The 72,089-nt window shown below is 43.0% G+C and overlaps 5 annotated features.

Moving 5' to 3' along the window:
* Window positions 4,819-5,558: an enhancer, noted in NCBI's record as "H3K27ac hESC enhancer chr8:20364504-20365243 (GRCh37/hg19 assembly coordinates)". NCBI's record gives its function as "activates a minimal SCP1, AML or CMV promoter by ChIP-STARR-seq in primed H9 embryonic stem cells {active_cell/tissue: H9 hESC(primed)}" and the evidence as "EXISTENCE:reporter gene assay evidence [ECO:0000049][PMID:30033119]".
* Window positions 5,559-6,297: an enhancer, noted in NCBI's record as "OCT4-NANOG-H3K27ac hESC enhancer chr8:20365244-20365982 (GRCh37/hg19 assembly coordinates)". NCBI's record gives its function as "activates a minimal SCP1, AML or CMV promoter by ChIP-STARR-seq in naive and primed H9 embryonic stem cells {active_cell/tissue: H9 hESC(naive and primed)}" and the evidence as "EXISTENCE:reporter gene assay evidence [ECO:0000049][PMID:30033119]".
* Window positions 6,298-7,037: an enhancer, noted in NCBI's record as "OCT4-NANOG-H3K27ac hESC enhancer chr8:20365983-20366722 (GRCh37/hg19 assembly coordinates)". NCBI's record gives its function as "activates a minimal SCP1, AML or CMV promoter by ChIP-STARR-seq in naive and primed H9 embryonic stem cells {active_cell/tissue: H9 hESC(naive and primed)}" and the evidence as "EXISTENCE:reporter gene assay evidence [ECO:0000049][PMID:30033119]".
* Window positions 7,430-7,641: a silencer, noted in NCBI's record as "fragment chr8:20367115-20367326 (GRCh37/hg19 assembly coordinates)". NCBI's record gives its function as "represses an EF-1alpha promoter that drives an FKBP-Casp9 reporter gene in an ReSE screen in HepG2 liver carcinoma cells {active_cell/tissue: HepG2}" and the evidence as "EXISTENCE:reporter gene assay evidence [ECO:0000049][PMID:32094911]".
* Window positions 22,310-22,479: an enhancer, noted in NCBI's record as "experimental_102632 CRE fragment used in MPRA reporter constructs". NCBI's record gives its function as "activates a minimal promoter by MPRAs in K562 erythroleukemia cells, with activity observed for both the introgressed and non-introgressed 8:20382080 variant alleles {active_cell/tissue: K562}" and the evidence as "EXISTENCE:reporter gene assay evidence [ECO:0000049][PMID:34662402]".

Raw genomic sequence — 72,089 nt, forward strand, 5'->3', positions numbered from 1 at the left:
TGCTGGAAGGGAGTATCTTCATTATTGCTGTCATGGTGCCTGTTAACTATCCCCATCCATCATGTGTTCAATACCTCAGTGAAATTAGCCAACTGCATATTACAACAGAGCTCTGATGTGCCAATCTCCCTTGAAAGCATTAAGCTGTCTCTGTTATGCGTTCTCCACACCCTCCGCCCCCTTTTACTGCCCATTAATGATCTTTCATTTGCATCACAGAACAATGAAGTCCTTTGGCCAATTATGTGAAATTATAGGTGCTCTGTAGATGTCCTCTGTCACCTGTTTACCGTCTTTGCTGAAGCGGTGGGCTGGAGTGGATTCATATTTTAAACATTACTTGACTTCTGCCCATTTCTGGATGGAAGTGGTACAATTTTAGCTGGCACAATGAGCCCCTGCCTTTGGCTTAATAAACTGGCTCATGCCCAGACTGGATGAAACTATAAAGTCAGTCTTGACAGATCCCTTTAAGGGTTCCTTTCAGCTCATAAACCAGGAAGGGAATAGGACATCTCAGAACATAACAACAAACTTGCCCCTTCTATCCCAGGAGACTTTTGGCATGCCTCCTCTGGGATGCTTCTCTTACCATAAAACCATTATTCCAACTTCATTGATTTGGAAAAAAAAGTTTGTACTTTTGAACACGAGTAAATGTATCATAATTTTCTAGGAACTGGAATACAAACGTAGGGGAAATGAACACTATGGAACATCTATTACCAGCCAGATGTGGTGATATGTACATGTATGTTAATTTTCAACCCAGCCTTGCAAAACAGATATTAAGCCTAACTTTATTAATGTGAGAATGGAAAAAATGATAGTTTAAGAAAATCATCTGGCCGGGTGTGGTGGCTCAAGCCTGTAATCCCAGCACTTTGGGACGCTGAGGTGGGTGGATCACCTGAGGTTGGGAGTTCAAGACAGACTGACCAACATGGAGAAACCCCGTCTCTAGTAACAATACAAACTTAGCCAGGTGTGGTGGCACACACCTGGAATCCCAGCTACTTGGGAGGCTGAGGCAGGAGAATTGCTTGAACCTGGGAGGTGAAGGTTGCAGTGAGCCGAGATCGTGCCATTGTACCCCAGCCTGGGCAACAAGAGCGAAACTCCGTCTCAAAAGAAAAAAAAAAGAAAGAAAATCATCCAAGATTGATGAAAACCACAAAGACCATTACCTTTCTTTTGCACAAGGAGGCAATCTTGAGCAGACCCAGAGAAAAGCACTGGGATCTGAGCTGCACCATTTGCTAGCTGAGTTATCATTGGCAAGTCATTCATCCTCTATGTGCCCCAAATTTATCATCTGTATAATAAGGAGAGAAACACTGTTCAGGTCTAGGATTGTCATGAGATTATGTTAGACATCATAACAGCCTTGAGCACAAGGAAAGTACTCAAGGACTGTTATAACATTTCTTTCCTTTCTACATATCCTACTCAGGAAAAAAGCTGAAAAAACTAAGGGAAGAGAAGATGTACTCACGTAAAAAAAAAAAAAAAAAAAAAAAAAAAAAAAAAAAAACCCCGGAGCATAAAAGCACTAAATTTCACAGCACTATTTATTGATATTACATAAGTTTAAGTAGGATGGTATAGCACTTAGTAGAAAAGCTTATCATTAAAGCAATGCCTGGGTAGTGTAAAAGTTAAAAGCAAGGAGTTAGGTGAGGGAGGGATCAATACTGAAGTCATACAGAATGACAATCACCTTTCTCCCTAAGAGGACTTTGATTGAAAAACAATTTTTTTTATTTATTTATTTATTTTTGTTTTTTTTTTTTTTTTTTTTTTTTGGGACAGAGTCTTTCTCTGTCGCCCAGGCTGGAGTGCAGTGGTGCGATCTTGGCTCACTGCAACCTCTGTCTCCTGGGTTCAAGTGATTCTCTTGCCTCAGCCTCCTGAGTAGGTAGGATTACAGGCACCCGCCACCATGCCCAGCTAATTTTTGTATTTTTAGTAGGGACAGGGTTTCACCAGGTTGGCCACGCTGGTCTCGAACTCCTGACCTCGAGTGATCCACCTGCTTCAGCCTCCCAAAGTGCTGAGATTACACGTGTGAGCCACCGTGCCCGGCCAAAACAAAAAACAATTTTAAGTAGCCAATACAGTCACATGACTCAAATATAAAAAATCTTAAAGGTTTGCAGGGGAAGTTTTTTTTTCAATACATTCCCAAATTCTATTCCCCCATTTCTCCTCCCCAGAGACAATTAGTGTTATCAGTTCATTATTCTTGCAGACTTTCTTTTCTTTTTCTTTCTTTTTTTTTTCTTTTTTTAAAGAGACAGGGTCTTGCTTTGTTGACCAGGCTGGAATACAGTGGTGTGACCATAGATCACCTCAGCCTTTAACTCCTGGGTTTAAGTGATCCTTCTCCCTCAGCCTCCTGAGGACTACAGGTGCCTGCCACCATGCCCAGGTAATTTATTTTTACTTTTTTGTAGAGATGGGGTCTTGCTGTGTTGCCCAGGCTGGTCTTGAACTCCTGGACTCAAGCAATCATCCTGCCTCAGCCTCTCAAAGTATTGGGATTAGAGGCATGAGCCAGTGTACCTGGCCAAATTTCTTATAATGTGTGTTTGTTAGCATACATATATAATATATAATATATGTAATATATAATATATGTAATATATTATATATAATATATGTAATATATAATATATAATATATGTAAGATATTATATATAATATATGTAAGATATAATATATATTATATATTACACAATATATAATATATAATATAATATATTATATAGTATATATAATATATTATATAATATATATATAGTATATAATATATATATACTATATATATATAATATATAGTATATAATATATATAATATATATATAATATACTATATAATATATTATATAACATATAATATATAATATATAATATATACTATATACTATATACTATATAATATACAATATATACTATATAATATATAATATATATAATATATACTATATAATATATACTATACTATATATAATATATAATAAATATATAATATATAATATATATAATATATACTATATAATATACTATATATACTATATAATATATAATATACAATATATATATAATATACAATATATATATAATATATACTATATAATATATACTATATAATATATAATATACAATATATAATATATAATATATATAACATATATAATATAATGTATAATATATACTATATATAATATAATGTATAATATATACTATATATAATATATAATATATATAATATAATATATAATATATAATATATATAACATATAATATATATAATATAATATATATAATATATATATAATTTTTTTGCCCCTCATATATTCTTTCTGGACTATCATTTACACTGTAATTTCACCTAAAATATACTTTTGAGATTATTGGCTTCTCATTATACCAAGAGCTTCCTTTTATTTTTATGCCAGCATGACATTCTAGTTTATGTATTATAATTTATTAAATCCCCATTGATGGATATTTATTTTATTCCCAATCTTTTTCCACCAGTAAAAAATGCTGCAGTGAATAATCATACACATATATCATTTTGCATGTGTGTGAGACTAGAACTGGTTTTCTGGGTCAAAGATTTTGTGCATTTGTAAAGTTGATAGATATCGCCAAATCGCCTTCTGTAGAGGTTGTGATTTTCTCTCTTCCTAGCATTGTCTGAGAGTAGTTGTTTCCCTATAGCTTTTCTATCCCAATTTTTAATGAAACTTCTGGATTTTTACCAATCTTATAGGTGAAAATTGTTTCCCAGTGTAACTTAAATAAATAGTTCTCATATGATGAAGGAGGTTGAGCCATTATTCTCATGTTTAAGAGCGATTACATTTTCTTTGCTGGGAGATGTCTCCTGTGAACAGTATCCTCTTTTCTGTTGTAATGTTTATATATCTCTTAAAATTATGTAAAGTACTTCGATTTTCCAGCTTGTCATTTGTCTTTTAACTTTGTATATTGTGCTTTTTCCCATGCAGATGTTTTTGATTTTTATGTAGTTAAATTTTAAATCTGCCTAACGTGATTTTTTAATTCCCTAAATTTATGTAGAATTTTTATTCCAGTGCAGTTTGGGCCCTTGGCTCCTTTCCACATCCCTCTTAACTGTGAATGGAATAAAAGCAAGCAGTGAAATGATTTTTCTGCTCTTCCATGACTCTTGTTACAGAGGCAGAGGTCAGCCCCATCCACTTCTTTCCATACATTTTGCTTAATACTAGGTGGTTAATAAATATTAAATGCATGAATGGGAGAGTGGATAAAAGCATGAAGGAAATGCTGAGTTGCTGAATACAGGCCCTGACAATGATGATATGTGAGTCCACAAAGCACAGAGACTAGGTGTTTTTGGATTCAACATGTTTATTCATTGGTCAGTGAGTTAACAATGCAGTATACAACATCATTCACTTTGTGAGTGGCCATTAAATGTTAATAGTTACTGTGCAACAGGTAGAATAAAGGAAGGGAAAAAAAGGGGTAAATATTCAAGACAAAACCAACAAAAATTCAGAACCTTGGACAGAACCAGGCCAGAGCTATTCTAAGGCATACATAAGAAGTCCTAGTGCCACCTAAACAAACCCTTTAGTTTGGGGGGCACGAGGACTTTCCCTTTCAGCATTTCTCATCTGTCCCCATGTCTAGGGGCATAGTGCCATTTTTCTCTCTAGAACTGGGCACTAGATTTTCAGCCACTACCCTATCATCAGCACCACTCCCACCTACTCGGCAATTGTTATTGCTGGCCTGTTTTTTGCAGATAGCTGTCCTCTTGCTCCAGACCAATTTTTAGGACTGACCGTTTTATAATAGAACATACTTTGTCCTATCCTGGAAAGATGGATGCTACTCTTGGCCACTTAACACTGTGGGGCATGGCCAGATAACGAAATCATGGTAAAATGGGAATGACTGGTACTAACTTACATATGTTACTCTTTAAACCCAAAGATTAATTCTCATATAGGAAGGTTTTATATAATGAGAAAGCTGAATATGGATACATTTTAAGCCTTAGGAATTTGGTTCGCAAGTTCCCGCAGTATTTGGTTCTAGTAATTAGCATTCTTTTAAAAACATTTTTTAGAGACAGAGTCTGGCTGTGTTGCCATAGCTTGAATTCCTGGGCTCAACCCATCCTCCTGCCTCAGCTTCCAAAGTAGCTGGGACTGCAGGTGCAGGCTGTAAACTGCATTCTTAAGTTTGTTAGTTGTTGTAGATAAACAAATTGTGCATGTGTCACAGGCTTTTGAACCAGAGCAACTCCATCTTGAATAGGGGCTGGGAAAATAAGGCCGATACCTACTGAGTTGCATTCCCAGGAGGTTAGGCATTCTAAGTCACAGGATGAGATACATCCTTGCTGATAAAACAGGTTGCGGTAAAGAAGCCGGCCAAAAGCCACCAAAACCAAGATGTTGACAAAAGTTAACTCTAGTCGTCCTCACTGCTCATTATACACTAATTATAATACATTAGGATGCTAAAAGACACTCCCACCAGTGCCATGACAGTTTACAAATGCGATGCCAACAACAGGAAGTTACCCTATATGGTCTAAAAAGGGGAGGAACCCTCAGTTCCGGGAATTGCCCACCCCTTTTCCAGAAAACTCATGAATAATCCACCCCTTGTTTAGCATGTAAACAAGAAATAACCTTAAAAATAAGTTACCAGCAGCCCTCGGACTGCTTTGCCTGTGGAGTAGCCATTCTTCTGTTCATTTACTTAATAAACTTGCTTTCACTTTATGGATTTGCCTTGAATTCTTTCTTGCGTGAGACCCAAGAACCCTTTCTTGGGGTCTGGATCGAGACCCCTTTCCAGCAGCACATGATGCTTTAAACTGAAGATAAAGTGAAAAAAGAAGTCCTGTTATAATAATGTTCCTTTATAATGTTAGTGTCAGGAGGAGTTTGGGGGTGGGGAGCATGCCAGGAGTCAGGGCTATCAAACTTCTGAAAAGATCTCTCTGATGCTCTGATAGCATCCGGGAGCCTGTGATACCTTAATTCTTCTGCAGGGCACATAGTAAATAGCTCACAAGGCTTCCTCGTGCTGTTTTATCTAATCTAATTCCTTTTCGGCCCCCTTGGCCACATAAGCACTTATTTTTCTCCATTCCTGCCCCTCTGGCTGGGAAGTAAGGTTTGACTCTGGCTTGCTGACATTCTTCAAAGCAAATCATCCTCAATAGCCAGGTTAGACTTGTGTATTTAAGCTGCTAAATGTGCATTGTCATGGAAGCTGTTGCCTTGATTTTGCATGACAGTATGCTGTTTCCTCCTGTCTGAAGCCTGACACCGGTGGGGGGATGTCTGAGGTCTTCACTACAAAGTAAAGAGACTTCCCGGAAGGAGCTTCTGATCTGGATGCTGACAAATAAGTAGATATGCTTTTATATCATTTTTTAAAGGTGATTCCGAGAGGGTGTGGAAGTGGGAGAATGTCAGGGTGCCACACACAGGCTGTCAGAAATGCTAAGGCAAAGTTTTTCATAATGCCTGAATACTTCAAATGATTTAACCATTGGAAGAGAGACAGATGATTATAGAATCTTAAAATAAAGCCAGAGAAGTAGGGAGCTGGAGAGGGCCCTGAGGGTGGGCAGGAGAAATGATCATCTATTGAATGCCTGTCATAGGCCACACCCCATGCGAGTTGCCTGACATAGATGCCTCTTGGTATCCATGGGGGATTCGTTCTAGGAGCCTCTAATATACCAAAATCTGAGCATACTCAAGCCCTGCAGTTGCCCTGAGGAATCTGGAGATACTAAAAGTCATCCCTCCCTATATATGGGTTTCACATCCCAGGAATACTGTATTTTTGATTTCTGTTTGGTTGAAATAAATCTGCTTGTAAGTGGATCCATGCAGTTCAAACCCATGTTGTTCAGAAGCCAACTATATATATATATATACGTGTGTGTGTGTGTGTGTATACGTATGTGTGTGTATATATATGTATGTGCATATATATACACACACACACACACACACAACTAATTCCCACAGGCTTATGGCTTAAGCATTTTTAACATAATCACGGTTTAGGAAACTGAGGTTCGAAAAGATGGAATAATCTTCTCAAAGTCTTGATACAAATAAAAGTACAATAAGTCAGTCTGTCTCCAAGACTCATCTCACTAAGCTGTCTCCACCTTTCCCACCCATTACATTCTCCTGCTTTGAAGGTGAGCAGACTTAGACGCAGGAAGATGAAATGCCTTAACTCATTTCTCAATCCAGAGCAGCAGGAAGCGTAAGAGGAGGAGAGGAGAACCCTTTCATCTTCATCCTCTCATCCTTCATGTTTTTAATGATGTGTTTTGATCACCACAGAGATTTTGTTGTTAACATAGTTTGAATCCCCTTCATGGCAGGTTCATTTAAGTGATGCGCATTTAATGAGTTGATAGAGTTGTTGCAGGTTGGAGCTCAGATGCTCACATAAAGGAGGGAGGGCAGACTCCCTCTAGTAACTCATTACTCAACATGCCAGCCAATACGCAGGAGCCTTGACAGGGACCCACGTGTGCCTGCCTCTGTGTGTATGTTTGTGTGTGTGTGTGTGTGTGTGTGTGTGTGTGTGGATGCACATGCATGTGTGTATGTTCAGAGATCAAGCAGGAGTGATTTTTTTTTGTCTCTCAGTTGATTCCTGGCAGCTAGACCACTCTGTACGTCCTAGGGAGCTTAAGGAAGTTAGTGGTCTATAAATCATCCACTAAGCCCCCGAATGAGACTCTCTGTTGGAAATGGTAACAGTAACTCCGTCAAGAGTAGACTGGGGTTCTGGCCTCATCATTATTGTCATAACATCTTCTGAGTCAAGTCACGCTCTTTGCACTTGCTGTCTGAAGCTGGCATTTGGAGATAAGCTTTTGTGATGTGTCATCAAGCCAGGGACTTCTTATGGAGGAAGGGAGTTGTGTTTTCCGGCATGTCTAGCATGATAGAAGCAAGGAAAACAGAACCAAACTGCTTTGGTGGAGTCCAGATCCCTTTTATGTGGTCCAGAGGATAAGGTCTGTGTGGTCCAGCTTGGACTGAAATTGCCCAGAGGCAATGAAAGGCTCCACAGATAGGGGTAAGTTTTAGTAAAATCAGTAGTGATGATTGTGTGTGAGAAATGGCTCATAAGTGGGAAACCACTTTATAATCCTGGCTGTGGCTGGGCCAGTAATTTATCAAGTGACCTTATGTTAATCATTTCACTTGTCTGGACCTCCACTTTCTCATCTGTGAAGTGGAAATAATGGTATCTGATCTATCTATTTCATAAGATTGCATCAAGGGTCAAAAGAGCTCACATATGTAAAACTGCTTTAAGGTTTTATGGCCCTATATGACTACAAGGTATTGTGAGGGGCAGTGTTGCATATCCCCCATTCAACCAGCAAAGTCCTGTTGATTCTACATTCCTTACAATTCTCCCATTGTAGGAGGTAGATTTATGAGGTGGCCGCTAAGATTCTTTCCCCTTGGTGCACAAGCTCTGTGTGATCTTCTCCCCTTGAGAGTGGGTGGGAAATGTGCCTATGATGAGTGATGTCGTTTGGCTGTGTCCCCACCCAAATCTCACCTTGAATTGTAGCTCCCATAATTCCCACATATTGTGGGAGACACCCAGTGGGAAGTAATTGAATCATGCGGGCGGGTCTTTCCCATGCTGTTCTCATGACAGTGAATAAGTCTCATGATATCTGATGGTTTTATAAAGGGGAGTTCCCCTACACAAATTTGTCTTGCCTGCTGCCACCTAAGATGTCCCTTTGCTCTCTCTTCGTCTTCTGCCATGATTGTGAGGCCTCCCCAGCTATGTGGAGCTGTGAGTACATTAAACCTCTTTCCTTTATAAATTACCCAGTCTCAGGTATGTCTTTATTAGCAGTGTGAGGATAGACTAATGAAATGAGATAGTCATTACTGTTATTATGTTAGCTTATTTACCACTCCGCCATAACAGCCTGGAAGGGGATCTCTCCTATTGGCCACCATGAGTCCTACTGCAAGGAAATGAATTCTGCCAACAACCAAGTGAGCACAGAAGAAGAATTTGTGCCTCAGATGAGACCCCAAGCCTAACTGACACCTTGATTTCAGCCTTGTGATATGCTGAGCAGAGAACCCAGCTAAGTTCTGTCCAGACTTCTGACTTACAGACCTGTGGGACATTAAATAGATGTTGCATGAAGCTGCTAATATTGTGGTCATTTATTATGCAGCAATAGAAAAGTAATACACCCATTTCTTCCTTTTATTTCACTTTTGCTACTATCAAACACATTCCAAAAAGTAACTTATTTTACCTAGACTATTGCCATAGTCTTCCTGGAACCAGTATTTTCTTCTCTCCCCTCCTCTCTGGTAATCTATTTCATACTGAGACATGTGACTTCTCTATATTATATATATCCTTGATTCTATTGGTGAATTTTTTTTTTTTAATTTTCACATTTCTAAAATAGGGCTGTGTCTCATGATGGATGTGCACATTTAGTATAGTGCTTGTTTTCTTCCCCCAAAAACTCTTATTAAATTGATGATGCATTTTACTAATTGATGGTGTCTAAAAAATAGAGGAAATCTGGTAGCTTAGTCTTAAACACATCTATTCTAGCACTAAATAAAATCTAGTGAGAGCCTTCCTTCAGATGCCTTACCAGAGGAGAAAAGAGGGTCCCCTTCTCAAGACCTTCTTGAACGGCATCAACAGTAAAAGACACTGATGACCAGGAGTTTCCCTCGGAAGAAGCTGGTGTAGGCGACATCAGCCAACAATATACTGGAACTCAACATCTTTGCAGTTATTTTCTTCTTTCTTATTGCTCCAGGTTGTTGGCACTCCAGATTCTTCTGTCACCCCTCTTTCTCTTTGGCACCAATGACCAGCATTCCTGGTACAGACTATTTCCCGATTCCCAAACAATGCCACAGATGGTGACACATTTCTTGTGATTTTCCTATTTATCATGTCTCTGCTTTAGCAGAGAGACCATCTGGGATCTCCTCCCAGGGATCCCAGGAGATTCCATTCATTGCTTGACTTAAGCCTCAATTGGATTTATTTTAGACAGAGGAGAGAGCTCTGGCACAGGAGCAGAAGGCTCAGATATCACCCATCAGCTGTATGACCTTGGTGGTATCACTCCTTCCTCCCCCAGCCTCAGTTTTCTCATCTGTACAATGAGGTGTTCTCTAAGATTATTGTTATATTCTCTGACTAGCCCCAGAGCATCTTTTGCCTCATTTCAAATCTCCCCCAAAGTCATAGCAGAGAGTGGGTACTACAGTGAAGTCAGTCCATGCCACCAAGGGCTCCTGGGCTCCCTTGGGCATGCCAACAAGAGAGTCGGGGGAGGCCCAGGTCCTCTGCTCATCCCATTGTCCTTAGCAGGTAATAGAGCCATCACCCAGACTTCCTACAGCATGTTTTCCTGCGCAACCAGACTAACTGACATCCTTCTGTCTCCAAGTTCGTTCCTGCAGATGTTTCCAATCCTCATCACTTTATCATAATTGTTATGATAAGCATTTCTGCCAAAATGGTAGTAAAAACTCAATTTGCCTGAGCAAAATTAGCAAGAGAAAGTGTTCACGGCTAGTGCAACCTGGTTATTAAGCCATAGCAGGAATTGGCTGCAGCTGTGAAGTAAGATATAATTAAAATCTGAGGCCCTTCACCACGTATCTGGTTTGTGCATTTGCAATGTTGTAGATACATGAATTACTGGGGCTGACCAGCTCAAGCTGTCCACTGGGAACCTGTCCAGAGAATTATATCTATTTGAATGTTAGAGAGAGAGAGAGAGAGAGAGAGAGAGAGAGAGAGAGAGAGAGAGATGCAAGTATACACATTCAGGACAGTGCAACAATAACTTGGGTAGACACATAAGGCGTGGAGGTGGAGGAGACAGACCCCACCCTGACAATCATGGGCTCTAGTTTAGATGTGCCATCAACTGTGTGACCTTGGACCAGTCACTTACCTTTCAGATTCTTAGCATCCTCTTTGGTGATATATAAGAAAGTAAAGATTACTCATAAGACGCTTGGTTCTAAAATTCCTGGCTGCTATTCTATTTGTAAAAGATAGAAAGAACGGCCAGGCACAGTGGCTCATGCCTGTAATCCCAGCACTTTGGAAAGCCAAGGCAGGTGTATTGCTTGAGGCCAGGAGTTCGAGACCAGCCTGGCCAACATGGTGAAACCCTGTCTCTACTAAAAGTACAAAAGCAGGCCATGGTGGTGCATGTCTGTAATCTCAGCTACTCGGGAGGCTGAGGCAGGAGAATTGCTTGAACCCGGGAGGTGGAGGCTGCAGTGAGCTGAGATTGCGCCATTGCATTCCAGCATGGGAGACAAGAGCAAAACTCCATCTAAAAAAAATAAAAAATAAAAAATAAATAAAAAGAACAGGCCCAACATGAATAACTCAGAGCCGTAAGAGTAGAGGACATCACAGATTCAAGAGGGAAAGACAAGACTGATGGAAATGAAGCCAGGAAACGCTGAGCAGTAGGCTTAGTTATTCTGATCAGTCTTTTATTTTTCAATTTATATGGACACTAGTATCTCATTAACACTTTTTTCCCCTACGCAGTCATGATTTTATTAAACTCATATGCAGTACTTTTACCTGCTGAAGCCCTTGGCTGGGCTATTAATGATAGCGCTTTTCTTGTTATAAAAGTCAAAGGATGTTTTGGGACTGGCCTCTGGCCCCCCTACTGTACTGCCACCCCTAGACACAGTTGTATCTTCCAGTCTTTCGCGTTCATTTCAAGTGAAGGGTGTGTGGGTACAGTGAGTATTATGGGTCTCAGCGCCTCCATAGACATCTGATACTTTGATTTCACTTACATACCTTAGGGCTACTGGAGAAAGCTGATGTTCCTGGAATGTTTCTTATGCCTTACTCATTTATTTGGGCTTCAAAAGATGCTGGTGGTCCTGACTTGGATCCCCCAGAGGCCCTGGTTGGTAGCTTGCAGATGAGGTTCTGCTTTGGAGCTGTGGCAGAGGACAGGAATACTGTGGTTGGCAGGGCATCTAGAATCCAAACATCTATCTGCTATCTTGGTTAACCTGCTGGGGGAAGCTGTCCTTCAAAACGGAGGATTGGGCTGAGGAAATGTAGGCTCATTTCATCTTAAAAAGGCTACTGTCTCCCACTACTCTCGGGCACTTTCAGCAGTTTGGCCACATGTTCGGTAATGTGTCTCCTAAAATCTCAGAGATGGTCCATCCTCTAACTGCCCCTTGTCTCCTGTGTCCTCCCCACAGGAACCATGTTAAGAGTACTCCCGGCAGGGTGCGGTAATCCAGGCAATACAGCCTCATGCCTCTAATCCCAGCACTTTGGGAGGCTGAGGCGGGAGGATCACATGAGGCCAGGAGATCGAGACCAGCCTGGCCAATACGGTGAAATCCCGTATCTACTAGAAATACAAAAATTAGCCAGGCGTGGTGGTACGCATTTGTAATCCCAGTTACTTGGGAGGCTGAGGCACCAGAATCGTTTGAATCCAGGAGGCGGAGGTGCCAGTTAGCTGAGATCGCACGAGTACACTCCAGCCTGGGTGACAGAATGAGATGCTGTCACAAAAGAATAAAATAAAATAAAAGAACACCCCTGTGTTGCTGTGGTTTTCTCTTCACTGCTACACAAACTGTGTGGAGGTGGGTGAGCTTCTTGTTCTCTAGGGGTCTTGGTTTTTCTCATGACTGTGAGAACAGGGCTAGAGAGAATCTCTAGTTTTCTTGTAGGAAAAGTTATGGCCTGTCATGCTTCCTAGACCGAAGTAGACAGCTGGGATTGGACTCTAGCAGAGTTGGCATAAGGATTTTTAGACCATGTTTTCTCTTGCAGTCATTGGACCCAGGTTTTCAGGGATTGAAGTTAACTCCTGACTCAGGCCCTCAAGATAAAAGCAGGTGAATCTGAAATGGGACAACAAAGAAAAAGAGTGAAGGGTCCCTAAAATATGTCAAATATCAAGGGTCTGCCCCTGTGCTAGGCATTGTCACCAATATTGCCTCATTTGGTAGCACACAGTGCTTAGGAGCAAAAGCTCTGTGTTCTGATTGCCTGGGTTCAAATCCTGCCTGTAATACTAAGTATCCATATGGTTTTGGGAAAATTATGTGAGAATTTCATACCTCAGTCTCCCGATCGATCTGTAAAATGGGGTAAGAACACCCCGCCACGGAGTTATTGTCAGAAATTAAATATGTACATGCAAAAAACACAGAAAAGAAATGAACATGTAACAAGTGCTAAATACATGTTAGCTATTATTACTACTATTCAGTCTTAATCACACACACACCTTTTTACGAATATGGAAACAGGTTCAGAGAGGTCACGTAGCCTACCTGACTCACCTAGCCAGTTAGTGACAGAGTTGAGTTTCAAACCCAAGTTTATCTGGCATCAAGCTCATATTGATTTTCTTCCCGCTATACCTTTAGAGTCGATGAGATTCTGGAAGAATTATTTTCCTATTCCGTTTTGACTTTCATAGCATCACCATGAAAACATATTAGAGAAATCTGGGACTCACGGTTCATTCCCCAGACATAGACTCTCATTCAGGAAGGGGGCTGTCATGCTGAAATTTCAATGCCTCCAATGCGGAATTAGGCTGAGCCCCGACAGAAGTCCCAGCTGGGCAGAAACTGAGCCACTCACTTCAATCGGCCCTTTCCGCTGCCAGCGTGGGAGAGGAAGAGAGTGTGCTTCTGTTACAGTCAGATGTTCATCATGGAAATAGATAATTTACCTTCCTTGAGGCTTGGTTTCTGCATATAGGAACTAGATCCCGGTCCACTTGCAGGGTTGCGGTCATCGTGGCCTGATAGTTCCCCATTCGAACTTCCTGGCACGTAGTCGGGGAGACCTCAGCCAGTGTTCATTTCCTTTGCACCCCTTTCTGTCTCTTATGCTAGTTGATCTGATAAATTTTCCTAACAATCTGAAACTGTGTATCTACAATCCTCCAATCATTTCTGTGTTTTTACATATAAAAGTAAAAGCTTATTGAGGGTTGTAATTGCTTGGGGATTTCCCTTCTTGCAGTCTCTTTGGGTAACCAAAGCCTCTCTGGCTTCTCGCAATGTTTCTGATGTTAACATTTTAATAACACACTCAGAGTGTTTTTGTTTTATGAATTCTAATATAGATGGGAGTTCTCCCCCAGAGAGGTTTTTAAAGCAGGTGTTTTTAAGTGAATAACTCAATATCTACATGCATATTTCTGTGACTAAAAGCCATTTTTTCTTCCAGACGTCAAATTGCTCTAGTTTTCAGGCAGCTCTGGGGTGGTCACCTGCCTTGTTTAAAGATTCTTTTACCTTTCTCTGAGGAGCTTACTGCACTCTGAAAGCCTTGTAGTGTGTGTGTGTGTGTGTGTGTGTGTGTGTGTGTGTGTGTGTATGTGTGCTGTACAATCAGAAAAGTTTGTCCACAGCTTAAGGTGGACTTCCTCTCCCACATTAAGTGGAAAAAAAAATAGCTGTAACATCTATGAACATATCTCCAAAAAGAAGGCCTGACTAGGTAACAATTCATCTACCTCTTCTGTTGGACTTATTTGCTCCCTTCTTATAGAGAATTGCAGGATCTGCCTGATCCGGAGGAACCTTCTGATCTCATTCCACACACCCTGGACATGAGCTTTTGATCTCAAAGCTTACAGGACAGTGCACAATTGCTGTGCCTAGAGAGTCTACTGCAGAGGGGGAGGAAAGAGCGATGATCACTGGTGTGGAAGTGTGGTCCTAAGAGAGCTTCTGAAACTCTTGTATCTAGGGGACTCTCCTGGGAGAACTTAATAGGGATTTCTCCAAAGTTACGCTCACAAAAGCTTGGGCCATACCACTGCTCCAGCATTCTCAGGGTGTCAGGATACCTACTTATAGATTAGGGAGCTCGAAGTCTTGCGATTAGAAGTCCAAGACACAGAGAGGGGAACAACACATACTGGGGCCTGTCATGGGAGCAGGGGGAGGGAGGGCATAATAATAAATAGCTAATGCATGCGGGGCTTAATACCTAGGTGATGGGTTGATAAGTGCAGCAAACCTCCATGGCACAGGTTTACCTATGTAACAAACCTACATTTCCTGTACATGTATCCTGGAACTTAAAATAAAATAAAGTAAAATAAAAAGTCCAGTTATTGCCTTTTTATAACCAGCATTTCCTAAAGTTATTTCAACAAGGAGCTCGTTTCTTGTTGCACATGTGGTAGCGTGCCGGGGAAAGCTGTTCTGCAGGACATTAGTTGTGAAGTGCTGATAAGGAATAGACAGATCCCCTGAAAGGAGCATGGATACTCGATTTATCCATTTTGGAGCTGAAGGGAGGGGCCCTGCCATCTCTGGTCTTCGAGATCATAGAGCCTGAGAGAATAGAACATCAAGCTGGAAAGGACTCGAGGCTCAGTCAGCTCAACCTTCCCACCTTGACCTTGCTCAGGGAGGGCAAGAAGCTCTGCTCAAGCTCACGGATTAAGCCGTAGCAGCGTGACAGTGACTGGAACCTGGGTATTGCTACCCATGCGCGTGGGGCTGCAAGCTACCACCTTAACCGCAAAGGCCAAGAAACGTGGAGCGGAGAAAAGGAGGGAGATGAAACATGCAGAAGGAAAGATAGGGAAGAGACAAAGGAAGAATTTTGGATGCGGATTCTTAGACTAGATTACCGGGGGTGGCGGAGGGCTGGCAAAGCCTAGAAGTGCACAAAGGATGTTGAACAAGCTTCAGACGAGAGTTAAAAAAAAGTATCAGCGTAGAAGGAATTGTGTCTGCCTAGGAAAAGGGTGTGGCAAGAGGAGGAGCGGCACTTGCGGAGAGCTCGGAACACTCCGCCGAGAATGACTTTTGGAGCCATTTGGCAGAGATTAGGGAAAAGAATAAGTGGACACGCTCCAGTTATGAAGAAAAGACATATGGGGATTTAGATTATGAACAGACGGAAGAGGAAGAATGAGGAATCATTCTTTGGAGATAAAGACTCTCCGGAACAGAAGCGATGCTGAAATGCGTAAGTCGACAGTAATGACGGATCCCTTTCCTTTTATGGCACTTTACAGTTTATAAAGCACTTCCACCTGTGTGGTCTCACATTCTTCTGGCAGCACATCCAGGTTCTTACATAATGACAGCTGGGAGAAGAACTGGTGAGAAAGCTCCCTGTGAAAAGAAGGAGGCAGGATAGGAGGGAGGGAAAGAATGATCACTTGGATTCATCCATTTATGAAAATAAATGGAGGGGCAGTGTGCACAGCACAGCAGTTAGGCGTGAAGAGTCTACAGGCAACTCTCTGGGTTCAAATCCCTGCTCTATCACTTAATAGCCGTGTGACCTTGGGCACATTACTTAACCTCTCTGTACCTTGGTTTCCTTAGGTGCAAAGTGGGGGTAATCACAGTACCAATTTCTAGGGGTTTTATGATGACTTATCTTTCTTCTGCTTATAGGTGTCTGACAGAGCTAGGAAACCACTTGGGGAAAAAGTGGGAACACCCTTATTAGAAAGTAAATTTCTCTATGGTATTATAGATACTATGTATTTTTAAAATAACATTTGTCGAGGCAAAAGATTTGGTGTTTAATCCATTCAGGGGAGGTGCTTTGGAGTTGGTAATGGAAATGAATACGTGTGCAAAATCCAACACAGGAGGCAATTTAACCATAGACATGTCAACTGGAGGACTGAAAGTGCCTTCGTGGTATTTCGAGACCTGGAAAACGTTCTGATTTTTTGGTCTCTGTGTAAAATGTGGACGTGTGTGGGCCCCGCTGCCAGGACCTACCGAGGGGCTTCATCTGCCTGCCCACACTGCACAATGCCAACTGTCTCTAGAATATTACTAATGTCTGCATGGGCCCAGTGAGACCTCTCTCACCTGCACCCCTGCAGACACAGCCTCCAGGTCAAACCTTAGTATGGTGGCTGGAGTTCACAACCAGACAACAGCTTCCTCTGCTATTCCCTGCCTTCCTCCATTCCACACACTGTGGCTCAGGCCTCCCAAAGCCCAAAGATGGAGTCAGAGCACCCCCCGAGCAGGTGTCAACCACTCTTCTTCACTGCAAAATTCCCGTATGAGCTTCCGCATGGTGTGTGGTCTGAGCATAACTCAGTGAGCTTCTGCATGGTGTGTGGTCTGAGCATAACTCAGTGCTTGGCACACGGATAGGCCTGTTCATGGCAGCTTTTTGATAATTTTGGGTTGTGGAGTCTTCTGTCCCAAAGGGCTGGCTTAGAAACTGAGAACCAAGGAGGGTGGTGAGTGTGCCCAGGGGTACCCCCTAGAGTTCACCCTGAGACCTGGAGTGCCCGGCAACATCTAGAAAGGGATCACTCTCCTCCACTTCCAGCAGGCGCAGTTTCGGGAGAGGCAGGCGAACAGGACGTCTGGTGACAATACGTCCTCAGAGCTCCTTGAGAAGGTCTAAGTACAGTAATTTGTTGTAATGACTCAAATTTAAAACAATAACCCAGAGGCATAATAGCCTGGGCCAAGAATACCTCCTGCATGTGATGGGCCGTTAATGGGAAATGAACGGTTTGATTTGGTGGCAGAGAATTTTCAGATGGCTTTCACTCTGGATGTGTAGCGTGCGGTGTAGAGAGTGAAGTTTCCTATCGGGGTTAATTTGGACCACTTCCTCTCTGCCTACTGAGAGCCATTCTTCTGATGGAGGCCCCTTTACTGCGCCACTCTCCCAGCAACTTGAAGCAAATCTCTGAGGCCTCACTCCTGTGTTCCTTCTCTCTCATTTTTTCCCTCCCTCTTCCCTCTCCACCGCCATCTCAGCGAAGCTGCTACTTCAGAGCCACTCTTCTTAGTGACAGCCAGGGGAGTAAATCTATTTTAGCTGTAGGGCATGTGTCAGCCAGGTGGAGAGGTGACGAGACAGTGTGGAAATCTGCCCAGACCACGGGAGACCTGGCGGCCATCCCCAAAGCTCCCATGGGACACAGAATAGGCAGATCCAGCAGGCAGTGACTGTGGTAAGGTCTCCCCGCTGAACAGCAGAAGGGCTGCTACTGGAACCCAGCTCCACTCTCCTTCCCCTCTCTCTGGAGGACTTCCTACCTCTGACAGCATTGACTTAAGAGCCTGGCAACCATCTCTCAGGAAGGCCTGGGTTTAGAGGGCCTCATGTTTCAAAAACAGCATAGAATCTTAAAAGTCACTGAGCCCAACTGCTCACCCAGGGAAATGGTTCTCTTTCTTTCCTTTTTAGGCCTCACTCCTCCTTCCTGGTATTGCCTTCCAGGTACCCACTGTGGACCCACTCAGGCAGCATCACCAGGCCTCCATGTGCCAGCATCAGCCTGTGCTTCCCCATCAACACGGCCATCCTCACAGATCCCTTCACTCTGCAAATGCTCTTAGGGGACTTCCCAAGAAATTAATCTCTAAGGGTAGAATCCTACATTATCATTACGACAGGCCAAAAGGAACACACACACACAGACACACAGAGTGACACACACATATGCACACACATATACAAAGACATACATAGATATATACACTGGAGAAAGATACAGATGCACACACATACATATGCAGAAACATACACAGACACACACATACCACCTGCACACAGATATAGAGATACACAGACACACACACCAACACCTGCACACAGATACAGACATACAGAGACACACATAGGGACACACACAGACACACACCAATAATTGCACACAGATATAGACATACCTAGACACACATAGAGACACACACAGGCACACACACATACACACCTACACACAGACACAGACATACATAGACACACATAGAGACATACACAGACACACACCAACAATTGCACACAGATATAGACATACATAGACACACATAGAGACACACACAGGCACACACACATACACACCTACACACAGACACAGACGTACATAGACACACATAGAGACATACACAGACACACACCAACAATTGCACACAGATATAGACATACATAGACACACATAGAGACACACACAGGCACACACACATACACACCTACACACAGACACAGACATACATAGACACACATAGAGACATACACCGACACACACACCTGCACACAGATACAGACATACACAGGCACACATAGGGACATACACAGACACACACACCAACACATACACACAGATCCAGGCATATACAGAACACACACAGAGACATACACAGACACGTACCCCAACACCTGCACACAGATACAGACATACAGAGACACACATAGAGACACACACAGACACACACATACACCAACACCTGCACACAGATACAGACATACACAAACATAGAGGCATACACATACACACCACTTATACAGACATACACAGACACACATAGAGACATACACAGACACACACAGACACACCCAAATACCCACACACTGACACACACAGGGAGACAGACACAGTTTTTTGTGGGAGACTTTTACAACTCAGCACTAAGAACGCTGGTTTCATGATTCCTTGAAAGAAAATAATTTCTTTGTGGAGAGTCAACATATTCAGTCCAATACAGCAAATGGCCCCTGTAATGGGTTGAACCATGTATTCCAAAAAGCCATATTCAAGTCCTAACCTTGGTACCAGTGAATGTTGTTACCTTATTTGAAAATAGGTTCTTTGCAGATATAATAAGGCAAAGATGAGGTCATACTGGATTAGGGGGTGATATGGTTTGACTGTGTCCCCACCCATATCTCATCTCAAATTGTAATCTGCTTAATCCACAAGTGTTGAGGGAGGGACCTGGTGGGAGGTGATTGGATCATGGGAGTGGTTTCCCCCATGCTGTTCTCGTGACAGTGAGGGAGTTCTCACAAGAGCTGATGGTTTTATAAATGGCAGTTTCCCATGGGCTTTTCTCTCTCACCTGCTGCCTTGTGAAGAAGGTGCCTGATTCTCCTTCTGCCATGATTGTAAGTTTCCTGAGGCTTCCCCAGTCATGTGGAACTGTGAGTTAATGAAACCTCTTTCCTTTATAAATTACCTATTCTCAGGCGTGTCTTTATAGCATGTGGACCCTAACCCAGTGACTGGTGTCCTTATAAGAAGGGGAGAGGAGGGACACATGCACACACACACACAGTGAAGTATGCTGCATGATGAAGGCTGAGATGGCAGTGCTGTCAAGGGATGCCAAGGCAGCCACCAGAGGCAGGAAGAGGCAAGCAGAATTCTCCCCCAGAGCCTTTAGCGCAAGATGGCCCTGATGACATCTTGATTCCAGACTGTGTCTTCCAGAACAGTGAGAAAATAGATTTGTGTTGTTTTAAGTCACTAGGTTTGTGGCCATTTGTTAAAGCAGGTGCGGGAAACGAATGTGATCCCTAAATGCTCACTGAGTGCCAGGCTGGTGCTCTTCCAGAGGCAAGACCTAGCAGGGGATGAAGCTTGCACAGCCCTGGCCTCAGGGAGCTCCCCACGCTCTCTTCAGAGGGCTCTGGAGCGCTCAGCCCTGATGGAGGTTTGCCCTCATTCCCTCCCAGCAGCATCCACATCAGCTCCACTTCCCTTTCATGCAGCTCTACTGTGGACTGGGCATCCTCCACCCATCCAGCATGGGGCTGAGAGCCAGTGGAAGGTGGTCCCGTCCCCTCCAGACAATGACTTCTCTAGGAGTGTGGGAAAGTATTTGGCTTTGGTGTTGAATAGGCCCCAGTTTTAAATCCTCACTCCATCACTTAGCAGTTAAAACTTCCATTTCCTCATGTGTACAAAGGGAATACTTGGATGTTGACAGGAAATTGAGAGGCAGATTCCAGAGACAGACAGATGGACCTAGGTCCTCTCATCTCCCTTTCTACTGACCACTTGCAAACAGTGTGACCTTGAGCAAATTGCTTACCTTCCTAGGTCTCAATTTCCTCATCAATAAAATAGGAATTTGGATGGCATTGGTCCCATATCAGGGCTGTGAGTATGGACTGTCATACCTGTAAGATGCTTACATGAATTCCTGGAAAATAGAAGGTGCTTGATAAAGAGTCGCTGTTATTATCATTTTACTAGTAAGGAAACCGAGTCCCAGAGAGGTGTTAGAGGCTGCGCTGGTCGTGATATCATTCTCAGGCTGATGGAGTCTCTGAATAGCACTGGATTGCTCATTTGAGAAGTATTCATCAAGAGGCTGTACTTCATGCCATTAAAAGTCCCAACCTGAAATCAGACAGCCCTAAATGCCATCTCAAAACTTATTAATTACAAGCTATGTGACCTTGAGCTTGTTAGTTAAACTTTGTGGGCCTCAGTTTTTTCACCTATGCAGTAGAGATATCAACCTCATTGGGTTGTGAAAGGGGTGACATTAGGATAAATGTTAATACTTAACCACACATTGTAAGCGTTCATGAATGTTTGTGGCTATTTGTATTTGTTAGGATTAACTTCAGCTGTATGTAACTAAATAATAGTGGCTTTAAAAGCCCCCAGATTCATTTTTCTCTGTCAAAAGAGTACGGAGACAGGCAGTCCAAGAATAATAAGACTGAGTCACAAAGTCACCAGGGACCCAGGCTCTACCTGTGTTTCTGCTCTGACATCCTCAGTATGTGGCTTCTATGCTCAAGGCTATAGCGTGACCCAGTGCTGCTGCTGGAGATGCAGCTGTCCTGTCCATTATCTGAACAGCCCAAGGGAGGAGGAGGTGTGTGTGGGGATGCGGGAAACACTCTCAGTTGAGCTGGCTCTCTTTCTTTTTCTGCATCTTTATTGAGGTACAGGTGACACCCGTCAGCTCCATTTAAGGGTCCATCCCTCAAGTCAGCTCTTTGCTTCAATCTCATTGGCTGGGACCTCATCATGTGGTCACATCTGTCTGCAAAGGAGGCTGGGAAATAGAGTCTTATGGCTGCCGGTAGTCAAATTCAGGCTCCATGACTAAATATAAAGGGTAAATGGACATCAGGAAGGCAAATACCAGCCTCTGCTAGATTGTTGTTATTGTTTTTATAGTTGTTATTCTCATATGCCAGGAACCTATCCTTTAGGAATTTTCTATTTTTAATGCAATGTTATAAATATTGTGAGAGAGGTGCATAGTAAGGGATGTGGAGCGCTTGGTGGGGAAGGATGAACTTGATCTGAGGCATCAGGGAAAGCTTCACAGAAGTGATGTTCAAGGTGAGCATGATGTTTAAGTGATTTGCTAGGATTACACAAAGGGCATGGAATTCCTAGCAAAAGGCACGCCATACATAGAGTCTTGTTGTTTCATGAGCCTGGTGCTTGGCTGCTTGGAATTTGGCTTGTTGGAAATTGTGCTACTGACGGACAGGACAAACTTCCAGGGGTTATCCTGGCACATCTCTGATGCACATAGTCTCCAGGGCAGGTGGTGAGGGGTGATGAACCCTGCTATCCATGAAGGTTCCCTGATTCTCAATTCCGATTTCACCAGACAGCCATCTATTTGTTAAATTAAAACCAGCCGGTTATTGAAAGAAACATATTTATTGAGAATTAACTGCCATGTGCAAAACGGGTATTTACTACCTACTTGTCAAACATCAGTGAATTTGTGTTTAATAGTCATTTTTTTCAATTAACTGACAAAAATGCATCCCGTTAATTCTAAATTAAATGCATATTTGCAGAACTCTAATTCACAACATCATCAAATCATGTCTTCCCAGCCAGTTTCTGATAGTTTTGTGTTGATGAAAGAATCTCAGTTGTTGTCCTTAGAGACAAATATTTTTTGTATGGATAAGCAGTTGTAACCTGGATTAGCAGACAAGAGTCTCTTTTTTCTATTCACCTCTTCCCTGTTTTCTTCCCTTCACTCCTAAATCCTTCATGTACTACAGGCACCTGGAGGGTGCCTCTAGCTGGAATGATTTTGGATGATCTAAGTTGATGGTTTAAACTTTACCTCTGTCTTTAACCTCCCAGTGATAGAAGTTCTTGGAAAACTTACCAAGCAGTAGATCTCCTTTCCCTAAGGTGCAGGACAAGATCACAAGGCTAGGAGTCAAACAATCTGGGAGGTTTTGACTTTTCTTCTTCTTTTTTTTTTTTTTTTTTTTGAGGCTGAATCTCGCTACAGGCATGCACCACCATGCCCAGCTAATTTTTTTTTAGGGACTGGATCTTGGCTATGTTGCCCAGGCTAGTCTCGAACTCCTGGCCTCAAGCAGTCTTCCTACCTTGGCTTTCCCAAGTGGCTGGGATAATAGGTGTGGACCACTATGCCAGGCTAATTCTGAATTTTGTTATGTGACCTTGGATAAGCCCTTTTCTTCCTTAAAGCATTTGTATCAGAATGAAGCTAAGCAGGTTTCTTCACTGCAGCATTTTTTTTTTTTTTGAGACGGAGTCTTGCTCTGTTGCCCAGGCTGGAGTGCAGTGGCACGATCTCAGCTCACTCACTGTGTCATTTTTAAAGAGAAATTTCTACGTTAATGTGCAAGAGAACCTCCAGTTGGGAAATGGGTATAGTTTTTCTAAAGCTTCTTTGACCACAGAACATTTTTTGTTACTGGATCATCTGGTGGATTGGTGATATGAGAAATACGTTTTGATAAAGGGTAGGAAGGATGATTTCTAGGGTCATCTGGCTCTAGCATTTTAGGATTTTGTTTCCTAGTCCAGAAACTGGAGCCAGCTTCCAAAGGATGACTTGGCAATACAGGCCTCTCTGCCCACCAGACTCTCCTACTTCTGCCCCCAACTTCTGGCCAGATTCGAGGAGATGCGAAACATTGCCTGGCATCCTCAGAAGCCCTGCCCTTTGGAAATCTGCCAGACAAGAATAGGAATGGAGTGATCTCTGGAGCCTGCTCCCTCCCTGCTGCATCCAGCTGCACTTAGCATTCAGCTCCTGGCCTTCCCCAGCGCAGCAATTACATGCTCAGCATCCACCTCAGAAATATGTAAGTGGTAACAAATGCCCTGAGGGTTCATTATCATCCAGCAGTGCAGACAGTACTTGCGTGGGGACATGGGGCACCTTACAGAAGGCAGTGATTTCTCTCCTCGCTGGCTGAGCCATGTGACTGCACATATGCTGAAATTGCAATGAGAGGGGCTGCAGAGCCCACTCTCCTTGGCACAACATTGCTGTGGCTGCTAGTATGGCTGCCTTTGCACAAAGCGACTACTGCACACCCTCCAGACAACTCAGCATCAGTGGGGACTCCCCACCACCGCCATAGCTGGTAGAGCAGTCTCTACCTAGCCAAAGAGGAGACTTCACTGACAATCCGTAATCAAACAGGGCAAAGCTCCTAGAAGCCTCAGAAAATGCATGCCCCCAGGAGTCCTCACAGAGGTTTGCTGATACCCTGGCTGTCCCTTCCCAGTCCAGGATCTTTTAGGTCATTAAAATAGTGGGTCTAATGTCTCAGGATGCTTTTACATTCTTAGAAATTATTGAGAATCCAAAATACTCTGCTATGTGCTGATTATTATTATTATCATTATTTTATTTTTTGAGACAGGGTCTTGCTCTGTTGCCCAGGCTGGACTGCACTGATACAATCATGGCTCACTGCAGCCTCCATTCCCTGGGCTCAAGCAGTCATCCAACCTCAGCCTCCTGAGTAGCTGGGACCACAGTCATATGACACTATGAGCTGCTAATTTTTAATTTTTTGTGGAGATGGGGTCTCACTATGTTGCTCGGGCTGGTCTTAAGCTCCTGGGCTCAAAGTGATCCTCCCATCTTGGCATTTGAAACTATTGGGATTACATGAACTATCCATGCCTGGTCGATATGCTGGTCATATTAATTGGCATTTGTTAAAGTAGACATTATAACTGAGAAACCAAAAAAATTTATTAATTCATTTCAAAATAAGACAAATATATGCCTTGTGAGTTAGTATAAATAGAACACTTTTTTCTTCCGTAAAAGAACTATATTTTCCAAAGCAAACAACACATGTGTCAAGAAGAGTGGCTTTGTTTTACACTTTTGCAAATCTTTGTAATGTCTGGCTTAGTAGAAGACAGCTAGATTTTGTTATTTCCTTCCTAAGTCATCTGTCACGATATGTTGTTTTGGTTGAAGTATATGAAGATGATCCAGCCTCATACAGGTATATATCTGAGAAAGGGAAGACCTCTCAGGCCCTCCTGAACAGGTCTTGCGGATGCCCAAGGGTCCCCAGCCACACTTTGAGAACCACTGATCTAGTGTATACCTTGTCGGGAGATGATGTGGTGGGGTGGTATTGCATTTAGGTGGTCTATACAGCAGAGAAGCAGCCACTTCTCAGATCACATGTGCTTCTTTTGCCTGGGCTATTGCTCTAGCCTCCTAGATTGTCTTCTGAACTCTATTTTTCTTCCTTAAAATTTTTTTCCTTTTGGAGACAGGTTCTCACATTGTTTCTCAGGCTGGAGTGTAGTGGCACAATCATAGCTCATTACAGCCTCAATCTCTTTGGCTCAAGCAATCCTCCTGCCTCAGCCTCCTGAGTGGCTGGGACTACATGTGTGCACCATTGTGCTTGGCTAATTTTTAAAAATTGTTTTAGAGACAGGATCTTGCTATGTTGCCCAGGCTGGTCTCGAACTCCTGGCCTCAAGGGATACTCCCATCTGAGCCTCCCAAAGTACTGGGATTATAGGCATGAGCTGTTGTGCCCAGGTCCTATTTGTATCCCTTTATAAGCATCCTCCACACAAAATCCAGAGTGAGCTTTTCAGAGATAAGTTGAATTTTATCACTCCTTGGCCCACAAGCTCCGGATGGTTCCCATCACACTTAGACTGAGGTCCCATCTTATAGGCCTGTGTGCCCTGGTCCTTGCCTCAGCCTCTTACCTTGTTTCTCAGTTCTCTCTCCCTTGCTGGCTTTGCTTTAGCCATTCTGGCCCTTTCTATCTCTGTGAACATATGAGGATCAGTCCCGATTTGGGGCTCTTGTCCAATCTGTCCCCCTCTCTGGCTACTCTTCCCTTGGACATTGGCATGGCTGGCTTATTCTTGCATTTAGATTTCAGCTTAAGTGTCATCAACATGGATTCACACTTATTACCCTCTTTTGTTTTCCTTATAGCCTTTGTCACTATCTGCAATTGTCTTCATTATTTTGTTTACTTTTTAATGATATCTCTCCATGTGAGGAAGTAAGTTCTATTGGAGCAAGAACTTTATCTTATTTAATACTGTATTTTCAATACAGTATTAAATGTTTGTACAGCATCTGGCATGTAGTCGATGAGCAGTGAATATATTTGAATGCACGAATGAAAAAATAACTAAGAAAAAATATTTTACTGTAAATCAGTTTTGGATTATGATGTTGTCATTTACTAACTCTGTGAACTTGGGGAAGTTTCTTTTTATGATACTTTTCTTATAAGTAAAACACTGATTACAATGATCTATTGTACAGGGTTGCTGTGAGCTTAGATAAGATAACAAATGTAAAGCACTTGTCACATAAAAATCATTCTGTAATTGGCCCTGTCTTTCCTTCCTCTTCCTAACCTAGCTTGTCAGTAACATTTCTAGCTCCAGAAATGATCATATCCTTCTTTTTTTTCTGAGGTTCCACCCTTCCTAGACCCTTCTTCTAGTGGATAGTTGAGTGGAAGCTATGTCTCTTGACACCTAGACAAGTGCTCTCACTATCTGCCTGTTTCTGGACACAGTAAAACTCATAGCCCTGCTGGAAGCACTCGGTTGTGGGTCTACAAACTGTGGCTCCTTGAACACCTGATGAGAATTAACTGGGATATTTGCAAAAGTGCTGGCTGCTGGCTTTTGGCCTCCCTGGAAATCTATTGAATTAAATGATTCAGAGGACAGGATCTAGAAAATGAATTTTCCTGGAGATCCTGGTGCATGCTAAAATGGGGAGAAAACTGGTATGAGAAATGAGCAGAGGGCACAAAAAGATTTTCTTTTATTCTTCCCCATCTGTTCACAGCTTTTTAAAGCCTTCTCAAATATTTATGCAGTAGCCTGACTTGTTCTCCCAGTTGGGCCCCTGAAGACACTGGCTCTCTGACCAGCTCTACCCCAGGGAGGAAGCTACTTCAGGGGCCCAGGACAGGGTGGAAGCATCCATGAGTGCTGCTCACACCCCTATCTTGGGCTTTCTTTCCCAAGACAGAGCGGGTACAGCAGGGTGCTTGAACAATCCATAGCAGCAGGCACAGTGTGGAATCTCGGGACAGTGCATGAAAAAGCTATTTGAAAAACAAGCACAGCCGCTCTTGCCAAATTCTCGGGATCCACTAGAAAAAAAGAATAGTCCTTTCCCATCATTCCATAAATCATTCCACTGAAAGCCATCAAAAATGCATCCTGAAAAGACATTTTCACTAGCAGCTCAGCTAGAAGACATACATCCTGCCCCACTCAGTTTTTCTCTCCTGATAACCAAAAACAAAGTTCCAGGAACAGAGGGATAAGCTTTCTTGGAGAAAGCTGTCATTCTCCATTTTTGAGCTTTTTGCCCTGGATTCTAAATACAGCCACACCTGGCTTTCCCCAGGGGTAGATGGTTTGATCTGAGAGGCAAACATTCTGTTGAAACATGGCTTTTATTGACAGCAGTTAGTGCTGCCACAGCCCTGTGAAGGTGGAAAGAATTGCTGGAGAGCCAGATGGGACTGGAGTTGAATCCAGGCCTCTACTCATTAGCCTTGAGATCTTGGACAAATCACTTAATATCTCTGAGCTTCAGCTGCTTGAAACAAATCATTAAAAAAAATAGACTCACAGCATAGTGACAGGACATTTGAAGTTCTCGCACATGCCCAATACCTGGCAATAGCAGTTGCTCAAGTAATACTATTTTCATATTGTTGGCCAATAGTAGAGTCTCTCATGTTGCTTAAAGAGTAGTAGGAAGTAGAAAAATGATGTGTATTCCTCTCCCTGGTGTAGGAAGCAGTAGAACTGGTTTTTGACTTAGCCTTGTCTTAGAACCATGAAGGTGTGACCTCGGTGATGCTGCTCTCCCTCTCTGAGCCTCAGTCTCTTCTTCCAGAAAGTGAAGGAACTGCAGTAGGTAATCTTGAAAGTTCTTCATTCTAACTTCAGACTTTAGGATTTCAACACTGATAGCCCAGACCTAGCTGATAGCCCAGACCTGGTTCTCCTCCTGGAAGTCTCTGGCCCTGCTGGCTCTGCAAATATTTTCCAGGGAGATCAGTGGGCTCCTCTGTGAAACGGAGGCATCGACATCCTTGCTGATTTGCTTGGGGTTGTGGTGAAGCTTTAAAGGTGCAGCAGCTTTAGGGAAGACTCTAAAAATTAAGAAGCACTATGTAAGTGATGCAGGATGGTTGCTTTTGTCTCTTGTGCCTGGGTTCTTTCTTCCCAGAGCTGAGTACTGGGCGGGGTACTGGAGGCTAGGAAGGCAAGCCTGGTGTGAGGGCTGCACACAGACCCTGTCACCTGGGTGTTCTGGCCGCGAATGGCTCTGCTCTGCTCTTCTCTTGGGGCCACTCCAAAGAAGTAGTGACAGGCAGGAGGAACAAGAAGAAGGACAAGAAAAAAGAAAAAGTTTCAAGATGGGATTAGAACAAAGGCGGAAAGAGTAGAAGTGGGGAGGAGGAGACTAACAGGAGCTAAGGAAGAGGAAAGGTAAAATGATTCCCATTACTCTCTCTTAATTTTGCCCAGGCATCAGCAAAACCATCATCAGCAGATCAGAACACCTCACTATGACCTCTTAGCTTGATTTAAAAAATAATTCCTAGCCAAACTGCAGTGCCTAAATCTATAGCAAATGTCAGCAGCCAGGCCTGAAGCCAGAGCTGTGATCTCCCTCATGTCAATAAATCCTTGAAGTTCCTTCTCCCTTGGAAGCTGGGGTTTCTTCTGATGCCGCTGCTTTCTACCCCAGGCTGCCCTTTCATGAGTAATTTCTTTTAACCCGAGGATCACAGCTGTGAGCCATAATGAAAAGATTTCTTCTCGACTGACACTGTGGAGAAGCCGCTGTGCCAGCAGAAGAAAGCTAGGAAAAAATACAATGAAATCCAATGGCCGACCCACGGCCGGGTGAAGGTAGAGCAGCGGACTGGGGAGGCCTGGCTGTCGTGCGTGCCACCACTCCAAACAGAGAGATCTTGCAGGTGGTCCAGGAGACACATAGGCTCAGGTCAGTGCTGTCTTATGTCTGCTGGGACTGCAGAGATGCCAGGGACAAGAGGGGCTGCCTTGACACAAGGAGAGGCAGTAGAAAGTACTGCCAGCTTTTTCCTGCTAGTTCTTCTTTCTCAGAGTCCCTGCCTTCCACTCTCAAATGGAGGAAATAATACTGAAGTTCATCTCGGTTATTTACACTTGAGATTTGTTTTTCTTTTTTTTCTGAGATGGAGTCTCACTCTGTCACCGAAGCTGGAATCCAGTGGCAGGATCTCGGCTCACTGCAACTTCCACCTCTTGGGTTCAAGTGATTCTCCTGCCTCAGCCTCCCGACTAGCTGGGATTACAGGTGTCTGCAAGCACGCCCGGCTAATTTTTTGTATTTTCAGTAGAGACAGGGTTTCACCATGTTGGCCAGGCTGGTCTCAAATGCCTGACCTCAGGTCATCCACCCGTCTAGGCTTCCCAAAGTGCTGGGATTACAGGCATGAGCCACCGCACCCAGCGGAGACTTCTATTTTTTATAGGAAAAAGTTGTGCATTCAGATGTTTGCAGGAAGCTCTATCCATGGCCTTGGGACCTCAGGAGAAGAGAAGCCATGTAGATTTTCAGCCTTGAGCAGCACAGTTCAGACATGGAGGGGAGGGCTTTGTGCTGTCCCCTCAGCCTCTGTCCACACTCACATCAGGGATAGAAAGCGGAGGCAGGCTCTTCATGGGAGCTTTGAACAGTCCTCATCTCATCTTGCTCCTGAATGGCGTAGCTCTGAGGTCGTGAACTGTCCCTTGTTTTGACAAAGTGTGTGCTGCACGGAGAGGGAGAGAACATGGGCATACAAATTCAGCTTGGAATGAACATTTCACTTTGGGTGGTGGGGCCGAAATGGGTGACAGCGCATTTGAAGTTCCTGTGTATGCCCAATGCCTGGCATTAGCAGTTGCTCAAGTAATGCTATTTTCATATTGTTGGCCAATAGTGAAGTCTCCCATGTTGCTTAAACAGTAATAGGAAATAGAAAAATTCCTCTTGGCACCTGGGTTTGCATGGCATGGATGTATGGGCATGTGTGTGCACACATGTGCCTAGAAACACTTCTTCAACATGGCAAGACTTCATTATTACGCAGCTTCATTAGTCCTTCTCCATTCTTGAGATTCAAGCTGACCTGGTTCCAGCTTCTCAGAGCCCCTTCCTTCCACCCCCAAATGGAGGGACTAATACTGAAGTTCATCTCTTATTTACACTTGAGATTTCTATTTTTTATAACAGCCTGTCAATCCAGGTTGGATTAATACCCTTTGAATATGTTTTGGGGCATGTCTCACCAACACAGATGAAAATTTACTTCGGTTCTACAATTGAACTTCCCCCAGGGATGCTGTTTGCACATTATTTAGGCAGCTCTGTACTTCTTGATGTAATAACATGTTCCTAAAAAGTTGTATAAAACGAGAATTTTGGCAAATAGGATCATATTTTAATGTAATGGGAGTGTTTGTTGCTCATGGGAATTCTATGGTGAATCATTTTATGAAATAGAGAGTCCTTTTTTTTTAAACACTAATAGCCATTCTCAATTTATCTTTTTGTTCTTCCATGTGGTTTTCCACAAACCATATTTTCTGGAATCGAGCCCCTCCTATAAATGCTAATGGCCAGCTTCAACTTGTTCCTAAATGGCTAAGGTAGAGTAGTGACAAATTAGTCAGTAGCTGACCTCACTCCAGGTGTGTGCTACCTAAGACAGAGCCCTGGACAGAGATTTCAGGCACCTCTTCTAAGTCTCTTCTTGTAACTGCCATGAATTAGCAGTGTGGCCTTGAAAAAATCACTAGCTACTGTTCTGTTTTCTGAATAAAAAGCTTGGGGTTAGAGTGTGTATCATACAGAAACTATTTTGTATATCATTTTACTAACTCGGAATGCTATGTGTTTCCTTGCTTGTATGGGTTGGGGGAAATAAGAGATGCTGACACATCCAAACTCAGAGGGAATCTCTTCTTTATATTCTCTTCTTTCTGCCACAGAGCATAAGCAGATATTAATGGACTGTGAGTGTCAGGGATGAGGGATGGTCCCCTCTGACTTCGGAGTTCAGCCCAGCTTAGGGTGCCATTAGCTTCCTGCTGGCACTTGGCTTTGCACAGCAGGTGTGTGTGTATATGTGCATGCACACATGTGCTTAGAAACCCTTCTTCCCCCATCACAGCAGCACTTCATTATACCACAGCTTCCTTAGCAGGATGTTAGGATTCTGGGTTGAAGGCTCTCCTTCAAAATCATCCTCTTAATTTGCAGAAGCAGCAGCAAGGAGACTCTTAAGGTTCCGAAAACTAACAGAAGCTGAAGTGATGAAACAGAGGTGACAGGGGCTGGGAGAGTGATGGGGAGGAACACACACTTCATTCTACCCAGAGGTCCAGCCTCATGAGGGGATTCTTGCTGTAAAGGGTTTGAGCACCTGGTATTTATTTGAAGCATTGTGGATTTATTGAGTGTTTCTAGAAAATAAGAAGAAAAGGCTCAGTTGCACTAGTGAAACCAGCGTGATGGAGAGAAATGAAGCTTTCTGGGCAGAGGGAGTGAAGAAGAGCCATGGGATGGCAGAGGATGGTGGGAAGGCTGGAAGGAGTGGCTTCTCAAGAAAAGGGACCTAAAGGGAAGGAGGTGGGAGGAAGACGAGGTGAAGAAGGAATTGAAGGATGGGGGAGGAAGAGGGGCAGGGACTGGACAGGACCACAGTTGAAGGGAAACAACATTACACAGGCCAGAGGAACTGAGATGGAAGACTCACGAATGAGTGGAGGAAGAGGTCTTGCCAGCCTTCTGAGTCACCGGTGGCTGAAGTGGACACAAGAAAGAGTCCACCAATCCAAGAGGACAGGTTTTTTCCTTCATCTTATCAATAATACCAGCGAGATGAGATGTGGTTGTGGGGGGTGTAAAAACTTGCCGATCATCCCTGTGGCTTTCTCCAGGCAGTTATGCTGGGGTGAGGTCTGCTCCCCCAGCTGTACCTACGTGTCACCATCTGTAGGTGTGTGCATTTCATAGCAATGGATTCATTTGCACCGATATCGGCATGTCCTGGAAGGGCCAAGAATTGGGAGAGAAATGACTCACTGCACCTCCTCAGCTTCAAGCTCTAGTGCCTTCTACTAACTGTGGAACTTTTGTTTTATCAGAAGAAAGTGGAAGAAATATTTTTTAAAACTTTTAGGTTCAAGGGTACATGTGAAGGTTTGTTACATAGGCAAACCCACATCATGCAGGTTTGTTGTACAAATTATTTCATCATCCAGGTATTAAGCCCAGTACCCAGTAGTTATCTTTTCTGCTCCTCTCCCTCCTCCCACCTTTCACCCTCAAGTAGACCCCAGTGTCTGTCGTTTCCTTCTTTTTGTTCCTGAGTTCTCATTATTTAGCTCCCACTTATAAATAAGAACATGCGGTATTTGGTTTTCTGTTCCTACCTTAGTTTGCTAAGGATAATAGCCTCCAGCTCCAACCACGTTCCTGCAAAAGACATGATTTTGTAAGAGAAAAGAAGAAAAAGAAGAGATAACATCTTGTCTGCCACAGCTGAGAGTCCCAAGTTCTGTTTCCTTCCCCTCTTGTTGGAAATAGCCAAAGGCTCCTAGGAAGAGAAGGGCTAGGGTAAGAAGCAAAAAAAAAGGTTATCTGTAGGAGACATTTTGAGGGCTTTCTGGGGAATGTAGGACAAAATGAAACAGGAAGCCAGAAGGAGGTGAACTTTGTCCGTTTTCTCCCTTAACTTGGGACTCCGCTGTGGCAGCGATGAGGCTTTTAGGTGGTTTTTCTGTGAGTGGCCTCTCTCCAAGACAGGGAAGGATATGGGAGGTGCTCTTTGGGGAGTGTGCCTGACACACAGGTTTGTGAATAAAGATAAATCTGCATCTGGGGCTCCCGGAAATTTTTGAGGATAGGTTTAGAATTTCCATGGAGGAAGAAGAACAGGAACTACAAATTACTGATTTATTGTTACTTTATTTCTATCTGCAAGTCAGTGAGACCTTGGTGACATTTGAACTACTCATTCACTAACAAACTATTAGAAATTCATGAGTTGTGACTTTTGATTGCTCTTTTTTTTTTTTTTTCTCCCAAAGATAGTCTTTTGACTAAGGACTATTCTGTACCTTTGTTATGGGCTGTTAGCCAATGAATGCTGCTCATATTCCAGGCAGGTATTCAGGCATCCACATCTCACACGTCAACCCAGCAGCAGCCTTGACAAATATGTTCACGCCCTGACATCTCTGATTGAGGCCAAAGATCTTAATTAAGCAAAAAGATAAGTAGAAGAAAATGTACACCAAGGCATTGCCAATGAATTGGTGAATTCTCCAAAGTTGTGGACATTAGGCAGCTACTGTTGGAAGTTTAACACAAGTAGTCACAGATGTGACTCCATCCATCCATATATATTTACTAAATATTTACTGTATGCAGTACTGTGCTAGGCTCTACAGAAGAGCAAACAAAATATGAAGTATTGTCCTTGACCTCAAAATTTGCTAATGTAACTTCATTTTGTAAAGAAGAGTCTAAAAAATAACCCATTTATGGTCCTGTAGATTCCCTGACACCTATTATGTAAGTAATATTTCTTTTTGTTTCATGAGAGTGATATGGTATCAACAAACCCAAACTGTTGTTTCTTTTTTCCAAGTTGGTCTCATTAAGATTCATAGAGTCCTTTCCAGAATATATTATATATAATGAAACAAGGAGAAAGAATACGTAAAGTTTGCAAAATTCCTGGGAGAAATCTCTCTCGGTCCACATTATTTTTACTTCCTACTTCGTATTTATATTGGAGAATAACGACAATTTTGTGCCCCAAACAGGGTAAGAAAGTTGGTGGTTGGTTGTTGCCACTGGCCTACGGCTTTTGTCCAGAGAAGACGGGAATGGGGGTCCAGTTACCCAACCCCTTCAGAACAGATGGTTTCTCATGCCCATGGACCTTGGTTACGGAGTGTGAACAGGATTCTCCTAAATATTTCAACTTCGGAAGACCGGATTGAAAGTCATCTCAATTAAGCAAGGACTGAGAGTGTGCAAATATTATTTGAACGTTGGTTAACTTTTCCTTAAATGGAAATGAATGAGCAGTAAAGTCACTTTGATGAATCTTATACAGAGCCTCTGTCCCAGAGTCCTGAAACTTCACCTGATGGTCATAAAGAATCAAAGTAAGTCCTTTGCGAGGCTGCGTTGTGTTGGGGTGGGTGGGTGAAGGGTCCTTTCAAATTCTGTAGATCCCAGTACATTGCATCTACAGGGTATGTGTTTAAATGAGGGGTAGTTGACCCACATAACTCCCCACCCTCCTGCCTCATGGTTAGAATGTATGTTCATTGGGGATTCTGCATACATTTTCATCACATATCTACTTTTCTGGCTTTTAAGTAATATCCTCTCCTTTGTTTTTGCCAACAGTGTTCATGAATAGTGAATGTAGGAAAGCATTATCATTGCTATGTTTTATTTTCACACTGTATCTCAGTATCAGCCCATACTTTCAATGTACTAACAACTGTCACTGAGGCAAAAAGTTTTAATTAAGCTCACACATGATTATTTTCCAGCAAACAGAGCCTAATTGATGAAATTGCTAACTGTACTTCCAGGTGCAGTCAGTAGCCAGTAGTGCATTGTTAGTATGCAATATGGCATGGGCTGTTACATGGTGTGATACTAGATTATATATTTACTATGAACGTATGTATTGTTCTTTAATGACATCTATTTGTTCATTCCAAAAATATTTATTGAGCACGGACTCTGTGCCAGTTATTAGTTAGAGTAATAATAGCTGCTGTGGCAAATGAATTTCCTCACCTAAGAAAAATAAAAGTTAATTATTTTTTCTCCACATAAAGGTCTAGAATGTTCTGCCGCATGCCTTCCATGTCATGATTCAGGGACCCAGGCTCCTTCCATCTTGTGGCTGCCCCATCCACTAGGTTCTCAGACTCTTTCATTTCCAACTGGTGGTTGTTGAAAGAGAGGGTGATGAAGGTGTACCCCACTTACATCTTACCCACTTTCACCTAGAAGTGGCACATATCACTTTTATTGACGTTTCATTAGCAAGAATTGTCCTGCAACACACTTGGAGGAAGGCAGCTGGGAAATGCTGTCCCTGGCTGTGCACAGGGACATATGTATTTTATGTATTTTATGAGACTCTTTGCAGGATAGCTGGCTATCTCTGCCACAGCTGGCCATGTCTGCCATGGCTAGACATCATTTCAGGCTCTAGGGAAATAGCAGTGAAGAGAAACAGACAAAAATATCTGACCTCATGGAGCATAAATTCTTGAATTAAAATTCTTAAATTCTTCATGGGATGAGACAGACAATAACCAGGCTAAATCAGTATGTTGCAAAGCAGTGAGAGCTGCTAAAACTAAGCAGAAAAAGGGGTACAAAGCATGAGAGAGAAGGATTTGAGATGAGATAGTGTGGTCATAGAAAGCCACACTTTCTATCAGCATGAGAGAAAAGCTAAAGCAGGAAAAGGGGTAGAAAGCATGAGAGAAAGGTTTGAGATGAGTTAGTGTGCTCATAGAAAGCGTCTTGAAAGAAATGATATTTTAAGTAAAGAATCAGAGAGCATAAGGTGTCCAACTAGGTGAATATCTAAAGCAAAAACATTCCAGATGGAGAGAATAGCAGGTAAAAGGACTCTGAAGCTGGTGAAGATAATAAGGGTGAGAATAATAGAAGGTGAGATCGGAGAGGCAATCGTCAGGCCAGACTGTGTCGGGCCATTTAGGTCATAGTAAAAATCTGGGCTTTTTTTTTTGTTTTTTTTTTTGTTTTTGTAACTAACTTTATTGAACTATGATTTTCATAAAATATACCCATTCGGTAGGTTTTAAAAAATGTAGACATGAAGACATTCATATAATCACCACTACAATAAAAATATAGAACATTTTTATCATCCCCTAAAAGTATCCCTATTTATAGTTCATACCTGGCCCCAAGCAATCACTGATATGCCATCACAGATTAGTTTGTTTTTTCTAGGATTTCATACAAATGGAAAGGAACAGTATGTACTCTTCTGTGTCTGTATTCTGTCACTCAACATAATGCTTTTGAGATTCATTCATATTGTTGTCAGTATCACTACTTTATTTCTATTTACTGCCATTATATGAATTCTATTATGTGGATATACCATAATTTATTTAATCTTTCACCTACTGAGAGGCATTTGAGTTGTTGATAATTTGGGGCTGCTATGAATAAATCTGCTATGAACATAATGTGCAGTTCTTTTTTGTGGACATATATTTTCAGTTTTCTTACATCCAGGAGTGGAATTGCTGGAAACCATAAGGTAAGTATTGGTTTAAGTTTAAAGAAACTGTCACTGTTTTCCACAGTGGTCATGGCTTTTCACACGTCCACCAGCAATGAATGTGAGTTCCAGTTGTTCCATATCCTCACCAACCCTTGTTGTTGGCAGTCTTTTAAATTTAAACCGTACTAGTGGGTGTAGAGTAATATATTATTGTAGTCTTAGTTTGCATTAATCTAATGACCGTGAATGTTGAACACCATTTCACATGCTTTTGATCATTTATACAACTTCTTTTGTTAAGTGTTCAAATCTTTTGCTTGTTAAAATAATTTTTTTGTCCTATTGAGTTGAAATAATGTTAAAAATATTTTCTTGATGTAAGTCCTTTGTCAGATCTATGCAGTCCATGAATTATTTTCTCCTAGCCTGTGGCTTGCCTTTTCTCTTTCCTAATAGTACCTTTCAAAGAGTATATGGTCTTAGTTTTGATGAAGTAAAATGTATTTTATTTTTTGCATAGTTAATGCTTTTTGTGTTCTAAAGAATCTTTGCTTAGATGTTAAAGATTCTCAAGTTCTAAAGACTTCCTTTTGTTTTCTTCTAGAATTTAATTTTTATTTATTTTTTTTAGTTCTAGATTTAACCTTTAGGTTTGTTATCTATTTCAACTTAATTTTAGCATATAGTGTGAATTGAGGGTTAACATATATTTATTTATTTATTTTTTACAATGCAGTTATCTAGTTGTTTTAGCACAGTGTATCAAAAGAACTATTGAATTACCTTTTTGAATTACCGTGGCAGCCTTCTTGAAAATCAATTTACCTTACGGTAAATATGGTAAATTTGTAACTCTATTTCTGGACTCTCTATTCTGTTCTACTCATCTATAAAGCATTTTTTCACCTATACCACATTGTCTTGATTACTCTTGCTTTATTGTGAGTCCTGAAATCAAATAGTTTAAGCTTTTCAAGTCTATCCCCTTTTTTGAAAATTGATTTACTATTTGGTTCTTTGGAGGTTGTTAATTTCTTTTTTTTTCTTTTTTTTTTTTTTTTTTTTTGAGATGGAGGCTTGCTCTGTCGCTGAGGCTGGAGTGCAGTGGCGCTATCTCGGCTCACTGCAAGCTCTGCCTCCCGGGTTCACACCATTTTCCTGCCTCAGCCTCCTGAGTGGTTGGGACTACAGGTGCTCACCACCACGCCCGGCTAATTTTTTGTATTTTTAGTAGAGACAGACTTTCACCGCATTAGCCAGGATGGTTTCGATCTCCGGACCTCAGGATCCGCCCACCTCGGCCTCCCAAAGTGCTGGGATTACAGGTGTGAGCCACCGTCCCCGGCCTGGAGGTTGTTAATTTCTACCAAGAAGTCTTCTCAGCTTTTAACAGAAGTTGCATTGAATACATAGATCATCTTGGGGGAAAATTAACGTTTTAACAATATGGATCTTTCCAACTGTGAGTACTATACTCTCTATTTATTTAAGCCTTCTAAATTTCTCCCAGCAGTATTTTGTAGTTTTTGGTGTATAAATCTTGTATACATTTTGTTAAATTTGTACCTATGTGTGCCATATTTTTGGAGCTACTATAAATAGTATTTTTAAAAATTTTATTTTCTAATTGTTCATTGCTGTCATATAGAAAAAATTTGATTTTTGAATATTGCTTCTGTATACTGCACTCTTGCTCAATTCACTTATTAGTACAATTAGCTTTATTTGAATTGGGCCTTATACAACATAAGAAGTATTTTGGCTTTTATGCTGATGAATCATATGGGGGTATGAGAGCAAACATTTTTGGATCTTAGTTTTTGAACATGTTAAATAAAGGTAAACATGAAAGACTGCTAGTTAAATGTATCTGGAAGTCAGAGAGGGGTCATGGGTGAATATGTGCATTTGAAATCACTAGCTTAGCAATGATAGTTAAGCCATAAAACTTATTCAGATCATCAGTATTTAGGAGTTAATGATGAGGAATCAGCAAACCAGTTTGAAAAAGCAACAGTCAGAGAGGTATGGGGAAAACCAGGTGAGTGTGATACCTTGAAAACCAAGAGAAGAAAATGTTTTAAGTAAATTGCTTTGGGAGGCCGAGATGGGCAGATCACTTGAAGTCAGGAGTCCGAGACCAGCCTGGCCAACATGGTGAAACCCTGTCTCTGCTAAAAGTACAAAAAATAAATAAATAAATAAATAAATAAATAAATAAATAAATAGCCAGGCATGGTGGTGCATGCCTGTAATCCCAGCTACTTGGGAGGCTGAGGCAGGAGATTCGCTTGAACCTGGGAGGTGGAGGTTGCAGTGACCCAAGATCATGCCACTGCACTCCAGCCTGGGCAACAGAGTGAGACTCCCATCTCAATAAATAAATAAAAATAAAAATAAGTAGATTGGTCTACTATATCAAATATTGCTTATAGATCAAGGAAGATGAAGGCTGAGCTAGACCCTTGGAATAGTAGATGTCATTCGTGACCTTGACAAGCAGCTTTGGTGGAGTGCTGGAAGTAAGAGACTGCTTGGAGTAAGTTGAGAAGAGAAATTGGAGACAATGGGTACAAAGAACTCTTCCAGGGATTTTACTCAAAGGAGAGAAATGAAATGAAAGTTGGAGGTAAGTGGAGTCAAGAGAGGGTTTGTTTGTGTGTGTGCGTTGTTTGTTTTAGTTTTCAGTAAGAGAAAAACACAGCAGATTTTTATGTTAGTTTGGATGATGTCAAATGACCCAGGCTGATAGGGGAGAGTGAGAGGAGAGTTGCTGGACAAAGATTTGGAATAGGTAAGGGGGTTGGGATCTAGGTGACAGGAAAGGCACAGATGGCTCATCCACAGGGACTGGAGAGAAGGGAGGGTAGGTATATGCAGATGGATGTATAGATGGGTGGCAGGAACTTGTGAACATTCTCTTCTTATTGCTTTCATTTTCTCATTGAATTAAGTTAGGTTAGTTTATTGTTGTAAAACATTTAGAACAGTGCCTAGCCTACAGTAAGTATGATGTAATTCTTTGTTAATTAGGTGCTTTTTCTGGTTTCCCAGAATCCGATCATAGAATGATGATTGGATATAGATTTTCACCTTTGATGCTTGAGTTTATAGCCTGGAGCTACAACCAACACCTGAGTTTGGCTTATTGCTTGGTGTTACCTGTGAAGAACTGTGATCTTGTTGGGTAACTGCTGCATGTGGATCTCTGTTCTACAGATAGCATAAACAGTCTATAAATAGTGTAGATAGGTAATAAATAGTGTAGTAGCCTTCCTTCTTACAAGGCTTCTACACTATTTATTCATGGAATGATAGAAGCCCTTCCTCTTCTCTAAATGATGAAGGCCTAGAGGCATGGGCCTATTGTTTTGTGGCCAAGTGCACAGACAGGCTTATTAGTATTATGAATAGGTAATCTAAGCTAATATATATACACTCAGCATTTACCAAGTAAAGCATGTTATGCTAAGTGCTTTCTATTATTTTCTTTGGAACACTCAAAAGCCTTGTGTGCGTGGTCTTAGAAACATTCTATATTTGTGGAAACTCAACTCAACCTGCACCAAGCCACTTGATAAAATTAGATACCAGGTTTCTGTCCTCTAATTGTGCTCTTCTGCTCCACCTGCTCCCACTGCCTCTATTGTCAGCTATCACTGAGCAGTGGACAGGAGCACTGGGCTATCAGGTGACACCGGATCTTGTGCCAGCACTACAAATCATGGACTGATTGAACTTGGGAAGTGACTCACCTCTTGGGGGATTTTTCATCTGCATTCTGTGAACTCAGATGATCCATACCATTTCTTCCAGCTCTAACATTCTGAGATTTTAATATTTCCATGGCTGTCATGTTCACTCCCCACATTTTTTAAGTATCTAGGTCAGGGCCTCCCCAGGTGAAGGGGTGATTACAGGTTTAATCAGGGCAAATCCTGAGGCAGCTCTGGACAGCGTGAAGCCACCACCTATTGCTTTATCTCTGTGCCTTTCCCACGGGTTACCAGCAGAATTAAATATCTGACACGCCCCCAGCCTGGGCTCCAGGAAGAGCCACGAGACAACCTGCTAGGTCCAAGCCACAAGCTCCTCTCGTTCCTAGAACACTTGTCCAATGGCCTGACGGGCTAGTTTTAGTGCCTGGTATTTATTATCTTCGCAGAACCTTGGCCGGGAGCCGGGAGCCTGGAGCCTGGACGTGCGGGGTTGAGTGATTAGACATGGGGCTCTCATACATCTAACTTTAAAAAATCTCAATTACATCAGAAAAAGGGTCCAGGGTAACAGATGGGGTCCTGGGGACGATCGTGTAAATAACAAACGAGTGCACTTGCCGTGATGCATGGCTGGTCCCAGGGAGCAGGAGGAGCTGGAGCTGGCATCTGGGCATGCTCCCCAGCTGGGGCGCCCAGAGGCAGAACATCCAGCAGGTGGCAGCGCTCACAAACGATACAGCCTGCACTGACACCTGCAGGGTCCTGGAGGGGCGCCAGCTCTGGGTGAAGGGGTTGTGGGCGGCGGTGGTGGGGTGTTCTGGGATTTCACAGGGGCTGGTCAGAGAAGTGTTTTATGAAGCAGGTGGGTGGAGTCAGGAAATGAGGGAACTTCCAGAATCTTGCAGATGCAAGGACAGAGTAGAGAAGGCACAGACCAGGACAGTTAAGTATGATTTGGCAGTGACCCCTTGGATGGGACGCTGTACCCCTGGAAACATAATTCAAAAACAGAGGACACATTTTCATTGAAAGGGAGATGGAGAGATCTTTAATCCAAACAGCATTTTTGCAGATAAAGAATCGGAGGCCCTGGGGGAAGAGGCTGCCCAGCTTGGTTGGTAGATGGCCCTGATCTAGACTCCACAAACACCTGGGTCCCTGGGTCCTTCTCCATTCCTGCTACACTCAGCTCAGCTTCCTGTAGTGACCAGCTATGTTTATAAACAAGAATTTGGTCCCTTGCTTCTGTGGGTGTCCCTGAGATCTCACAACCTGACAAACAATTTGAGGCTATATGGACCTCCTGGAAGGGTACAAGGCTCCATGGCCTTTGTCTGCAGTGCCATGGCCAGAGAACCATCCTGTCCTTTTCTCATATGCACACGGTGGACACATGACGCAAATGCTTTGCATTCCTCTCCTTGACGGCGGTCCTTTCTTTCTGCGTGTTCATCGTCACTCATGGTGAAGAGTGCTCATTGAATGGTTCTCTGGCCATTAGGCTGCAGGCAAAGACAGGCAGGCCATCGAGGTCCAGTGGCACGAGGAGCCGTGGGGCCCCATTGAAGGGCACTGCTCCTGCAATAGAATGGCCAAGGCTGGAGTCTCTGCTCTGCCATTCTGGACTCAGAGCCTAGAATCAGTCACCTAACTTATCTGAGCCACTTTTGTAGGATGGAGCTAGAATTTGGAAGCAACCAAGTGGCATATTCAATGTGAAGGGGCTTTGCATAACCCATAAAGTGCAATGCAAATGTGAAACATTCTGATTCTAATATAAAGTCAGGGGAAGTTGTTGTTGGCTGGATTTAGGGATGGAAGAGTATGTGAATTTGACTTACGTTGGGGCCTCAGAGGATGGGGGCTTGCGGGGAAGAAGAGGTAAAGATTCAAGAATAAAGATGAAACTCTGTACTCAACACAGTATGTGGAAGGGTTGGAGAGGAACCAGCCTGGGAGCAGGAGGAGTTCCAGGTGGGATAGGAAAGAAAGGTTTGTCAGTGGGCACACAGAAGATGGGTGTGAGGAATTTGGATTTGTTTCATGAAATGAGGAGTCACTTGGATAGTTTTTAATGGAGTGATATGACAAACAGTGCTTTGTGTGATCTACTACATGGTAGGTAAAAGAATAGATTTATTTATTTATTCAAAGTTAAATATTGAGTGCCTGACACTGTGGAAGATGCTAGGTGTATAATGGTCAGTGAAACTGGATGAGGTTCCTGATTCATGGCACCTAGAATCTAGTGATGAACTGAGGACGTGGAGCTGCTGGAGAATAGGGAGGGAGGCTTCTAGGGTCTATAGGATCCATGCACGAGGTTCCATTCATACTCAGGATTGATCACCAAGGCCAGATGCGGTGGCTTACACCTATATTCCTAGCACTTTGGGAGGCCAAGGTGGGAGGAGTGCTTTAGGCTAGGAGTTCGAGACCAGCCTGGGCAGCATAGCAAGATTCCATCTCTAAAAAGAAAAAAGCAATAAATAAATGAGCTGGACACGGTGGTGTGCACCCGTGGTCCCAGCTATTTGAGAGGCTGAGGCAGAAGAATCACTCGAGCCCAGGAGTTGACTGTTACAGTGAGCTATGATCGTGCCACTGCACTCCAGCCTGGGTGACAGAGTGAGACTCTGTCTCTTGAAAAAGATTAACCCCCAAGAGAAGGGTGGTGGGCATCTTGTAATGGGGCATTTTCCAAGAAGATGTAAATCTCAACCATGATTGTTAAAGGCACCATACCTGATATCAGAGCAGACCCCATCTTTTTTTTTTTTTTTTTTTTTTTTTTTTTTTTTTTTTTTTTTTTTTTGTGAAGCCTGAGATCTCCATGAAAAGCCTGCAACAGATTCCGGGGCAAGCCAGATCTCAAAGGAATGGTTTGCAGTTGCATCTAGTTCTGTGTAGGTTATCTCTTGATGCCCCAATATATTAGACATGGACATTACCTCTCGAAGTCATCCTTTTAGGGAGCATTGGTTTTATCTCTCTATTCCTCCTAACGATTTATTTCAGTTTGTGTCAATGCACAGTTTTTGAGCATCTCCTTTGTACAGGTTAGAGTCATTTATCTCAGCTCTTAGACACTGGATATGGCAGAGTGTGCTATATGAGTGGCAGAAATAAAAGGCCACCATCCAGGAAAAGAAAGCAAACCATGTGTGTGCATTGTGTGCATATGAGACAAGGACAAGATGGTTCTCTGGCCTTGGGACTGCAGGCAAAGACAGACCATGGAGGCTTGTACTCTTTAAGGAGGTTCATAGAGCCCGAAATTGCTTGTCAGGTTGTAAGATCTCAGGGACATCCACAAAGGCAAGGGGCCAAATTCTTGTCCACGAACATAGCTGGTCACTACAGGAAGCTGAGCTGAGTGTAGCAGAAATGGAGGAGGAGCTGGGGAGCCAGGGGTCTGGGGAGACTAGATCAGAGTCTGCTATTAAGCAAGCTGGACAGCCTCTTCCCCAAGGGCCTCTGTTTCTTAATCTGCAATTAAAGCTCTCTCCATCTCCCTTTACCAAATATTCAATTTCCTTTTCATTCCCAAATAGCAGGATCCTGGTTTTTAGGTGGGCACATTTCCAGGAGGAATAGCTAGGGTGCTCAAAGACTGCCATTCTAAGCATTTCTGGCAGCTAGGTGTGGTTACACAGCTAAGTTCTGGTCAAAGAGATGGAAACAGGTGTTGTGTGAGATTCTGGAATAGCTTTTTCTTTCTTTCTCCATTCTGATGCTTTTAACATGGCCCCTGGGCAGCCCTCCATAATCAGAGCCAGGGATGCTGGAAAGATCCTGGGTCTCTCATAACCACAGTGCATCCATATAAGACCAAACTTCCTATCTCTCGGGCTCTTTTCCTGGAGAAAGACATAAATTTCTATCTCACTTCTAGTGCCACCATCCAGGCACTGTGAAACCTAATCCTAATGGACACATTGGGATACAAGGTTCTTTTCTTTCTTTGGGTCCAAAATTCACCCTCTGATCCCAAGGTGAACATCTCTGAACCAAGGCTTGACAGCTGTCCTAGGTCCACAATTATTCTTTACCTCCCCTGGGCACACAGCCTGTGAAATACCTATGGTATTTCTACTCTTAAAGGCTTTTGGTTGGGTTTAGAGATGAAGAAACAGGCACAAAGCATATGTGACAATGATTAGCACAGGGTTAGTTGTGTAATAGCTGCTGAAGGAATAAACATTACCAGAGCCTAGTTTGAAGAATTCTGCCCACTTCCAACCCGTCATGGGTGTGTGCTGATATGTCTCATCACTTCCATTGTCAATCCCCACCCCTCTTTCTTTTGAATCAATGACTTCGGGAAATTCCACTTTTATTTCATTTATTTATTTTTTACAGTTTCATCTCTATAGCTTTATTTCTGGGAAAATGGGTCCTGCAAAGCCCCAGCATCCTAGGCAAGTCCTCCAAGTACACAGCTCCTCTGGTTTCTCAATACAAAACATGGACCGTACATAACAGTAGTTCAAAAATTCCTGCAATTACTCTGTCTTCTGCCAGATTGATTCTTGAGCCTATGTGATTTTATGAGAGGTTGTTGCTGCCAAAACTCTGCTATCTCTTTTTCCAGTAGTGTGACATGTAATCCATGATGGTTTATGGATGGGAGTCTACCTCTACTTTGCCTCCTGGGTGCCATGTGCATTTTTACAGAGCACTGATGGTCACAGTGGTTAATGCAATAGGGGGCACCATGGACACAGAGCAGGCTGGTGGAGGAGCCATTTGAAGGCTGTGAGCTATTGGGCACCTTCTATACCACACAGCCCAGGGAGAGGCACCCTTAATGCAGGACTAGTTCCCCGACCATTCCAAATAGAAGCAAGAGGGCACTTTCTATGGTAGCGTTGACTTTCAATAACAGTATCTGGTTTCAGAAGTCTTTTCAAAAGGTAAGTGAGTACAAGGATTCACTCCATCCAGATGGAATCAGAAGTAAAAAGATCATTAGTCTTCTATTTTTTTTAAATGTGCATTTTAAAAACCCAATGCTATATGAAAGCACTGGTTTTATAAAAAGAAACATCAGATAAATTCATAAAGTGTTGTATGCGCACATAGTGAAAGATAATTCAGCCTTAAAAAAGAAGGAAGTCTTGCCATTTACAACAATCTGGATGAACCTAGAAGACATTATGGTAATCGAAATAAGTAGTCACAGAAGGGCAAATATTGCATGATTCCAAGTATACGAGGTATCTGGAATAGTTAAACTCAGAAGCAGAGAATAGAATGGTGTTTGCCAGGGACTGGGGAGGGCATGGAAAGGGGAGTTGTGACTCTATGTGGATAAAGTTGTAGTTTTGCAAGATGAATAAGTTCTAGAGATGCGTGCACAACTATAGAGTGCCTATAGTTAGCCATACCGTAATGTACACTTTAAAATGTTAAGAGGATAGATTGCATGCTAAGTGTTCTTATACATACATGCACACACACATACATGCACATAAGAACATCAGTAAACTTTTGGAGCTGATGGATAGGTTTTGTACCTTGATTGTGGTGATATCACAGGTGTATACATATGTCCAAACTCATTAAAATATATACATTAAATATGTACAATTATATATATCATTTGTATCTTAATAAAGCAAATATATGTAATATATAATAACGTAAATATATATATGTGTGTATGATATGAGCCAAAAAAAGACATAAGAAAGAAAACCTCAGACTCTAAGTAGACTCAATGAAAACACGATTTCCTTAGCACTCACCACACCCCATCCAGAGGAAACTGTGGTTAGAATGTGAGTGTGTAGGCCAGGCGCGGTGGCTCACACCTGTAATCCCAGCATTTTGGGGGGCCAAGGTGGGCGGATCACGTGAAGTCAGAAGTTCGAGACCAGCCTGGCAAACACGGTGAAACCCCGTCTGTACTAAAAATACAAAAAATTAGCCTGGCGTGGTGGTGCATGGCTGTAGTCCCAGCTACTCGGAAGGCTGAGACACGAGAATCGCTCGAACCCAGGAGGTGGAGGTTGAACCCGGGAGGCAGAGGTTGCAGTGAGCCGAAATTGCGCTACTGCTCTCCAGCCTGGGCGACAGAGTGAGACTCTGTCTCAAAAACAAACAAACAAACAAACAAACAAACAAACAAACAAAAACAATGTGAGTGTGTATTGCTTTGGAGCTTCTTCTTTGAATGTGCATGTGTGTGTGTGTGTCCTGGATGGGATCCTACTGCTATCTCTTCTTTTTCTCACCCAGTGACATGCCTTTCTATGCAGATCCATCTGGATCTGCCTTAGTTTTGCTCACTGCTGCGTAGCCTTTCATGGTATGAATGCCAGAAGCCATTTAGCACCTCCCATAATGAGGGGATTTATGTTTTTTCCAGACCAGTGGTCTACAGATTGAGCTCTGAGGGGTCTTCAGGAGCCATCAGAGGGGCCTCAGGGGACCCCAAAAGGCAGACAAGAAAAGAAACAGCCCGTGGGGCCTCAGACCCCCAAGTGCCATTAGTCAAAGCAACTTTATTTTTATAGTTTTCTTTACTGAGCTTCCACAAAATTGTGTTTGGTAAAAAGAATTTTGGGACTAAATACCTTTTTAAACCAGTTATCTAGTCTAGAGTTCTCACTTTATAAGTTGTTTCAATGCAGGCTCAGAAAGGAGAGGTGACTTCCCTAGGATCAGACAGTCCATGATGGAGTCGGGCTCAAACCCAGGTCTGGGGCTCCATTTTAGTGTCTTTGATGCTCAGCCCTCAGGCTCATCCTATTTTCTTCCAAGATTTGTTCACATCAATCACCGATTAGAATAGATTATCTGGTCTCGATCCTGAATTGAGGCAGAAATGTTATTATTACCCACCCACAGGGAGCTAACACATTTATGGCTTGCCTAATGCTGGATGGCCTAGTTGGAGGCGAGGTTGAAGCCATCACAAAGTCCAGCAAGAGAGCCAACTCAGTGCCTCTGTCAGACTGGGATGGGATCTAGCTGGCCTATAGCTTAGATGTTGTTGCTGTTTCTTTCATTGCATTCATTGAGCACCACTTTGCTATGGGTACTATATTCCCATGGGCATCATTCTATTTAAAATCATAAATTCCTTATGAGATATGGATCATTCCTACTTTAGAAAATGAGGCATAGAAAAACAGGATGACTAGTTGAAGGTTCAGTGAAAGTATGAACCAATCACCTTGCTAAATCAACCCCCTTTCTTCCTAGCTCAACAGCTTCTTCCTGGGCTTGGTCAAAACAGTGCCCAGCATGTGTGTGTGTGTGGCTGCCTTCTGTTCACAGATCACACCTTTCCCAGCATCTGCATTAAGAAAGGATCCTGGAGACCAGGTCTTGGTGCACACAACTTGCTTTATCACTCTTCACACTTGTCTCCAGGCTACACCAGGAGCTGTGTCATGCCAGGGTTGCCAAGAGCTGCCTTTTCCTTCTCTGGCTTCTCTCTTATTTTTTTTTAGAGCCCACTGGGCAGGACTAATATGCAGTAAAACTGATTTGTGCACTTTCCAGCCCTGGCTGAGAACAACAGCCATATACATTAGTTGGGAGATATTTAATGGATGATTTATAAGATATTCAAGATAAAATTTGAGAGATACATGGGGAGCGCTGAGGTGCAACATTCTTGAGGAACAGAGAACATTAAGTGCTTGATTGGCTGAGATGATTTAGAGGGCAGCCCCGGGCAGCCATCCAGTCATCCCGTTGTCGTTCCAGCTGCATCGTGGGCTGCGGCTTCTCTCCCAAAGGCTGCAGCCCACAACGTGGGTCTCGGATAGAGATCAGATCTCAGTGGAAACTTGTGCTTCATCTATGACCAAGACCTGAGGGCTTTCCTTCCCACACCCTCTTAGGGATGCAGCTTGGATTCTGTAGAACAGAGCACAACATTCAGAGGGTGAGATGTGTCCTGGGGATTGGCCTCTAGTAGGTAAACTGATCTTGCTCTTTTTTAGAGCAGTTGAGCGTAACAGTCCAGTGAAATTCAAAAAGAAACCCTGAGTGGGTGCCTGGGATGTTCTAGACAGTTACGTCTGGGGGAATAGAGATAAGGAAGTCAACAGGGTCCCCAGATTCAGAAAACTCATTGCTTTTCCTCTCTTGATATTTTCCAAACAAAGCAACGATATCTGCTCGTTATAACAGAAAATATCAAATCAGAACTATTTAGAAAAAGCTGTCTCTCTGATGACTGTTTCCTAACACAATAAAGTCATTGAGACATCATTTGTCTGAAAAGTTCTATTCTTCCCATATTTACTTACTATGCACATAGTCCCCCTTGCTCACGGTCTTGGTCACTCATGGTCTCAGTGGGACCCACGGTACCTTGTAGCTTACTTTTGGCAAAACTGTAACATAGCTAAGTGGCGCCATGCCTCCCCTCTCCAAAGATCTCCTTTCTTTCTTTCCTCTCCCATATCACCCTCCTCCCCCAAACAAACAAGATTCACCGACCCTGCACCATCTGTGGCACCATCACAAAGCTCCTGCTGCTGTAGCATTTCCAAAACTGTCATTTCCGTCCAGACTTTCAAGGACAAAATAGCTCTGAGAACCAAACAAATGATTTCCCTGGTGGTGGAATTTCTCTCAGTTACAGGAACAGATACTTGAGAGGAGAAACAAGGAGATTATCCTCCCTCGCCTTATCACATCCTATCCCATGGATGGGCACCTGTTAGTCTTTTTTTAATTGTATTTTTAGAAATGGGGTCTTGCTATGTTGCCCAGGCTGGAATGCAGGGGCTGTTCACAGGTGAGATCCCACTACTGATCAGCACAGGAATTTAAACTGCTCTGTTAATGACTAATCCAACTAATTTTAAAACAAATAATAATGATACATAACATTAAGGGACGAACCTGGTCCCTTATACTAATCTCCCTAATTATTTTTATTGCCACAGCTAATCTCCTTGGACTCTTACCCCACTCATTTACACCAGCTGCCCAACTATCTATAAACCTAGCCATGGCAATCCCCCTATGAGCAGGCACAGTAATTACAGGCTTCTGTTTTCTGCCAGGGCCAGTTCACCCCTCCTTGGGCAACCCAGTGGTCCCCTGCCAGAGCCTTCTCATTTTCTCTAGCTGCCCCTCCCAGACCACTGGGATGGGTGAAAGAAAGAACCGTGGGTTTCACTCTCAGGAGGTGCACTCACAACCTTTTTGGGGTGTGATCCCTGGCATATCCAAACCTTTGATTCTGGGGGTCCAATCAGAAAACTAAAGTTGTTAGCCTCACTCAAAGAAACCTGGCTATTGCAAATAGAAATATGAATTTACTCAAACGATGGAATGGGGAGAAAGTTGTTAATTATAGAAAAATGAAGACGTTGGGTCCATTTGCAAACATCCAGGAGTGAAGGAGGTTAGCTCCTGCGCCAGGTGACAGATTTGCTCATGACCGTGAGTGACCATGCAGCAGGTGACAGGTTAACTCATCCACATTCCTGCAACTTTTTACAGTTGAGAAATTTGAGGGCGAGAGAAGTTAAGTGGCTGGGGAAAGCCACCCCAGTAGTCAGTGGCAGATTCCAGATTTGTATGCACATTACTTGTTATTAAAATTTTGGCTTTAATAATAATAATAATAATAATCATCATCATCATCTCTGGAGTGAGGCCCCTCTGTGGGGAGAAGGGTGCCTGCTGGCCCACCCACCCAGAGCCATGTTTGTGGCTTTCTGAAAGCGCCATCTGTTTGCATAGGGCTGGCCTCCCTGGTCCTTGCCCCTGCTTTCCACTGTAGTGGCATCTTGTCTGACCCCAACCCTGCAGCTCTGGTTAATGAAAAAAGAATGCAAACTAATTAGCCACATTCCTGTTTTACGAAGAGTGAGAGAGAGATCCAACAAGAGCTTCCTCTTTTTGAATAATGGCTGCACTGTGGTTCCTCTGCACTCAGCAGCCCCAAGGTCAGAATACACTTCAGACATCATCAATATCCTCAGCAAACAGTTCCCAACCACGGCCAGGACACTGTGATAGGCCTGGGGAGAGAGGGGAATGTCAGACACTCTTGAGAAGTTAATTTAATTCAATGTAATTGGATTTTGCTAAGGTCTATGTGTGCTGGATATCATGAAAGGTGATGAGAAGATTAAGATAGAAGTGAGATTGAAGGGTCTTATTGTCTAGTAGGAGAAGTAGGCTATGCTGATGAAAACTCTATTAAAATAGCAGATAGCATTTGCCGAGAGTCCATATAAGTAGGGATTGAAACATGAAGAAGTCAAATACTAGACGTGTTCTTGAAGACCTGGATTCAACTCAGCGCTTCACCTAGCTGTGCAGTCTTAAGCGAATCACTTAACCTCTCTGAACCTCACTTTTCTGAACCACAAAGAAAATAGTTACAACCTGAGGTTATACTGAGATATAAATAAAAGATACGATTAATTTAAAAGTATTCAACTTCATATCTGACATCTAAATGCAGATAAAAATTTAGACAAATAATTATATATCGGGGGCTGAACACACTGCTTTATTTTTTTTTAATGGTTTAAAAAAACAACCACTTATTTAGCTCACAGTTTTGTTGGTTGGACAAATTTGGGCTGGGCTCAGATGGGCAGCTCTTCTGCTGATCTTACCTGAACTCTGCTAGATCTCTATGTGTGTTTGTGGTCAGCCAGCAGGTTGGCTTACAGTTGGACAATCTAGAATCTAGAATGGCCGTGCTTGCATGTCTGGTGGTCAGCAGGCTGTTGACTGATATTTCTGATATTTCTTTCATCACCCAGCAGGCTAGATCAGGCTTCTTCACATACTTAGTTGAGTTTGAATCTAGCAGATTAAAAATCTAGGAAAACCCAACTAAAGTGGCAACAGATGCTTGGGTACTTTAAAGAGAGGATAAAAGTAACTCATCATCTTCTGTCTTTCACCAGGAAAGCCTTCCTGGACGAGGGAGATTTTGAGCTGGGACTGGGAAGATGATAAGGATCTAGGGCTAGTGTAGAACAGAGGGTGCTCCAAGGATCTTGGGAGGCTCTTAAGGGAGGAAACATCCTCACTGATCATTGACAGGGAAGGAAACCAGGTCTAATGTAAAGAAGATTCTCCCTTGTCACACTGCAGTCTCCATGCCTGGCCATCAGCAAGTGCTTGCCCCAAAGGGTCTCCCCCATTAAAGGGGAGGATAGGGGGAAGGAGGAATCTGGGAGAGTGAATATAAGATTTATTTTGGAACCATTTTAGATTTACAGAGAAGTTGCAAGATAATACAGGGAATTTCTGTATATCCTTCACCAAACATCCCTTAGTGTGAATACCTTACTTAACTATTGTACGCTTGTCAAAACTAAGCAATTAACGCTGGCACAATATTATTAACTAAACTACTCACTGTAATCAGATTTCACTAGTTTTTCCACTGATGTCCTTTTTCTGTTTGAGGATCCAGTTCAGGATATCACATTGTATTTAGTCACCATGTCTCCTTGTTTCTCTCCAGATCTGTGACTGTTTCTCGTTCTTTGTTTCCTAAAGTATCCAGGTCGTGAAAGAGTATCGACACTTTGAAGGATGCATTTCTGTTTGGTTTGTCCAATGTTTTCTCATGATTACACTGGGTTTATGAACTTCAGAAAAAAATATCACAGAGGTGATGCATTCTTCTCGTCCCTTCTTAGCAGGGGGTACATGATCCGCACAGCTCTCATTGATGATGCTGACCTTGATCATCTACTGAAGGTGGTGTCTGCCAGATTTATTCCCTATAGAGTTACTATTTTTTCTTTTCTCTACTCCATTCTTTGGAAGAAAACCACTAGGTCCACCCCACAGCTAAGGGGAAAGGAATTAAATCGGGGCTGACAGAGTGTTTTTAACTTTGTATTTTGAGATTATTGTGGATGTGCATTCAATTGTGAGAAATAATTCAGAGAGATCCAGTGTGCCCCTTATCCGTTTTTCCACAGTAGTGACGTCTTGCATCATCATAGTATGATTTTATAACCAGGAAATTGCCATTGATAGAATCCACCAACCTTATTCATATTTCCCCATTTTATATGCATGCGTGTGTGTGTGTGTGTGTGTGTGTGTGTGTGTGTGTGTGGTGAGGGGAGGAATTTAGTCCCATGCAGTTTTATCCCTGAGTAGATTTGTGTGACCAGCACTGCAGTCAAGACCCAGAACAGTTCCATCGTGTCGGGAATCCCTGGTGTTGCCCTTTAATAGCCACATCAACCTCCCTCTGCCTGCCCACAATGCCTGGCCATCACTCATCCGTTTTCCTTTTCCCTAATATTGTTGTCTCAAGAATGTTATAGACATAGAATCACATAGTTGGTAGTCTTTTGGTATTCGTTTTCTTTTCACTTGCCATCACTCCCTCGAGATCCATCCACGTTGTTTCCTGTATCTGTAGCTCATTCCTGGTTATGGCTGAGTCCTATTCCATGGAATGGAGGTGCCACCGTTTGTTTAACCACTCGCCCAGTGAAGGATATTTGGGTCGCTTCCAGTTTTTGGCTATTACAAATAAAGCTGCAATGAACATTCACGTGCAGGTTTTGGTGTGAACAACATTTGGATTTCTCTGGGATAAATGCCTATGGAAGACTGATTTTGAACAGAGTCCAGGGCATTTGTGGTTTTGCTTTCTCCTTCTTGATGCCCAGTTTGATCTTGGGCTGGTGCCCCTCCCTGAGGCTACTGAGCAAAACAAGAGAGGCAGGCAGTTGCCTTTCAATTGTCATGAGGGGCTCAGTTCTTTCCTTTTTGGTGGGCTGCGATGGTCTGGGCTGACAAGCAAGGGAAGCAGAAGCCGTGGTTCTGCAAGGAGTGAACTCAGGGCTTCTATCGAAGGTTCCCCCTGGGTTCCCTCTGCTCCTTGGCTTGCTTGTGGCAACACCATGAGGAATGTACCATCTGGCAAGGCTCGGGGAAGCAGTAGGAACAGGAGTCAGGCCATTTGGGGTGAGCTGTGTGAGCTGGGGTAACTCGCATGGTCTAAATGTTCAGTAGCTTCTCATTTATATGTGGCACAGTGAACTGAGACACTCTCACTCCCCTTCTTTTGGAGTAGAGATTTAAGTGTCAGGCATACTCTAACAGGGACCATCACCGCTAAGAGGCTAAAATATATCCATTCACAGCTGTTATGGTGACCCTTGCAATGAGAAGTCCACTGCTCCATAGTGCAATAATATTAGGATTATAGTTTCACAGGGAGTGGGTCAAAAGCCCCATTAGTTGGAACAACATGCATCCCTTTTGTGAGACTGCGCTGTGTTATCACTGTAAAATAATGCTTTCTTTGATGAAGTGTCTGGACTTTTTGGGTAATTGGTGAGAAAATTAGGCACTATTCTTGTTGGCGGGGAGTCTGAGCAGAACTGGGCCATCCAACCTTCCCCTCGTTCTTGAGATCAAAATCCTCCTCCTGGAAGCTGGGCCTGCACAGGGCAAGTCTCCTGGCCTGTGGCACTGGAGTTTGTGAGACATGGGGAGAGGACAAGCCAGAGCTCCTCATTCTTCCTTGAGCTGGAGCGGAGGGTTTGGGACATGGACTAGCAGCTGCCAGGGGATGACAGGGGGTTGAATAAAGAGCAAGAGAAGCAGGGGGCCAATACATGAGTTAAAGGACTAGTCTTGGATCCTTCCTTGCATCCATGTGTTGGAATGGACCTGCTCACCATCACTGACCTTGGTGGGTTTGTGGTCTGGGGAAGACTGAGGCTCTGGTCTTACGGTATGAGGCTCTGTGAAAGACTGTGCTAAGGGGCCACTGCCACTCATCTCTTCCCAAGGTGCAGAGTCCATTTTCAGGGTGAAACCTCTGCTTACCCTGTACCTGACCTCTTCTCCATGGGTTAGCTGTGGACACTGTGAGCAGAGGGTGAAACCTCTGCTTACCCTGTACCTGACCTCTTCTCCATGGGTTAGCTGTGGACATTGTGAGCAGAGGGTGAAACCTCTGCTTACCCTGTACCTGACCTCTTCTCCATGGGTTGGCTGTGGACATTGTGAGCAGAGGGTGAAACCTCTGCTTACCCTGTACCTGACCTCTTCTCCATGGGTTAGCTGTGGACACTGTGAGACTTACGTGCCATGCTTAGATTTCACTTAAAATGAGGGGCTTCCAGAATTAACATTTTATCTGTATACAGGTCTCCAGAATAAGATGTGCTCACCGCAGGAGGTGCCGAAGGTAATCCACTGTGGTGCATAAAAACAATGGAACTTCCCTCCATATTATTATAAGCTTTGCTTTAAATAAATTATATTTCTGATTTTCTAATCTTTAGGTCAATAAAATTATACAATTTTATAAATAAATAAATGCTCATGTACTTAAAAAAAATGAGGGATTACATCAGTGTGGTCCCCAAGCCTGCCTGGTCACCAAGACATTGAGAGATTCTGAAAAAAACGTCACATTCTCAGGCTCATCCTAGAGGTCCTGAAGAATTTCCATGGGGGAGACAGGAATCTGTATGTTTTATTGACTTTCCAAATGATTTTGATGAACAACCAGTTTTGAGGGTGGCTGTATAAGATGACCTCTAAGGGAGTAGAGGACGTGCAAACACAAAGATGGAAGCGGGCCATTATTTTTATACTCAGTATCCTTGTATCATGAAATTCTAAAGCTTTCTGCATGCTCTCGTTCCCTTAATCTTCCCCTTTCAGGCATGGCAGTAAGAAAAATGCTACACAATTTGTGATGCTTTGGAGAGAAGGTGAAGCCCAAGAGGAACATTTCTTCTAAATTTCTTTCTTCTCAGAAATATTCAGAAATTATTCACCTGACAAAAAGGTCAGCTGGAAAGAACAGTTCACCACAAATTTGGGTTTCCTGAAAGAAGCAAACAATGGAGATTCTCATTGCTTCAGAGCTACATTTTTGAAAGAACCTTCTCTGCTCACTCTCTACTAATCTCCCACTAAAATGATACCAGCTGGCAGCTTGATCTGTGGTAGTCTGACTTCCTCTCCCACCGCTGCCCTGAAACAGATCTGGCTCACATCCCCAGTGACCTGCTCTTTGTCAGATTCAAAGGCTTTTCCATAGTTTTCATGCTGCGTACGTGACTCACCCCACACGACTCTCCAGTATTTTACAGAAGGATCGCTCCCTTCTGCTGTCTCCATGAAGCCATTTTCCCATGGATTTTTTTTTGTAATCTCTGGACATTCCTGGTGGTCTCTTTTTCTCGGCGTATCTTTTTCTGGCCTTTCCCAGATTCCTCTCCTCAGTCTCTTTTTCTGGAAAGTCACACATTGTATACACCCATCCTGTGTGATCTGATTCACCCCCCGGGCTTCCAGTATCACTTACACCTGGTGACTTCTTAATCTCAAGCCCAGATCTTTTTTCCTCAATCTCCACTTTAAATTCTACACATCCCAAACTATGGGGATCTTCCTCCCCAAACACACTCTGCCCGCTTTGTTAGTTTCGTGAATGGCATTACATGCAGTTGGCTGAGCTGGAAATCCAGATGTCGTTGTCTCTGGAAGTCTGTTCCTTCTTTATCCCATGCTTACTCCTCTCTTATCCTCTCTTTCCTGGACTATAGCAAAGCCTCCTAAATGGCTTTCATGTTACCTCTCGCTGTGCAGTTTAGAAAGTGATCTTTATGTAGCACATATTTTGCCATGTTTTTGCCCAGTTTAAAACATATGCCAAATTCCATCATCTATTACCATCTATAGCACCAGCTCCTTAAGGCTCTTTGCTGTCTTGCTCTGTCTGGCCTCTCCAGTTTCTTCTGCCGTCCTGCTCCATCTACCAGCCCTTGTTGCAAGCCTTCTGTGCTCCAGCCACACTGGACTTCCAGAGATCCCTAAACATGCCCTGTGTTTCCTGGATGAGGCCAGGTTCTGTGCTAGGAATGCCCTGTCTTAGAATGTCTTCTCTGCTTGATAAAACCCTACCCATCTCTCAAAACCTGTTTTATAGACAGAATGTTTTGTTTCCCCAAAATTCACATGTTGAAGTCCTAATACCCCATGTGGTGTTATTTGGAGATGGGACCTTTGGGAGCTTATTGGGTTTAGATGAGGTCACCAGGGTGAGCCCTGATCTGATGGGGTTAGTGCCCTTACGGGAAGAGACACCAGAGAACTTGCTCTGTCTTTCTTTCTCTGTCATGTGAAAATACAGCAGGAAGGTGGCCATCTGCAAGCCAGGGAGTGAGCCCTCCCCACAATCTGATCTTGCTAGCAACCTCATCTCAGACTTCCAGGCTCCAGAAATGTAACAAAATACATTTCTATCATTTAAGCACAAAGTCTGTGGTATTTTGTTATAGAGCCCAAGCTGACTAAGACAGTCCAGTTATCACATTCTTTGTGAAGCATTTTTGGATCCTCTGGACAGAATTGACCTCTGCCTCCACTAGGCTTCCACATCATTTTGTTCATGGTGCTAATAGAGCGCTTAGCATATTTTATTATGATTCCACCATCTGCCTCCTTCAGTACTGCCAGTGAGAAGCAGGGAGTGTGTTTAGTTCATTTTTCTATTCCTAATGCCACAGTAATTGGAACATGGAAATTTAATAAATGTTTATAGAACAAATGATGCCTTAAGCTTCCACGAAGAGATAAGAATAATAGTAATCACGAAAGCCATATGAACTAGCATTTATTTATTTATTTATTTATTTATTTATTTATTTATTTTTGAGACAGAGTTTCACTCTTGTTGCCCAGGCTGGAGTGCAATGGTGCGATCTCAGCTCACTGCACTTTCTGCCTCCCGGATTCAAGCGATTCTCCTGCCTCAGCCACCCGAGTTGCTGGGATTACAGGCATGAGCCACCATGCCCGGCTATTTTTTGTATTTTTAGTAGAGACAGGGTTTCACCATGTTGGCCAGACTTTGATCCACCCATGTTGGCTTCCCAAAGTGCTAGGATTACAGGTGTGAGCCCCTGCGCCCAGCCCAAACTGGCATTTATTGAAGCCTACTATGTTCCCGGCACTTAAAATATATATTTAGACCTCGTACTGGCTCTATGGAATGGGAATTGTGGGTATTATTGTCCCCATTTGATAGAAGAAAGACTGAGGCACAGAAAGGATCAGTCATTTTCCCTAAGTATGTTTGCAGGAGCCACGTGTGAAGTCCCAACAGCCTGACTTCATTCCCTACTTCTCTAGTCTAGAGCTGAGCGCTCATTCTTTCCTGAGTAGGGATTGATGAGGAGGGAGAGGGGCTGGGGGCTTCAGGGAAGGAGCAGAAGTGCAGAAAGAGGCCGGGATCTAGAATCAAAGCAGCTTCCCTTTGCAATTTAGCTAGGCTGGGCTGGCATTGCAACTGCAATTTTCTTATCTCAGGCTGGGGGATTGAAAAAGAGAGTAACAGAGACAGAGAGATTTTCCTGACAAGCTAGCACCGGCTTGACAGTTCCAGTCTTCACCATCACCTCAGTCAAATCTCCAAGTGAGAGAAGAAGGAGAAAATCACTCTAGGTTTGAGGAGTATTTCTTTTAAAGCATGTAGTCAAATGGCCTCACCACCAGACAAGCAGATCACATACAGATGATTTAGCTGCCATGTCGCTGAGTTCATGGAGTGAGGAATTCCCATTCCCATCTCCAAGAGGACTGGAACTAAATAAAGTTGAACTGACACCTGACAGTGCAGTGCTCGGGAATCTATTTGAGTTCCTATTTAAAGGTGCATAGCCTTATTTTAAATTAGTTTCCCAGGGTTTGGATAAGACTCTCCAGGGCATCAAAATATAAATTTTCTTGCACTGTAAAAAGCTTCCTTTGCTTAGAAAGCTTCAAAATATTTCTGTACCACATGCTTCTCTATCCATTGGGAACTGTAAGGCTCAAAATAATAGTAATAATAATTACTATTCTTTCCTTATATATATTTTTAAATATAGAGACAGGGTCTCACTGTGTCACCCAGTTTGGACTGTAGTGGCATGATTTTAGTTCACTGCAGCCTTGAGCTCCTAGACTCAAGTAATCATCCTACCTTGGCCTCCCACGTAGCTGGGACTACATGCATGCGCCACTATACCTGGCTAATTTTTAAATTTTTTCTTGTAGAGATGAAGTCTCATTATGTTGTGCAGGCTGGTCTTGAACTTCTGGCCTTAAGTGATCCTCCCACCTTGGCCTCCCAAAACACTGGGATTACAGGCATGGGCCATCATGTAGCGTAATAGTTACTATTATTTCTGCCAAGTACTTTCCTGTATTATCTCATTGAAATATCACCCATCCCTTATGGGGCAAGTAGTATTATTATCTTAAATTTGCAAATGAGAAGACTGAGGCTCAGAGAGGTTAGGTCACTTGCTCAAAGTCATACAGGTAGTGAGGGAGATAAATGAGTATGTTTGCATTCTGCCCAATCTGTAACTGATGGAACTATAAACTTCTACTTCAACGTTAAGTAACACAGGCTACCCAAGCTCTGAACTCTGGAATTAAGGGCACCTAGCCCTCTGCTCAGGGTTTCTTTGCCAGGACCCAATTTGGGGTGGAAGGCTTTGTTGGTGATTTGGGTGGGAGATAGCTGCTTAGTGTGTGGCCTTGAAGTAGTTCATATCCACCCCATGTCTCAGTTTTCCCATGTATAGTAAGGGTGACAAGCCTCACCCACTAAGTTCGGGCACATCTAGCAGGACCACATGATAAATGGGTTTAAGGAATTTCAGGCTGGATGAGGTGGCTCATGTCCACAATCCTCACACAGTTTGGGAGGCCAAGGCGGGATGATTGTTTGAGGCCAGGAGTATAAGCCTTCAGTGAACCACAATTGTACTACTGCACTGCAGCCTGGGTGACAGAGTGACACAGTATCTTTTAGAAGGAAGGGAGGAAGGAAAGAAAAAGAAAGAAGAAAGAAAGAAGGAAGGAAGGAAAGAAAGAAAGAGAGAAGGAAGGAAGGAAGGAAAGAAAGAAAGAAAAGAAAGAAAGAAAGAAAGAAAAAGAAAGAAAGAAAGAAAGAAAGAGAAAGAGCCTACAGCCTGGCCCATGGGCACCTGGCTTTCTAGAGCCGCTCAGCTTCTCTACCTCCATCTCAGTGTCCACTTGGGGTGGGGGGTGGCAGAAGAAACTCTGATCCTGTGTTTATTCCCTTTAGCTCCTGGCCCGGTCAGGATTCCTTCCCAAACTGGAGTCTTAATCACACAGAGCAATTACACGGAAACAGAACAACAAATCGGGATCGATACAGACTTGACTGTTGACTGGAAGAAACAAAATTTATGACTTGACTGGATTATGCTTACCAGCCAAGAATAGCTGTAATTCCAAGCAACCCCACCGACCAGGATCAATCATGGCATTTTATTACTTTGCTAAACCCTGCTAGCTCCCCACCCCACAACCCCCATCCAGTTAGAACCCAATCTCCAAGGAAAATATTGCACTTGTTATCAAATTTTAGAAAGAGAATTTATTGCAAAGGCAGATTGATTTAAAGCCTTCTTCTAAAGGGGAGCAGAGGGAGGTGGAAAGGTAAATTTTGCTTCGTCTTTTAGATTGGTTCTTTTGCTTATCCCTCCTTTTTATGACATAATCTGTTGTAGCATTACCCAGGGTCCTCTGGGCTAAAGCTTCTTGCCTGGCATTAGATAAGGGGGAGATATTGTCTGGGTGTAAAGTTTAAAGCCCGTGGCAAGGGCTCATTTTTCTCATTTCAGGCAAGGGAGAAAGGATATAAAATGAAAAGCAAGCAATCAATAAGGAAGAAAGATAGAGATCTTCCCCAAAAAAGGAAAAAAAGAAATCCTCACCTCACTGATGACTCCTCTAACTAAGACTTTAACAGGCGGATAATGAGCTCATAGATCCTCCGGTTGGGGCAGGGCTGAAGAGCAGACCCCCAATGCCATCATAGTCCACTCCCCCTCTCCTCTTGCATCCTGCAGTAATGGGATGCAACTCCCATTGCGAGCTTTTGGATGTTTTTATAGACAACTCAGCCTTCCTTATTCCTGTCAGTCAACCTTTAAAGTAAGAGCAGAATGGTTAATTACTTATCTGGCAATCAGGATGGGGAATTGTGGTGGTTTGTTCAAATCATGTAATAAATGCTGTAATCCTACCTGCTGAAGTGGAGGTATCTACCCGCCCCCCCCGCCCGGCCCCGTGGCTCATGACAAGATGAAGGAAAAGGTGAAAGTATTCTTTGGTTAATCCTGGAGTTTATGATAGACTAGTCTGATTTAATGGCTCTGCAGTCACTCTGTTGTTAGAAAATCAATATTTTCCTAAGAAAGTGTATGGACTGCCATAAATACACTCCCAGTTGTATGAACCTTGGCTACAGAACTTACATACTGCAGAGACCATAATGAGTGGTGAGGAAACAGCCTCCCAAAGCAGCAGGAAAGCAGAGCAGCCCATAAAGAAGCCTCAGGAGCTGTCTGTGGGTTCAGCTCCTCAGAGACCCCGAGAAGCTCTCCTGCAACCACTAGGGAGAGAGGGGAATCTATGATTGGTTTTCACTGTGGAGTTCTTTTGAGTCACACATTCTGGAAAAATAGAGGGGATCGTAGACAGGGAACGTACCCTCAGGGCCAGACACAATGCTTTCAAGAGGGATAGAGGGGAAAGAACCTCAAGAGAAAGGCAAACGATGTCATGGGATGAACATAGGAGTAGCAATTGGAACACTGAGTGTGAATCCTTCTCTACCACTTTCCTGGGGGGCCGCGAGCCAGTCATACACCCCAGCTTTACAGAGGAGGAAACTGAGGCTGAGATGGGTTTATCACAGCTAATACATGCAACTGTTTTGAGTTTAAAAGAAGGTACATGTTGGACATTGCCGTTTATTTTGGCTCCCCAGCATCAAATCCCGCCTTCTATGTTCAGGAATTTTACATCTCATTGAGTCTTGGTGAGAGTTAGAGCCCTCTGTCTGCTACAGAATCTGAAAATGTACTTCCCAGCATCCTTCACAGAAAGGGCATTTGGGCATTTTCTAGCCTCTTTCACAGGTAGGACACCGCATCCAGTGCAGCTGTGGTCAAACACACCTGCCCCAGATTGGAATCAGCTGCTCGCGTGGTAAAGAAGCAGCAATGGTGAGGAGTTCCCTGGCAGCAGTGATGGTTGTGGAGACCTCTGGATTCTGGGTGCAGCTGTGGGTGACCACTGTCCAATGGCTGCAGCATGGGCAATGCCAGCTGTGGAGTCTGGGGTTCAGCATGGGAGCGTGTTACCTTATAAGACTATCTGTAGATAGATTTTAAATGTCACATCTGCCTCTGCAGGCTTAGAGGTTTTGTGCACATTGTCATACTTAATTTTGTCACAAAGTGGACTCCTTCATCGGAGGGGATGTTTAGAGGTTTGTTATGAAACACGGGATGCTCTGTAAGGCCTCAGATTGTGGAGCTGACAAATGCACTGTGGGTGGGAAAGGCAATGAAACACCCCAAATACATCTGAAATACATCCATCTGGAATCACTGTCTTCTCCAGGAAATAGGGATCCAGTGTGAACATCTTATCACTAAGGGACCATGTGATCTGCTTGAGAGACGGCACCATGTCGGGGGCACAGTATCAATAATTCCTATTGTTGGCAGGTCAGACTTTCAGAAGAGTGGCAACGATCAGGCTTGCTGACACGGAACCCATGCTGCTCAGCCCATGCATGCATATCCTCTACCTCTGCTCTGTGACTGCTCCATGCACAGGCCCATTGTGCAAGAAATGGCTGAGGATGGGGGCTGAAGCACTTCCATGGGATGTGTCCTCATGTCCACTTGCTGGTTGAGAGCATCTTCTCAGGTGAATGCTCTCTTCTCCACACACTCTGTGCCCACTCCCATGAGTCCACCCTGCTTTATTCCCAGGCCTCTTTGTTTCGGATTGTTCAAAGTGACTCCTCCAAGGCCCCCAAGCAATGATTCAATCCATTCGCCACTGCCTAAGGGGAGACAGATATCTTTTCCTCAGGCTGCTTCACTCTCCATTCAGATATTTACTGCTCAAAGTTCTGCCCCCTGGAGGGTTTTCCATGTACCACCATCTTTCAGAACTATTCCTGAGGGGGCTGTGTTATTACAGCAGTCTCTTTTACACTCTTGGAAAAATAGCAAGCTGACCCTATCATGAACCAAGCCTAGGTGTTGTACACTCTAGTCAGCTGAGGAGGCCGGAAATATGAGCCAAAAAAGAGGTTCAGTGCACAGAGGTAGCTGGCATGGGGGTCCAGACCACCCTTCATTGTAGAATGGATTGCTGCTGTGCCCCTTCAACCTTATAACTTAATGTGTCTGAAAATATCCAGCTCATCTTTGGCACCTACAGTAATATAGTCATGGATATTGCATAGCCAGATGACTTAGTAGCATGCCAGGAGCTGCCTTTTCAATAGTGAGTAATGTTCTCCTGTAGATGTCTTGCTCCAAAGCCCTAGGATTCTGCACCTCAACTCTACAATTCAGGCTTTCTAGAAATGCCATTAAGCACTCTTATCTGCCACAAATATGTCTAAAAATCATGGAAGCTGATGAATTATATGGGCAAATCATTAGGGCCACTTGTACCATAACCTATTGCAAAATGCTGTTTGGCCCTGCTCACCACTCAAAACTGACAATTCTAAGTCATCAGGAGTCATAGCAGTATTCCTAAGAGGGACATGTGCTGCCATCAAAAATCCAAAGAAGCCCACAAGTGCTGAATCTTTTTCCAGGTGGTAAGAGATGCAATATACAATAATTTATCCTTTACCTTGGAGAGAATGGCTTGACAGACTGCATCCCACTGGGCCTCTAAAATCTTCAGGGATGGAGTCGGCTCCTTGATCTTTGCAGGTTTACTTCCCAATAACTGGTGCACATGTGTCTTTACAAGGTATCCAGAGATCTTGCTATTTTTCACTCATCGAGTCCAATTAATGTGGTTTCAGTACAGCCACCCAGATGACCCTATTCCAGGCATCCCTTTTCTGACTCTAGCATAGGAAAATTACCAGAGCTGTGAAATCAGCCATATTGAAAATTCTGTGACGTTTGGAAATCAGACTGTGGGCCTGATTTTTGGCAGTCCTCTCTTCATCTGCAGGAGATAAGGCCTTCTTTAAACACTTTCATAAAATGATAAATTTTATACAACCGTGTTGTGTCTTATTTTACTCTATTTATTATCAGTAATGGAACCCTTGTCACATGGCCAGCAAGTGATCTAATTTTAGAATTCCATTCTGAGAGTCTCCTTCTTAATACTACTTCTGGTACCGACTGACTTAAGATTTTCCAAGAAGACCCTGAGACAAGGATATAAGTACCAATATTTTATTTGAAGGAGATGTCAGCTATGCCGGTAAGTAGACAGTGAATGGGAAAAGGTCAATAAAGACTGTGTTTTCAAGCAAGTTTGCACTGTAAGCATCTGGAACATAATTTTTCTGGGCGATCTGTTTCCCTGCCCAAATCTCATGTCAAATTGTAATCCCCAGCATTGGAGGTGGGGCCTGGCAGGAGGTGATTCGATCATGGGGGCACATTTCTCCCTTGGTGCTATTCTTGTGACAGTGAATGAGTTATATAAAAGTGTATGGGACCTCCCTTCTCCTTCCCACCCTGTTGCTCCTGCTCTGGCCTTGTAAGACATGCCTGCTCCCCTTTTGCCTTCCACTATGATTGGAAGTTTGCTGAGGCCTCCCCAGAAACAAGCTGCTATGCTTCCTGTACAGCCTGCAGAACTGTGAGCCAATTTTACCTCTTTTCTTTATAAATTGTCCAGTCTCAGCTATTTCTTTATAGCAATGTGAGAATGGACTAATACAGCAATCTAGAAGCCAGTGTTGAATAAGCACTTCAAGATTATCTTGTCTGAGAGGTAAGAGAGGATGGATATTTGTTTATCAACTCCTCTCAGTCATTGTTTGAGGGCGCCAATGGCTAGAGTGTGACCCAGTGCATATGGGAAGTGGCTGGGTACCCGCAGGACTTGCTTCACTTCTGCTCAGCTATCTCTGTGCAGGACCAGGCCAATGGAGGCAGCGGTGTAAGGTATAGGGTGTGGGGCTATGTCACTGTGTGCCTCTGTGCTGTGCCTAACTTTGAGGGGAAATATACCAAAACAAGCTCTCAGGACAGACTGGCATATAGTAGATGTTCAGTAAATTAATCCTGAGTATTAGAGATCCGAGGGATTTAGGGAAGAAGGGGGCTATCAGAAGTATAGCAGACAAGAAGACTGACATCATTAGAGGGCTGGCCTGTGCTGCCCAAGTGCCAGGGCAAGAGAGTCCATGTGCCCTAGATCTGGGGAGATGTCTTTGTACCAGTCCATGATGCCCAGAGAATCTTTCAGAAAGGAATGAGTCCATTCTCCCTTTTCTATCCCGTTGCTTAGGGCAGGTAGACGGTGCAGGGTGGCTCCCTGGGCAGCAAAGTCTGGTTGAATCGTGAGGCTCAGAGGGCCTCGTTATCTCCTCCAGCCACTTGCCTGGAAGGCTCCTATCCTGGGAAACAAACCTGGGAAGTAGGAAGAGAGGAAGTGGCTGGAGAAAGAATGAGCAATTACACATGGCAAGCACCAGCCCCAAACATGCAATTACTTTTCAAACAGGCTATTTACAGCCCGTCAGACAGAGCCTGCAGGGAGTGGGAATTGTGTAGTCTGAGACTGGACAGGGCTCCGAGAGGCAGGGAAGTGAGCATCAGGGCTGGCTCATTGATGTGTGAGGCAGAGAGACAGACCCACAGCAGGGAGCCAGCAATTGGGAGAGGATGGAAAGGGCAGTCAAGATCCCCTCTCTGATCTGCCGCCTCACCACTGACACTTCTGCAGGAGCCCAGCTCCTCACTGTCCTGGTCAAGTCCACCAGGGCCACCCCCTCTCCAAGACTCCACCTTCACTGTCTTCCCCACCCACTGCCCCTCCTTGTCTTTCTCCTGGTCCTCAGCCTGGTTTCTACCGCCCTGGGCAAAACTCCCCTGAGTGCCCCCACCCACCCCAATAACTTACTTTCTGAACCATTGGAACCTTAATTCTTATTGCCATTCACTTCCCACAGATTGTTTTGTCAGTGTCATCTGTTCCCAGCTAAAATTCATTGTCTTATTTTTCATTTGTGTACTCCTGTGATCTTAGTCTAGTGAACAAGATCACTGAATCACTTCTGACTTGATCACCACATGCCTCCGTTTCCTTGTTCATGAAATGGGATTCAAAATAGTACTTTATTCTTAGGGTTGCTGTGAGGGCTATAGCAGTGACTGCTAGTTACGTGCTTAGCACAGTGCCTGGTTTAGAGTGCAAACTCAGTCAACATGGAACGGACACATGTGAGGCCTTGGCTTGCTAGGGACCTGTTCGGTGTTTCTGGGGCTCAGATAAAACCACGATGGTCAGGTCACTCTTTCACTTCTTCCACATTTTGACTCATTTAAGTTAGAATAGGAAAAATGTATATAATTATAGGATGTATTTTAGAAGAGTTTCTTGCAAGTCTTTTTGGTTTGGAACCATTTAAATTAGTTCTGCATAGTCAAGACCTAAAGACCTGTATTCCAATACCTTTATTGGAACTGCTTATATTAGTATGTATAGACAAGATCTGAAAGTCCTCTTTTGTGCTTACTAGAGAGGAATTTCAGAACTGTTATATATACCCAATACAGGTTTTGGTCAGCCTCATTTTCAAAAGGGATTGTTCCCCAGGGTCATTTACGATTATTAGAGTGAGGCAGATCTTCAAAGGCATGTCTGTGTTAGGGGAAGCAACTGGGACCTTATTGCCATGCTGGGTTGATTGTGCTGAAGATGAGAACATTCGATGATGTCATTTAGGGATGGCCTTGGCAGATACTGCACCTGCTCCTCTTTTAGGTATGGCTCCTCTTAGTTAGATACCGGATTGGGACAGCTGTCCCCTTTGCCTAAGTATAAAGCAACTCTGAGCCCCTCGAGGAAAAACACTGGAGAGCTAAAATCAGAGCAGTGCTTAGATCTTAGCTCAGACTTCATGCTGCATCTCCTCTGTTTGTCTTCCACATCCTTCTCTACCCCAATCTTTGCTCTCAGTCCAGGGACATTGACCTCTGGGGACTGTCTCAATTTGCCCTTTTGCCCTCTGGTTTCTACCTGGGTTTAGCCGATGGGAGGCACCAACAGGAAATCAGAGAGAGAGGTTGGAATAATTATTCCTTTGGTTCTTTCCTTCTGTCCTGCAGATTGGCAGAGGTTGATCTCTCTGTGTAAGGCCACAGCTTCACCAGGGCTGCGGTCACCTATAACTTTCTAGTGTCTTTCTGGCGGCTATTCCCTCCTTTGCCTTGAGAGCCAAGGGATGGGAACAGCCCTTGTTGTCCTGACATATTTCACTACTTCTCTTAATGCTTCTCCTAACTTTGTAAAACAGCCTCTGCATTAAACTTTGCTCAAACATTCAGTTGTTCTCCCCCTGACATCTATGAGGCAGCTTGGTACAAGTGGAAAAGAGTGTAGGTTCTGCAGTGAGATTTTCTGGGTTCATACACCACTTAACATTTTAAGTTTCTCTTTAAAAATTAATTTTAAATCTGTAATTGATATATAATAAGCATGCATATTTATGGGGTACAGTGTGATGTTTCAATACATGTATACATTGTATAATGATCAAATCAGGGTAATTAGCAGATCCATCACTTTAAACATTTATCATTTCTTTGCAGTGACAACATTCAAACTCTTCTAGTTTTCCCAAAATATACACTACATTGTTATTTGCTATAATCACCCTACTGTGCAATAGAACACAAGAACATATTCTTTCAGTCTAACTGTAACTTTGTAACTATCGACCAACCTCTTGCATTACTCTCCTCTCTGCCTCCCAGCCTCTGGTAATCACTATTTACTCTCTAATTCTATGAAATCAACGTTTTAAGATTCCACATATGAGCTAGACATACAGTGTTGGTCTTTCTGTGCCTGGCATATTTCACTTAACATAATGTCCTCCAGGTTCATTCACCCTGTCGCAAATGACAGGATTTCATTCTGTTTTATGGCTGAATAGTGTTCTATTGTGTGTGTGTGTGTGTGTGTGTGTGTGTGTATATATATATATATATAAAATTTTCTGTATTCATTCTTCTGTAGATGGGCATTTAGGTTGATTTCATATCTTGGCTATTGTAAATAGCACTGCAGTAAACACAGGAGTGCACATATCTCTTCAATATACTGATTTCATTTCTTTTGGATATACACCTAGCAATGAAATTGCTGAATCATTTAATAGTTTACATTTTAATTTTTTGAGGTACTTCCATACTATACTATAAAGGCTATAGTTTTTTTACATTCCTACCAATAGTACCTAATAGTTCCCATTTCTCCACATCCTCACCAGCTCTTGTCACATTTTGTTTTTTCGATGATAGCCATCCTAACTGGGGCAGAGTGATATCTCATTGTGGTTTTGAATTGCATTTCCCTGATAATTAATGATGTTGAGGACTTTTTCATGTATCTGTTGGCAATTTGTATGTCTTTTTTTGAGAAATGTCTATTCAGGCTTTTCCCCCTTTTTAAATCTGATGATTATTGTTGTTTGCTATTGAGTTGTTTGAGTTCCTTATATAGTCTGGATATTAACTACTTGTTAGATACACAGTTTTTCTCTCATCCCGTAGGTTGTTTCTCCACTCTATTGTTTCTTTTCCAGTACAGAAGCTTTTTAGTTTGATGTAATCCTATTTGCCTATTTTTGCTTTTGTTGCCTGTGGTTTTGAGGTCTTATTGAAAAAATCTGCACTCAGTCCAATTTTATGCAGTGTTTCTCCAATGTTTTCTTGTAGTAGTTTTATAGTTTCAGGTCTTGCATTTAAGTCTTCAATCTATTTAGAGTTGATTTTTGTATATGGTGAGAGATAGGGGTATAGTTTTATTTATTTATTTATTTATTTATGACAGAGTCTTACTCTGTTACCGAGGCTGGAGTGCAGTGGTGTGATCTTGGCTCACCGCAACCTCCGCCCCCAGGGTTCAAGTGATTCTCCTGCCTCAGCCTCCCGAGTAGCTGGGACTGCGGGTGTGCACCACCATGCCAGCCTATTTTTTTTTTTTTTTTTGTATTTTTAGTAGAGACAGAGTTTCACCATGTTGGCCAGACTGGTCTTGAACTCCTGACCTCAAGTGATCCACCCACCTCAAAGTGCTCAAAGTCTCTCAAAGTGCTGGGATTACAGGTGTGAGCCACTGCACCCAGCCAGGGGTCTAGTTTTAATCTTCTGCAGGTGTATATCCACTTGTCCCATCGCCATTTATTGATGGGATGTCCTTTCTCCAATGTGTGGAAGACATGTGTGGAGTTGAGCGAAGATATTGAACTGTGTAATGGTTAATACTGAGTGTCAACTTGATTGGATTGAAGGATACAAAGTATTGATCCTTTGTGTGTCTGTGAGGGTGTTGCCAAAAGAGATTAATATTTAAGCCGGTAGGCTGCGGAGGGCAGATTCACCCTTAATCTAGTGGACACAATCTCATCAGCTGCCAGCGAATATAAAGCAGGCAGAAAAAACGTGAAAAGGAGAGACTGGCCTAGCCTCCCAGCCTACATCTTTCTCCTATGCTGGGTGCTTCCTGCCCTCGAACACTAGACTCCAAGTTTTCCAGTTTTGGGACTCAGACTGGCTCTTCTTACTCCTCAGCTTGTAGACAGCCAATTGTGGGACCTTGTGATCATGTAAGTTAATACTTAATAAACTATTCTTTAAATATATATATAATATGTGTGTGTGTGTGTGTGTGTGTGTGTGTGTGTGTGTGTGTGTATCCTATTAATTTTGTCCCTCTAGAGAACCTGACTAATACAAACTGGTATTGAGCTGACCGATCTAAAGAAAAATTTCCAGGGAATAAGATTGGGCAGATAATAGCTAAGAATACTGGAGGATGCTGGGGAGTAGGAGGGGTATAGAAGTATTCTTTTTTTTTTTTTTTTTTTTTTTTTGAGACAAGGTCTCACTCTGTCACCCAGGCTGAAGTGCAGTGGCATGATCATGACTCACTGCAGCCTCAACCTCCTGGGTTCAGGTGATCCTCCCAGCTAAGCCTCCTGAGTAGCTGGAACTAAAGGTGTGCACCACCATGCCCGGCTCATTTTTTTTTCTTGTATGTTTTGTAGAGACAGAGTTTTGTCATGTTACCCAGGCTGGTTTTGAACTCCTGGACTCAAGCAACCCTCCCACCTCAGCCTCCCAAAGTGTTGGGATTACAGGCATGAGACACTGCCTGGCCAGAAGTATTATTTTTGAGTGTGGTTATTTGAAGAAGTATAGGCAGGACTTTTTGGCCAATGTAATATTCCTCCAAAGTGCTGGAAGGCTAGAATTCCATTCAGCTCTCCAATCTTCCAGGCATAGGTGAACTCTATTCTAGACTGGAGTTTCTCGTCCCACATTGCCAATTCAATTTTTCCTCAGTTTGATTCTTCTTAGAGTGGTTGATGAGCTTCTGTTTCTCTTATAATATGTGGGACATCTTGGACCCTCCATCTTACACCTTCCCGACTTACTTACCTGTGACTTTGGCAATTACTGCAACAGCAGGTTGCATGCACAGGTAGTCTGATCAGAGTGGCTAGAGCCTTGTGACTTTTCTCTTACTTTCTGCTCTTGAGCTTCTCTGTGTCTACCTTGGAGGATGCTGTGGGATATTGCTCAGTTGTGCTGGTTCAAATACCCATGTGGAAGAGCTAGGGAGTTAAACAATGTCTGGGCAAATTCTTTACCGGTGGATAAGGAGCCAATGCATGAATATTTCCCTCTCCTTATTGTGGACAATTCTGAAGCAGGGTACACAACTCTTCAAGGGCCTGGTGGGATTGAGTCTCAGTTATTTGCGACTACTGAATCAACTCAGTCATACACACTGGGATTGACTTTTTCTCCTTTCCCTTTTTACTCTTCCCATTCCCTCCAACCCATTCCATAGGATTGCCATCCCAAATAAACTACATACTGGCAAGCCCTTGTCACAAGTTCTGTGTTGTTTTATGCATGATGAATATATTCTAAGCTAAGACATCATTTTATTTGGTATTCAGTTATTATATGCATTTTATGGTTGCATTTTATGCTACTTTAATGAACATAGTTTATACTCTCTTAATAATCCACAAATAGCTGGAAGTGAGCCCTTCATAAATAAGACCACGATTTCAACAATGAGTCTTAATGGCCATCTTCTTCAGTGAGTTACAAATTCCAGCAAGCTTGGCATCTGTTGAAGCAGGATGGTCCAGTGGAAAGAACGATAAAGCGGGAGTCAGGAGCATCAGCTCTTTGATCCAGCCCTATCATTCTCTAATTATATGATTAAAAATACTTGTTTTAACAGCTGTATTGAGATATAACTTATATACCACAATAATCACCCAATTAAGGTGTATAATTCAATGGTTTTGAGTATTTATAGAGTTATACAAACATCTCCATAATCTAATTTTAAAACATCTTTGTTACCCCCCAAATAAATCTTGTGCCCATTAGCAGTCACTCCTCACTCCCCTAATTGTCCCTTCTCACTCCCCAGCTCTTTCCCCCGCCTTCCAGATTCAGGCAGCAACTGATTTACTTTCTATTTCTATAGATTTGCCAATTCTGGACATTTTGTATAAATTGGATCAGGCAGTTTTGGTCTTTTGTGACTAGATCCTTTCACTGTGCAGAAAGTGTTTGATGTTGATCTATACTGTAGTGTTGGCTGTGTGATTCTGAGTAACCACTAACCTCTGTGTCCTGCTTCCTCCTCTGCTCCCTGGAAGAGGTCTCTGAGGTCCTTTCCAGCCCTAGGAGTCTCAGGCAAGCAATGTTAAGTAGCACAGAAACCTAGAGGAACTATGGGCCCAGTGTTTAATTTTTCAGCTATGAGCTAAAAGAAGAGGAACAATGTTTATTGCTGAGCTCCTATTCGACAGTTGATACCCGTGTGTGCACAGAAACCAATTACCTATGAGGAGTAATTGAAATCATTAATACCCACAAACAAATGTGTCTATTCTGCAAGTAATTTGCAGTAACATTTAGTAATTGATAGTAATTTTTAGTAATTAAACACTAAGTAGTTAATTTGCCAAGCTACACAGCCATTTTAATGGGGTTCCTTGGTGTTCCCACAGCAAATCTTAATTACTTAACCCAAGCACCACGAATATTTCTGTCATTTCTGAAAAAATATACAGCATGTGCTATTCTGGGTAAGCTGCAGTAGAGAGGAAGCCAAGGAGAGGAATTATTTTCCTGGGCAGTAGTAATTAAAAGACTGAAGCTATCGTTTGGGCCAATAAAAGGTCGTGGAGTGAATCCCTGTGTGTGTGTGTGTGCGTGTGTGTGTGTGTGTTTGTGTGTGTGTGTATATATATATTTATCTATCTATCTATCTATCTATCTATCTATCTATCTATCTATCTAATCTATCTGTATTTTGTCTCTGCTTCACAGAAAGTCAAAGTGAAATCTGGGTTATAACAACTTATTTCTCTCTCCTCCTTCTCCTAAATGTTTTGGCCCAGACTTTATGAGGTTTGTTCAGGCTATTACAAACCCACGTCTGAGTTGCTTGTGGCAGGGAGCAATCATAGAAACCCACTTTTTTCTTCAGGATACCATCTGCAGTTCTGATTTTGATATTCCCATTCAATAGGCCATTCGTAGTGATTTATTAGCTGTAGAGGACAGATAGTAGCTTGCTCAGCATCTTGCCCTCCTTCCTTTTTCTTCACAGTACCCCAAATTTATTCCGGAATCCATCCCTTTTCCTTGCAGCCTATGTGATTGGGTGAAGCTCTTGCTGGGGTGGATCTTGATTAGTCTAAGCCAGTCATGGTGATTCCACTACAGGCTCTTGCTGGAGACCGGTTCAGGAAGTCAGGCTGCTATTGGTCCGGGAGTGATCATGTGACTCTAGCTGGCT

Source organism: Homo sapiens, chromosome 8 (genome assembly GCF_000001405.40).
Source record: "Homo sapiens chromosome 8, GRCh38.p14 Primary Assembly".
NCBI classification, from domain to species: domain Eukaryota; kingdom Metazoa; phylum Chordata; class Mammalia; order Primates; family Hominidae; genus Homo; species Homo sapiens.